Below are 58,233 nucleotides of genomic sequence, written 5' to 3'. Positions count from 1 at the left end.
GAGGGGGTATTAGTCAGCCATCGTGGCGACAGTTCTAGTTAACCACTGCTATCAGGTCAATATGAGTTGAACAACAAGTTATTTAAGATTATATTTAAAATTTATTTACAACATGATAACTCATGTAAATCCAGCGAGTAATATCCATGCACTCAATACAGGTCTCCAATATTTCTCTATAACCTTTGTTTCTACATGTACATCTACTTAGTTGTTCAATGACACTATTTAAAACTACACACAATTCACACTATCTACCTCGAACTATTCATATAAGCATTGAACTGTTACCAAATGGTAATATACAGTCGATATGAATACAATTTGGGTGACAGATAAATAGAAAATAGAATACATGAAATATTTATCTGTCACCCAAATTGTATTCATATCGACTGTATACTACCATTTGGTAACAGTTCAATGCTTATATTTACATTCATAATTTTTTTATTTACTGTAGCTTAAGACGCGTTTAAATTTGCCGCTTTCCCTATCACTGACGTCATCAGGTTCAAATACCGGAACAGCCGAAACTTCCAGAAGGATTAATATAGTCCCTCATGTCGTTATTAATACCAAACACATACAATGGTTTTGCACAAATTTGGCTTTATTTTCTATTTCATATACGTTTGTAGATATCGTCAAATTATTCACAATTGCATAATTTCTGATTGTTTAAAATCCAAGCCGTTTTTCGGCGCAATACTATACGGTTAACATTTAGAAGTGATGCGGCATTGAACGGGTATTGCACAGGACAGACTCGATTCCTCGGAAATACTTCAGTTTCTTTCGATTGAATTTACATTATTTTCAGAAGAATATCAGTTCTTAAATTCTAAATGAAAATCGTCTTGACAGTAGGTGAAAACGATTCCGAAGATATTTTGTTCAAAACAGATTTAAGTCTAACCAGTCGCATCTTAGCAGACGAGTTTTCAACTTCACAGGGGCTCGATTTTGTAAGGTAGGCCTTTAACATCAGTGAATAACCACAAAACTAAATTCCAATATACATACACAACCGGAAACCATGTCGATGCTCCCGATTTTTCACAAGATTTTTATTTGATTATTTTTTATAAATACTGGATAATACTGAATAATGTCGTGTCTTACATTTCTGAAGATTCGGAAACGAGCCCCTGTGAGTGTGACGACATTGACAATTTGATAATTCTGAGATCAGGAACGGCACTTATAGTTATTTTGTGTTGACTACATTTTGTTTTAATTATAAAATATTACTCTCATAACTTGTGAAGTTGCTTTATTTTTTGTGTTGTGGATAATAAATGCTAGCATTCGAAATCTCTCCAGGTCGAAAGTAACTGGCGGCCATTGTTTTGATCAGCAACACCTGGGGCTGTATTCTTACTCTGACCGAATCACTGTAAAGTGTAGTATACAGTCTCATGAATACAATTTGGTTTACTAACGACATATAGGCAAATGCAACACAGAATGTAAATATATACTATTATTATATCTGATCTCTGGTCTATCTTCTCTACTCTCAAATCTTTACTCTCCTCGAAGTTTCCTCACTTCTAGCCTCTACTCTAAAACTCTAAATACTTCAAAGTCAAGACCTCGTCTTTACTGTCTGACTGCCTGACACAATTCAACTCATCTCCAAACTCCCTAGACTAAATGTGCACATTGGCAGAATCCTGTTACACGAAAACGAGGCTACTGATTAGGGTAACTTAAAACTGTCATTTATGCATAAGACCTGCTAAAATGAACCAGAAGGTACGCCCGTCAGAATGGCTCCATCCGGCTGTTCTGGCTCAACATGTGAATAGGCATGCCCACCACTAGCAAATGCTTCCGGGTCATCCTCAAGGCAAGCATGCCAATAATTCTGGATCCTTTTATCTGGTCAATTGAGCGCGATTGTAGAGATGCTTATGTTGCATTGATGGTCCTGTTCCATATTGTCCCACCTTTTCGAGTTGACACTCTGACTTTGAAAGTGCCATTATTGTAGTCAATTTTCTACACATATCCGTCAACCGTATACCGTATACAGAACACTAATCATAAGACTATAGAATACATTTTTATACTAAATCCATTTTAACAGCACAATTCACATGACATAAATTTCATGGGATATGAAAATGGCATTATTATGGCCTATTTAAAACTGAGTGTGTTCAATAAAAGTATAAAAACAGTTCTATTCAAGAAATAATCACTTTACATTCAGATTTGTACAAGTAAATTTACATTATTATGGTCAATTCAACACTTTCAATAAAACTACACAACAGTAAAATCCAGGGAAATGATTTCAATAAAAATAACTGCTGATTCTTGAGTTCTGCGTTGTCTAAAAGGACAGTTCATTCAATGAATTTTTAACCACGTGCAAGGCAAACTATCAGGTAGCCTTGTTTATTACATCAAAGCATTATGGGATGGTGGGTTACAATTTTTCGGAACCGGTAAACCGAAATTACAAATCCGAAAAATATCGTTAACATCCCTTTTTCTCAAAGCATTTGAAAATATTTCAAACAGGCACTTTGAACTGACCTGATCACTAACATACAATTAAAAATAAGCTAGATAGAATAGCAAATTAGCCATATCATTTTTGGATCATAATTTATACTACAATCCTTAAAAAAAATTCAAAATCAAAGAACACGTGGAGCGTTGCAAGCAATTATACTGCAACAGTCTTTAACTCTTAATGTGAAAAAAAAAGAAATTACATTTGATCATTACATACAGACTGACCCACTTGACAGTACTACACTTGATCACAAAACTGAAAGATATGTGAACACAGTCTCTTACCACATTAATTCATATCTCAACACACGGGATTAAGTCACATAATCCTTCAGATAGGCAGGCGGTCTGGGGTCATCATTATACCAAACAGTTCCGGTTGGTGGGGATTGTTCCATCACTAGATTGGTTGGAATGCTCGATTCCTGATTTGATTCTTGTAAGGTATTTGCGATGGCCTAGGATGAGTCTTTTGTTTCGGGAACTCATTTTAAACGAGTTTTCAGGCAAGTCAAAATAAGGAGCGGCACCAGGATAAAATCAGGTCGATCAGTATACCAACTTTCAATGATAACAGCCCTTAAAGTTTGCATTTCTCAGAAATCCTACCATCTGAATGTCATCAAATGCATTAACGGTTAGAATGTGGACACGATCATCGCGGTTCCCATCCGTTGAGTCGACGTACGCTACTCAAGTTGTCTGGTATCACAGGGTTCACTCCTTTCACAAACTCCAATTCCACATCATACCTATGGAATCGCATCATATGGCCGTTTAAGCGCCATACGCTTTATACCAGGGATGTGAATGAATGAGAGCATTTCATGGGTGACCTTGACCTTGGCATCATCAACCTTGACTCCATCCTTTGTGATGTGGTGACCATGAAAAACGATTTTATCGAGGACAGTTTCTTGTTTTTCTTCATCCGGGGCGTTTGAGAGTTTTAATTGATTGTCACGTTGAGCAGATTTCATGTTAGGACCATATCCCGCTACTATGACATCATTGACGACGCTGAAAATACCACAAAGATTATCTAGCGCTTCATCCAGCTTCCGCTGGTAATTTCACTGGACACTCTTAGACCAGATGGTGGTCAGGTCCATCTTTAACGACCAAATGGTGTGATCGTGGTTGTGAGTAAACTTAACTGTTCGTCAAATCACATATGCCAGTAAGCTTCTTTAATTTTGAGTTTGCTGGATACCTTTGCGTCCTTTAGCTTCGGCAAGATGCTATCGAGTACAGGTAGACGTTGCTGTAAGTGTTCAGTGGTTGTAATTCTATACAGAGCCTTAACTTTCCATTAGATTTGTGAAGAACAGTCATTTGACTAACCCACTGTGTAGGCTCTGTTACGGGAACAAGTACTTCAATTTCCCCAAGGCGATTAAGCTCTTCCTTCACAGAGTACTGAATCGCTAATGATATGTTTCTACGTGTTGGAATATTTGGCGGTATGCTTTGATCAGCAAACATGGTTGCCTCCCCTAGATCACCAAGCTTATGTGAGGTTTAGCGATTTGTGAAATGAAGCGATTATCATTAATGGTTACAAATTCCATTTCCCGTAGTATTGTCTTAAGGCCTAATAGGTTATTGAGTCCATATTAGACACAACAATGAAGGTAACACTGAAATTAACACCGATGTCATATCATTATCTATCATAATTTATAACTTTAATGGGAAATTGTTACTAAGACAGCTAGGAAATTGATCACACACACATACACAGGTGTCCAGGCAATTGTAAATGTAGAGATTAGCTGCCTGGACTGTTACATAACTTTAGGGTCTCACCTGACTGATGACCCAGGTAGAAGCTAATTGTTGTGTAGCTTACCTGTCTACGACAAGGCTCAAAATAATGACTTGACAGGCCACAAAATAAATTCGCAGGAAACATTTTTTTATCATCTAATAATATATTAATGATTTGTAAGCTATCTACACCACAGTTACCAGTCTAGATCTGCGGATGTTATAAATCATTGAATGGATAAATGACTTTACAACCCTGATCTTCAGACATAACATTTACCAATTTATAATTAATGTTAATACTAATTTGCCGTTTTATATCTACGTTTATGTTCAAACCAAAATAGGGTATAGTCCAATATAAACATGCGTTCTTAATTCCAATATCATTATTTTTACATTCTATGTTTATTAACTTAACCGATTCAAGCATGAAACTAAGTATTTATTGCAGGTAAAATACCAACTATAGTAATTAATACTTAGAATGTCACAAATTATACAATACTGTATATTACCAAATACAATAGGCACGGGAACTAGATGTTACTTTAACAATACAAGGACAGACACAGAGACAGTCAGAATGTTTTAGAGTTTCTGGAACTGCCAAAATAAATTCTGAAGATTATTCAATGTTTTTAATCCTTCGACATGGATGCCGTAAGCTATCGGCAAGTTGCTGACTATAACCAAAGTGATTGAAAGAGAAGAAAGTGGCCTGAGGAAGAACTTGTAAGCATATTTATACATGCATGAATCAGAAAAAAATATAAGGTATCAAATGTTTTGATTGTAATCAACCATGTTTCTTTTGTTTCAAACCAATATAGCAGTCAATTCAAAAGGCTTACTATATGAAAATGAAATATAATTTTTACAACATTAAATATTCATCTAAAATACCCAATTATTCTAACATCTATAATCATTTTGGATTCTGCATGATTCCAAAACCTAACTTAAAGGTGAATGTATCAATCAATAAAGAAACAATTACAGTTACAATTGTATTCATTTTCATATAATTTCAATATCAACCCCTAGGCCCTATTTAAACTGGATTTCGTAATGTTTGAAATATCATCAACAGCTACTTTTGTGGTCATCATTAAAGCATCATGGGGCGGTAATGAAGAAATATAAGGGGAAGGGGGTACATATATGATAACCATCATAAAAGTATCCCCTCTAATATTTCTTCTTAGCTCTCTCCCTGATACTTTTTATGATGGCTATCATATATGTACCCCTTTCCCCTAATATTTCTTCATTACCGCAATTTTCATGGTGGTTATCATAAATATAACCCCCCTCCCCCTACTATATTGTATTGACCCTGTTAATGGGATTACATATTACAAAATGCAAAGGTAATCATTAGTTGACAATGTCATAGTTATTATATCTTACTTGGAAAGAATTGCATTCATCTAGATCGTTTCTAAATGGGTTAATATACAATGCATATCTTCCTGTATCAGCTATTGTATGAAAACCAAAGTTAAATGACATTTGGAATTCATTGAGAATGGTCGCGAATACTACATGTATTATCAATAATTTTCAAGGAAAAACATATGTACAAGTTTTAAAGTGTTTACATATTCATCTAAAATATTAAATTTTCCTATTTACTTAAAACACCTGTCAACATACACCTGTAATGATAATTATTAGAAATGGAGAATTACCGAAATCGATAAATGATCTACAAAGTATATATATGAGGTACCTATGGCAGCGAAAAAAGTAATATTTTTTTTGATTATACAAGTTACAAACGAATTCAACGATTATCCTTGTACAGGTAAACCATCCTTGTACAGGTAAACCTTCTACTATGCATATGACAGACAGACTTTACTTTGTCAATGCCAGCTGTCTAAACACTAGTAGCTATATATAGACACAGACCTGCCTCTAGACTAATTTTGATGTGGGATACAAAAATGATATGACACCTGTATGAGGGTTTGTGCCTTAAGGGTTCATTCCCAAAGAAGCTCCAATTTAATCTTGTTCTTCATGTTTAATTTCATTTCTGTGTGTGTACAATTTGACTTCCTCACATGTTTTGATCAATTATGTTGATATCTGCAGTACTATCAAGTTGAAATTTCACAGATTTGTCATTTACAGTAAATAACACGTATATGCATTGTTTGCCAGTATCAACTGCTATGAGCCATGCCTCGTCATCATCTTGACTTGCATCATCATTCGCGAGCGAGAATGCGTGTACTTTAAGTGTTTCGCTCTAGGTCACACTCCATGCCGGACATTTTTCTTTTGCCTAGCGTGTTGGTAACCACAAAATGTTGCTCTCACATTCTGCTTCACTGATATATCCCATAACTAGTTGCTATGAATAGTAACCTCGTGGTCCGACAAATTTATGAACGGTACTGGAACAACCTGATCTGTTAATACATAGGCCGGTAATACACTCATTGTCTTGAAATGCAGTATATTTTTAAACTTTCTGCAGTACCGCACACGACTCACACACGTAAACCACATTTTCCTTACACAAAACACGAGATATTCTTGTAAGTGCCTTTTATATATGTGTACGGTATTCACTGCCGTTTAGTCGCAATCCTTGTATCCCCATGATGAAGTCATTTACCATACAGGAAGTCCATATCTAAAAGTCCGTTTTCTCTTATTGGGGCTACATCCATGTCCCACTCAAACATGTCATTTTTCAACTTGAATTGAAATGTCCCTACACCAGCGACACAAAAGATACCATCATTAGCACCCTCGAAACTTTTACTCATCGGTTTTAGTTCTTGTCTTACTTCCGATGGTATGATATAGTAAAATCCAATTGACAAAATAGAGACGGCTGCTTCTATGTCTACCACGAAATTGGCATTCACACCATAAAAATTAATTGGCAGAAACAGATATCCCGTCATATACACTATTTATCTGATGTTTTGAACTATTCTGAACCGAAATAGGGACGATGGTCTCTATCCGTTTCCTTCTTAGATTCTTGTTCATTTTGCTAAACTTTACAACCCCTCGCGATATGTCCAAAAGTATGAACATTGTCACATTTTAACTTAAGACACCTTCGATAAATTATGCAAATCACCAAACTGCACTTTGGTGCCAACCTTTCATTCCGCTTCCTCGTCCACATTGCCACTTTGAAATTTGCTTGATTCAATCCTTACCTAGGCTCTCTTCTGGATTTCATCTTTGAGACTCCTGTAAGTTTCCAGTGTTTGTCTTGCCTCCTCCATGGTTTATTGGTAATTTCCAGTGCTCGTCTTGCCCCCTCGATGGTTTATGGGTAAGTTTCCAGTGTTTGTCTAGCCCCCTCGATGGTTTATGGGTAAGTTTCCAGTGTTTGTCTTGCCCCCTCCATGGTTTATTGGTAATTTCCAGTGCTCGTCTTGCCCCGTCGATGGTTTATGGGTAAGTTTCCAGTGTTTGTCTAGCCCCCTCGATGGTTTATGGGTAAGTTTCCAGTGTTTGTCTTGCCCCCTCAATGGTTTATGGGTAAGTTTCCAGTGTTTGTCTTGCCCCCTCAATGGTTTATTGGTAATTTCCAGTGCTCGCCTTGCCCCCTCAATGGTTTATTGGTAATTTCCAGTGCTCGTCTTGCCCCCTCGATGGTTTATGGGTAAGTTTCCAGTGTTTGTCTTGCCCCCTCAATGGTTTATGGGTAAGTTTCCAGTGTTTGTCTTGCCCCCTCAATGGTTTATGGGTAAGTTTCCAGTGTTTGTCTTGCCCCCTCAATGGTTTATTGGTAATTTCCAGTGCTCGCCTTGCCCCCTCAATGGTTTATTGGTAATTTCCAGTGCTCGTCTTGCCCTTTCGATGGTTTATGGGTAAGTTTCCAGTGTTTGTCTAGCCCCCTCAATGGTTTATGGGTAAGTTTCCAGTCTTTGTCTAGCCTCCTCCATGGTTTATTGGTAATTTCCAGTGCTCGTCTTGCCCCTTCGATGGTTTATGGGTAAGTTTCCAGTGTTTGTCTAGCTCCTCCATGGTTTATTGGTAATTTCCAGTGCTCGTCTTGCCCCTTCGATGGTTTATAGGTAAGTTCCAGTGTTTGTCTAGCCTCCTCCATGGTTTATTGGTAATTTCCAGTGCTCGTCTTGCCCCTTCGATGGTTTATGGGTAAGTTCCAGTGTTTGTCTAGCCTCCTCAATGGTTTATTGGTCATTTCCAGTGCTCGTCTTGCCCCCTCGATGGTTTATGGGTAAGTTTCCAGTGTTTGTCTTGCCCCCTCGATGGTTTATGGGTAAGTTTCCAGTGTTTGTCTAGCCCCCTCGATGGTCTATGGGTAAGTTTCCAGTGTTTGTCTAGCCTCCTCAATGGTTTATTGGTAATTTCCAGTGCTCGTCTTGCCCCTTCGATGGTTTATGGGTAAGTTCCAGTGTTTGTCTAGCCTCCTCAATGGTTTATTGGTCATTTCCAGTGCTCGTCTTGCCCCATTCGATGGTTTATGGGTAAGTTTCCAGTGTTTGTCTTGCCCCCTCGATGGTTTATGGGTAAGTTTCCAGTGTTTTTCTAGCCCCCTCGATGGTTTATGGGTAAGTTCCAGTGTTTTTCTAGCCTCGTGGATGGTTTACAGGTAAGTTTCCAGTGTTTGTCTTGCCTCCTCGATGGTTTATTGGTAATTTCCAGTGCTCGTCTTGCCCCTTCGATGGTTTATGGGTAAGTTTCCAGTGTTTGTCTAGCCCCCTCAATGGTTTATGGGTAAGTTCCAGTGTTTTTCCAGCCTCGTCGATGGTTTACAGGTAAGTTTCCAGTGTTTGTCTAGCCCCCTCGATGGTTTATTGGTAATTTCCAGTGCTCGTCTTGCCCTTTCGATGGTTTATGGGTAAGTTTCCAGTGTTTGTCTAGCCCCCTCAATGGTTTATGGGTAAGTTTCCAGTCTTTGTCTAGCCTCCTCCATGGTTTATTGGTAATTTCCAGTGCTCTTCTTGCCCCTTCGATGGTTTATGGGTAAGTTTCCAGTGTTTGTCTAGCTCCTCCATGGTTTATTGGTAATTTCCAGTGCTCGTCTTGCCCCTTCGATGGTTTATAGGTAAGTTCCAGTGTTTGTCTAGCCTCCTCCATGGTTTATTGGTAATTTCCAGTGCTCGTCTTGCCCCTTCGATGGTTTATGGGTAAGTTCCAGTGTTTGTCTAGCCTCCTCAATGGTTTATTGGTCATTTCCAGTGCTCGTCTTGCCCCCTCGATGGTTTATGGGTAAGTTTCCAGTGTTTGTCTTGCCCCCTCGATGGTTTATGGGTAAGTTTCCGGTGTTTTTCTAGCCCCCTCGATGGTTTATGGGTAAGTTTCCAGTGTTTGTCTTGCCTCCTCCATGGTTTATTGGTAATTTCCAGTGCTCGTCTTGCCCCCTCGATGGTTTATTGGTAATTTCCAGTGCTCGCTTGTCCCCTCGATGGTTTATGGGTAAGTTTCCAGTGTTTGTCTTGCCCCCTCGATGGTTTATATGGGTAAGTTTCCCAGTGTTGTCTTGCCCCCTCAATGGTTTTATGGGTAAGTTTCCAGTGTTGTCTAGCCCCCTCGATGGTTTATGGGTAAGTTTCCAGTGTTTGTCTTGCCCCCTCAATGGTTTATTGGTAATTTCCAGTGCTCGCCTTGCCCCCTCAATGGTTTATTGGTAATTTCCAGTGCTCGCCTTGCCCCCTCGATGGTTTATGGGTAAGATTCCAGTGTTTGTCTAGCCCCCTCGATGGTTTACAGGTAAGTTTCCAGTATTTGTTTAGTTTCCTCCTCGATGGTTTATGGGTAAGTTTCCAATGCATTCCTAGCCTCCTCGGTTGTTTGTTGGTCTTCCATATCCACTGCTATTGCCATTTGTTGACCACCAAGCCTCCTGAGAAAGTATTGAAGATTGATTGTTTCCTCGCTTTTTCAATACTAAACACTTAATGGTTGATACATAGTCTGCTCATTTTTCTCTCGGGCAGATATGATGTGAGGGTGTATTCCCAGAAGCTGATATCCAATGCCCGTCTTCTTGACCTTCCTGTATGGTTACATATTCTACTGCTATTCCGCGTAAGGAGACGAAATATCTTCTCATCCTTTGTCCAGTTGCACGCTTGAACCATTCCCATAAATGTTGGCCGTAAACATGTTCTGTTGGCATTGGTACGGAATAACGAGGGTGGTGATGTTGACATGACATTCGTGACCTTGGAGTTAAATTCCTATCTATATGTAAAGGTACATGTAACGGAGAATGTTGATTAAATACGCATGGCGGTCGGATTCCTGGGAGACGTGTGATAAAAGCTGTATCACGTGATCTCCTCAGATACACGTCCCCTTGGTCCATTTGTCGCGTATTTAAGCTCAGATAATCTCGCTCACAGAAACTGAAATTTTCTTCTTCCTCTAAACGATGTTTGACATGACTTTCAATCCCTATCTTTCCCCTTTTCAGAATCATCGATCATGTTTTTTTCAACATTTTCTGCATAAAGAGGAGCATACTGAAGTTCCTCCTTTAGGCAAAACACTTCCTCACTTTGGGGATCTAGGCCTAATAATTACCTGTAACTGCTCCACGCCCGAGATTTTTTTTTTTTTTTTTGTTTTAATTTCCAAAATCTGATACGTTAATTATTCCAAACTCTAGGAAACAACACAGACTTAGCTCCAATACTGTTGCATTCGACTTAAACATTTTAGTCATTGTTTAAAAATAGTCCATCTGGACAGTTGTGCCAATCACCAAACTCTACATAGGATTCACATTGGTCACACCTCCAACATTTACGAATATCAACCCACCTCTTGATGACCCACTTCCCAGTGTCGTCCAATCCCCAAACTGGAATTGTTTTGATTTCTCTAGACATTACAAACACTTGATTTTAGAAATTCGAAAAATGAGGTATCACTTAATTCCAAACAGCACGTGGCATTTGATCCCAGGGTTGTGGGTTGAAGTCCTAATCCCTCCGTTGTACACCAGTGTTATATATATATATTACGTATCCCACTTTTGATCACCGGTGTTACATCTCTGTAGGTTACATATGTATTCCGCCGCTGTAAGTTTTTTTAGATGAATCTTAAGTGTATTTAACGGCTGTCAAAATTGATTGAACAACGAATCATGCACATATCTATAATTAATTAGGACATTATAACTCCCGTAAACCCACTAAGTAATATCCACGCGCCCAATACAGGTCTCCAATATTTCTCTATAACCTTTGTTTCTACGTGTACATACATGTACTTAGTTGTTCACTGACACTATTTAAACCTACACACAATTCACAGCATCTACCTCGAACTATTCATAGACTATTATTACATCCGATCTCTGGTCTATCTACTCTACTCTCAAATCCTTACTCTCCTTCAAGTCTCCTCACTTATGATCTCTACTCTAGAAGTCCAGACCGCCTCTTTACTGCCTGACTGCCTGACTCCCGACTCCCGACTGACCGTTCCATGTCCCAAGTTCCTAGAATGCCACAATTTCTCTAGAATTAATGTGCCCCTTTGGCAGAACCTGCTGCTCTAAAACGAGGCTGCGGATAAGGATAACTTTAAACTGACATTGATGCAAAAAAGACCTGCTAAAATCAACTCAGAGGTCAGGTCATCTGCCCTATCAGACAAGTTATGTCACAGACTAGACATCCCCCCCCCCCCCCCCCAACCCCATTACAATATCACATAGTCACTCTAATCTATATCCATAGCTTTCAATCAAAAACAATTACATATGGCCACTTAGCAAGATGAACTTCAACACTTGTCCACGAGCCTAGACTAGTAAAAATACATCTCTTGATTTTCACTGCTAATCCGTTCTTAATGTACATGTACATCTCTTTAGTTTCATTGGATATCCGTTCTTAATATACATTTCTTAGGTTTTCACTGCTAATCGCGTCTTAATATATACAATTATTTCTTAAGTTTTCATTGCTAATCCATTCTTTATATACATCTTTTAGTTTTTCACTGCTAATCCATTCTTAATTTATATCTCTTAGGTTTTAACTGCTAATCCTCTTTTCTTTATATATCTCTAAGTTTTCACTGCTAATCGCGTTTTAATATACATTTCTTAGGTTTTCACTGCTAATCCATTCTTAATTTACATCTCTTAGTTTTTCACTGCTAATCCATTCTTTATATACATCTCTTAGTTTTTCACTGCTAATCCATTCTTAATTTATATCTCTTAGGTTTTAACTGCTAATCCTCTTTTCTTTATACACCTCTAAGTTTTCACTGCTAATCCGTTCTTAATTTACATCTCTTAGGTTTTCACTGCTAATCCGTTCTTAATTTACATCTCTTAGTTTTTCACTGCTAATCCGTTCTTAATGTACATGTACATGTACATCTCTTAAGTTTCATTGGTAATCCCTTCTTAATATACATTTTTCTAGGTTTTCACTGCTAATCCCCCTTTTGTGATACTTCTCTTAAGTTTCACTGCTGATCCATTCTTGATATACATCTCTTAAATTTCTATTGGTAATTCCTTCTTAGTATACAACTCTTAGGTTTCCACTGCTAATCATCTTTTCTTTATACATATCTTAGGTTTCCACTGCTAATCGCGTCTTAATATACATCTCTTAAGTTTTCAATGCTTATCCTTTCACTTGTATTTTCTTCATAAGTTGTCATTGTAAATGTTACACGTTTTGTCTGCAGGTTATTGTATTTCATAAGTAGGACTGCTTATTAAAACTCAATATGTTTTTCTTTATCAGCTTTTGAATGAATGCTTCCAAAAACATATGCTACATAAATTACCTAAATGTACGGAGGTTTAAACGAATAGCAATATGTCAGAACGAAAGGCCTTTAGTTACGGGCTTATGTACAATGTATGTCTTATTACTCACACTTTAACATGTAAATATATACAATACCGGCGTGTTAATGTCCAGGCCCTATTTAGTGCACCTTAGAGATGCGTTATCAACGTTTAATTTAAGACATGTCAAGGTTTTTTTTAATTAATCATGATATTATTTAAACTATCACTGATGTGGCGTCTACGTGGTTGATGCCATTAGGAATATTAACAAGAGACAATTTAATTCTAATCTGTCAAAACACAATAATTATATGGTCGCACGAAATCTAATTTTATATACATTGTACAACGCGATGCACTACAGAAAAAAATATGTGTCATTCATCCCAGCTATAAACGTCATTAAACAGCTCTATCACTATGATTTCAACGTTTTAAATCCTTTGTTGTGTTATATATATATACTAGATCTAAAAATAATCATTTGCTACCGACCACGTGCTTTGTTTGATTGAACCGTAATTTTTGACGAGTACCTGTCATCAGTCACATGGCAGTAAACATAGTCGTGAGAGGAATGGCAATTACTGTCTGATAAATGCCACTTCTACCTGGTTAGGCTATGTTGGGAAATGTTAACTTGTAAACATTACAGTAAGTTTAGATAAGATAAGTTTTATTCTGGTTCAGGACTATTTAAAGTCCTCTATACCAGACTCACAATGGATACATAATAAATCAATATATTAGATACGTTATCCAGTTGCATGTATATTGTTCTCTATGTTCTGATTGTAGCTTTATGATTGAAATAAAGTTCTTGATTTTTCCAGTGATAAGCTGAAGATAATATTCGTAATATCAAGCAACATGAACCAATCCTGTAGATGACGTGGTCGGTTGATACAGGGTACTGGAGTAAGTGTAGTGTAGCGTACATATGGCCGATACAGGGAGTAATACTGGGGTAAGTGTAGCGTACATATGGCCGCACCTAGAGTTGTCCTTCTTACCGTGCCCACTTTGTGAGTTCTGTGCCGCCGAACAAAGAGTAGAAATGAAGTCCTCGTGCAGTTTTCCTTTATTATTTAATGTAAGTCAAACTATCATTTATTCCAAAGCTTGCAATTACATTTGTATTAGATACATATTTTAACAGTTTATCCGTGACAGAAATATGGATAAAATAGAGTTATCGATAAATAAATTATCTCTGAAACAAATAGATATAACTATAAAAGATAGAAATATCTGTAATACAAATTACTACAAAATATCCTTACTTTTGATGGAGATGTTTCTAAAATAAATAGATAAAACTGGTCAAATATATAAAAAAAAACTTTGATTGTTTTTATACATATAAAATAACTTAAAACGTAATATGGAGCGATGCTATAAATAAAACCAGTTTAAATTATCGCATAAAACTTCAGATGTAGTAATAAGATATCTATGAAAGAAATAAAGGTAACTTGATTTCAAATAAAGACATCCTCTAAGCACTGAAAAAGATATCGTCTAATCAATTGTTTCCCACAAATATAACTGTTTTATAATCAGGTAAAAAGTTGGTTTTAAAACCTTCATGAACAAAGTATACCACCTGGAGATATTAAATGGAATGATAGTTTTCTGTTAAGTATAATTATTGAAATGCATATTTCTAGCCTTAACCACGGTGAGCTAAACCTTTATATACATTGTTGATACAATACAACAAAACACAAACATAGGTTGAAACTATGAATCAGTATTTGTCATTACTAACAAGATACGACCTTGAGGAATGTCAAAGGAGGACAAACCAGTACTGAGCAGAGCTGATGTCAAACAAACTCAACAACCGGGATGTTCATGTAAACCTTATATGCGTTCCCGACATTAGTCTCCACCTACTTTCCTAGTTCCTTTTTTTGTCCTCGATTTGTCAAATTTGAATTACGGTTTCGTTTTAATGTCCGTGTTCTCTGTTGCTGTTTTTCCTGAACATAGACAACTTCATAGGGGAAACGGGATTAGACTTTCCAGTTCTTAGACAACTCCATAGGAATATTGAAAGAACTTAGACAACTCCATAGGAATATTGAAAGAACTTATACAACTTCGTAGGAATATTCGACGGGATAAGAGTTTCTAGAACTTAGACAAATCCATAGGGAATCTTATCGGGATTAGAGTTTCCAGTTCTTAGACAACACCATGGAAATATTGAACGGGATTAGAGTTTCAAGTTCTTAGACTCCATTGGGAAACGGGATTAGAGTTTCTTGAACGTAGACAACTGCATAGGAATATTGAACAGGGTTAGAGTGTCCAGCTCTTAGACAACTCAATAGGAATATTGAATGGGATTATATACATAAGAGATTCCAGAACTTGGACAACTCCATAGGAATATTGAACGGGATTAGAGTTTCTTGAAAGTAGACAACCACATAGGAATATTGAACAGGATGAGAGTGTCCAGTTCTTAGACAACTCAATAGGAATATTGAACGGGATTAGAGTTTCTAAAACTTAGACAAATCCATAAGGAATCTTATAGGGATTAGGGTTTCCAGCTCTTAGACAACTCCCTTGGGAAACAGGATTCGAGTTTTTTGAACGTAGACAACTCCATTGGGAAACTTAACAGGATTAGAGCTTTCATTACTCCGCCAGATCTCGTCCTCATAAGACCCTGGCTCATGTGAGGAGGTTAAACCCCTTAACGCAAAACCTGGCTCAGATTGGTCATATTAGTTACCCCGAATAATTTGGATATAATCTTTTATTAAGGAGTGAAATTGTGACCACGTGTCTTTATGTTCGAGTGTATGTAGCTGAGCACTGTGTTTTGAATGGACATAGATGTACAATATATGATATACGATACCAATTTAATGTCTTCGTTTGAAGTATAAACAGATGTGGCGTTATTTTGTATTCGGGACATGCTGTACGTATAATAAAGAAATAATATACATGTTGGTTGGCATCCTATACGAACAAAAAGTAACTAGGGAAAACGACAACATCTAACAGGGAGTTAAAGAGCCGGTTAAAGGTGGGCCACATTTTATGGTACGGTGTCAGGGATATGGCGATGTCTCGCCCACGTCATGTAACTACACAAATACAGTCCTGTGATAATGTTTAATATAAACACAATTGTATAACCTCTGGCTAAAACACATAAGTATATCAATAACGATATGTCTTCTGTTAATTTCATCTGTTCACTGAACCGTGTCGAGATCATTCGACAAATATCATAATGATAAATGATAACACAATTGTATAATTTCATTACACTATAAAACTTTTCTACATCACTTTGTATTTCTTTAGAGCAAATTTTCTCAATTAGGCAATGATGTAAATTTACACTCAGCGGAGAGTTCGAAACTAACCCTGGATTCGTGCCTCAGTTTGAAAAAAACAACATAAGTACAAAAACGAATTCTATGTAATTTCCAGTTAAGTCATGTTTGATAATCTGATTCCTGTTTCCAGTGACATCAATCGAGTTCTCTGTATGAATGCTTTAATTAAGGATTGAATATAATTATGTTGAGGTGTATGGGGGTATAAACGTCAATAGGTCTTGAGACAAATTTTATGAACTGCGAAGCAGTTCATAATAAATTTGTCTACATATGGTTATTACTTTCAGGATTTCTTTCGTGAACAAACTTAATAACGGATTAAAAAAAAAATTTAATGGAATTTATTTCATATAAATATGATCACTTTTAAAAAGGAATTAAAAAAATATAGTCCAAGCTCGACAAATGTATTCCTACGCCGGACTTGATATAGTTCATTGGAAAATGACTTGAGTTAACTGTGGTAGGTTCATTGAGTCAAAATTAAGTGAAAATATAAATATTCTCTGATGAACCTGCGTAGCGAGCCATCATTGTCGATATTCTTGTTTTACTACTTTGCAAATCGAATAAATGAGATTTGAAAATTTATCTAAACCCTTGTTCACCATTTCTACAAATTATTTCAGACCATCTTGTTTTTATTGATACACTCTAAAGGTTGTTATTATCAAGGATATCCTTTATTCACTACAGTTGGGAGGATGAAATTAGAATGCGCTAATGGATACATTGACAAAAATTAACGGTACAAATTATTGTCAGTTTCATAAAAACCGCAAAAAAAAAAAAAAAAAAAATAGATTATGAAATACGTTTTCGGCGAGACTGATGACAATAGCAGCACGTTTACCGATTCCTACATGTACTTTACATAGGTCAGACGTCCTCGGTCGTTGAATACTCTCATGTACCTTACATAGGTCAGACGTCCTCGGCCGTTGAATACTCTCATGTACCTTACATAGGTCAGACGTCCTCTGTCGTTGAATACTCTCATTACCTTACATAGGTCAGACGTCCTCGGCCGTTGAATACTCTCATGTACCTTCCATAGGTCAGACGTCCTCGGTCGTTAAATACTCTCATGTACGTATACCTTACATAGGTCAGACGTCCTCGGTCGTTGAATACTCTCATTACCTTACATAGGTCAGACGTCCTCGGTCGTTGAATACTCTCATTACCTTACATAGGTCAGACGTCCTCGGTCGTTGAATACTCTCATGTACCTTACATAGGGCAGACGTCCTCGGTCGTTAAATACTCTCATGTACCTTACATAGGTCAGACGTCCTCTGTCGTTAAATACTCTCATTACCTTACATAGGTCAGACGTCCTCGGTCGTTGAATACTCCTATGTACCTTACATAGGTCAGACGTCCTCGGTCGTTAAATACTCTCATTACCTTACATAGGTCAGACGTCCTCGGTCGTTGAATACTCTCATGTACCTTACATAGGTCAGACGTCCTCTGTCGTTGAATACTCCTATGTACCTTACAATTGTCGGACGTCCTCGGTCGTTGAATACTCTCATGAACCTTACATAGGTCAGACGTCCTCGGTCGTTAAATACTCTCATGTACCTTACATAGGTCGGACGTCCTCAGTCGTTGAATACTCTCATTACCTTACATAGGTCAGACGTCCTCAGTCGTTGAATACTCCTATGTACCTTACATAGGTCAGACGTCCTCTGTCGTTAAATACTCTCATTACCTTACATAGGTGAGACGTCCTCGGTCGTTGAATACTCTCATTACCTTACATAGGTGAGACGTCCTCGGTCGTTGAATACTCTCATGTACCTTACATAGGTCAGACGTCCTCGGTCGTTGAATGCTCTCCTGATCATATCATGTATCTAAAACCTCGGGTATCATATCACATTTTTCGAGATTGTCATAAACTTTTTGAAATATTATGGAAATACGATGCGTTAAGTTGATTGATAATGAATGCAATCGGGTGTTAGGTTTTCGCCATACAGATGACAATGTCTGTAGATTGGAGATAGATGTTTGGAATGTTATCGCGGGAAAACGTTGTCTCTGAATCATCTTCAATGAACTCGACACGGCCATCATGTCTGAGGTATCGTGATAAAATCTACCCGACATGGAAAGATGTTAATCGTCCTCCTATAAATCTGTTGAGGTGAAAATCTACCATATTTCATCAACAACACAGGGGACAATTCCTTTGTAGTTTGTTATTAAGTTACCGTGTTTTATGTTTTGGCGTTTTATTAATTGAAATTCAATTTTCAAATCTTCAAGTTAGGACACATTCGGTTAATACCTCAGAAATAAGGTTGGTAATAAGTTCTTTATAATGGTATATTTATAGTTAAAAAGATCAATATATATATATAGACAGTTTTAGTGTTACAACTAAGTGTCTGTATATGTCAAATAATCCGTCATACCATGACGTTTATTTATACAATACGACAAAGATGGTCGATATACTGTCAAGCTTTATAACAAATATGGGGAATTCTATAAAACTAATTCTAGTGTAAATAAGTACTCTATCTACATGTACACTCATGTAGCTCTAAACATTTGTTAAGACCCCCCCCCCCCCCCAATACCCCCCCCCCCCCCCCCCTCCCTTCTATTGAACATTTGTTCATACTCACACCCCTTCTATTGAACATTTGTTCATACTCACTCCCCTTCTATTGAACATTTGTTCATACTCACTCCCCTTCTATTGAACATTTGTTAAGACTCCTTTCCCTTCTAATGATATTTTTTTGTTGACACAACTCCCCTTTTATTTGGATATTTGCTAGGACACCACCCATTCTATTGAACATTTGTTAACACATCTTCCCTTCTATTGAACAATTACTAAGACAAACCCATTCTATTGAACATTTGTTAACACATCTTCCTTCTATTGAACAATTGTTAAGACAACCCCTTCTATTGAACATTTGTTAACACACCTTCCCTTCTATTGAACATTTGTTAACACATCTTCCTTCTATTGAACAATTACTAAGACAACCCATTCTATTGAACATTTGTTAACACATCTTCCTTCTATTGAACAATTGCTAAGACAACCCATTCTATGGAACATTTGTTAGCAACCCCCTCCCCTATATTCTATTATTCTACATCATATTATACTCTATTATTCTATATCATAGTATACTATATTCTGTTATTCTGTTGTACATAATTCTATGTATTACACTGTTTTCTATCATTGTATATGGAATACACTGTATCTGTTAGTAAATTCCTATTTACCGGAGTTTTAACTTGTTTGTACCATCATTTGAACTATTTGACGTAATACATTCAATAGTATTGTGTAAGTATAATAAGATCCTTTTATTGAACGACCCTGAAAGGCATTTATATGTAGAATAAACTGACAGTTTCGTTAATTCATCGCATGTTTATGAGCATGAAAAAAGAAAAAATATTAAACATTATCATTTTATATACTTGGATAGTAAACAGCTTCCTGTTTACAAGGCCATGATTCAATATAGGTATACGTAGATGTAATATCAATGGTTCTGATGATAAGTCGTCTAGTGAAATAAGGTTTTAGTCCAATTAACACTGGACATAACACTAATAGCGTGGTATAGATTTCCGATACTGGGTACTAAGATTGGTGTATGAAGCATCAAACGACATTAAATGTAGTTTCCGTTGTTGTTACTAGTGACGAACCCCCTCTATTATTTTGGTATTGATTTGATGCCATAGTTTATATTGACTGAGTTTTGTTTTAAATTTTAAGTAAACAATATGATAAAGAATGTAAATGACTGTATCGGTGTATCGTTCCTACTGCGGCTGTAACTAGTCAGAGTATACTGGGTTATAATTAATACAGGCCTCATAATGCTAATAGACAGAGCACCGTATGGAGCTCTTAAAGTGTAACACCGTAATACATACAATCTGTGTAGAAGTTTTTTACTTGGTTCATCACTCACTGGTGTAAGACCGGGCTACTACGCTCTCAAGTTAAATGTGATATGTAGTCGTCGGCAATAACACACGAAGCGCCTGTCTGACCAGAACACGGATACCTTAATATACAATTTTATTCCGCTAAGGTAAGCATGCATTCTTATAACTTAGTTTATACTTAGTTTTAATTATGTATATGCCCAACATATCACTATATTTAAATTATGTTTAAAACTCGAAGGGTTATAGTTAAATTGAATTACTCCATGATAGATATAGTTCTGATATATGCACAAAATTGTACAATAAAGAGTTTCTCCTATTCCGCTAGGGGTAAGCCTACGTCCTACTACTTTTACAGCCTTAGTTTTAATTGTACAATAAAGGCAGTCTCGCCTATTGTCTCAGATATATCGAAATCATTATACCGGACTTTTCGAATTTGTTTTACACATGTTTCATAACGAATCGAAGGTTTCATTAGTTACACTGTATATTTTAATTCATTTGAATAAAACCGAAAACATCAAAAAAAATAAAAGTGTAATATATACGAATTAGACATTGTTATCTGGTATTGTCACGCCAGTGATCGATACGTACGACCGGTACATATCAGGTGATATTAAAACTCCTCATACCTCTGGACTGCTCTGGATCATGTGTTAAATGTTAAAGTCATGTTATTTACCTAGAAAAAGTTCATTTCCCTATTACATATGGGTACTGTTCAGAATGAAATTATTATGCATTAGATGAGGCGCAACATCCCTTGTGTGGGTGTGTCATCATCATTCGTGTGTTTGCATAATGAGCCTAGATTCGGATACGTAATAAACCAGACTTCAATATTCCTCAATACAGATTAGTTTTATGTAAGCTGATTCTATACAATCTTAAACACGTGAATTTCGTGATGGAGGAAAAGGACACGACCTTATTATCATACAAAAGGCGCGTCTGTAGTGTGTACCATTACTTCATGATTAACAAAACAGAAGTTTGAGTAAAATAACACACACACATTTGATATATTTTAAGAAATGAAATTGCTGCGTTGTCATTTACTGATTTAGCGTAGTAGATCGTGACGTGTATAATCTTCTACTGACAAGTTGATGTTGAGTTAGACTTCCGTAAGTCGGAGTACCGACACGTCACCCAGTCAGGACACATTATATCGACGATATATACAGTATTGTTGTACAGGACTTTAGTCTTGTACTTGATAATATCAACAACCACACACATTTTAGTAACTAGTTCTGCTTTAGGATAACATATCATTGGTGATTAGCTGTTTTATCGGATAGCTGATCAGATCGGCTTGAGCTTGAAACCAATGATGTGGTACCATTATATGATGTGGTACCATTATACAAATTGTATGATGTGGTACCATTATATGATGTGGTACTATTATATGATGTGGTAGATGTGGTACCATTATATGATGTGGTACCATTATATGATGTGGTACCACTATATGATGTGGTACCATTATATGATGTGGTACCATTATATGATGTGGTACTATTATATGATGTGGTACCATTATATGATGTGGTACCATTATATGATGTGGTACCATTATATGATGTGGTACCATTATATGATGTGGTACCATTATATGATGTGGTACCATTAGATGATGTGGTACCATTATATGATGTGGTACCATTATATGATGTGGTACCATTATATGATGTGGTACCATTATATGATGTTGTACTATTATATGATGTGGTAGATGTGGTACTATTATATGATGTGGTACCATTATATGATGCGGTACCATTATATGATGTGGTACTATTATATGATGTGGTACCATTATATGATGTGGTACCATTATATGATGTGGTACTATTATATGATGTGGTACCATTATATGATGTGGTACTTTTATATGATGTGGTACCATTATATGATGTGGTACCATTATATGATGTGGTACTATTATATGATGTGGTAGATGTGGTACTATTGTATGATGTGGTACTATTATATGATGTGGTACCTTTAGATGATGTGGTACCATTATATGATGTTGTACTATTATATGATGTGGTACCATTATATGATGTGGTACCATTATATGATGTGGTACCATTGTATGATGTGGAACCATTATATGATGTGGTACCATTATATGATGTGGTACCATTATATGATGTGGTACTATTATATGATGTGGTACCATTATATGATGTGGTACTATTATATGATGTGGTAGATGTGGTACCATTATATGATGTGGTACCATTATATGATGTGGTACTATTATATGATGTGGTACCATTATATGATGTGATACCATTATATGATGTGGTACCATTATATGACGTGGTACCATTATATGATGTGGTACCATTATATGAAGTGGTACCATTATATGATGTGGTACCATTATATGACGTGGTACCATTATATGACGTGGAACCATTATATGATGTGGTACCATTATATGACATGTTACCATTATATGACGTGGTACCATTATATGATGTGGTACCATTATATGATGTGGTACCATTATATGATGCGGTACCATTATATGATGTGGTACCATTATATGATGTGGTACTATTATATGATGTGGTAGATGTGGTACCATTATATGATGTGGTACCATTATATGACGTGGTACCATTATATGATGTGGTACCATTATATGATGTGGTACCATTATATGATGTGGTACCATTATATGATGTGGTACCATTATATGATGTGGTACCATTATATGATGTGGTACCATTATATGATGTGGTACCATTATATGATGTGGTAGATGTGGTACCATTATATGATGTGGTACCATTATATGATGTGGTACCATTATATGATGTGGTACCATTATATGATGTGGTACCATTAGATGATGTGGTACCATTATATGATGTGGTACCATTATATGATGTGGAACCAGGTAATGTGTGTCTACCTTGGTAAACAGGTAATGTACAGTCGAACCCGGTTATATTGAAATGCTCGGGGAATGGAAAAATACTTCAAATTAACCGGTTTTCAATATAACCGGGATCCAGCCTTTGGCCGACATATTTCAGTACCGCGCTACGTCAAACAACACACCATTGTTCAATATACACTGTAGTTGATTTTACTTAGTCAGTATTTACAATCGGTTCCAAAATGATAATAGTTTCACAGTTTATTAAAAATAATGTGAAGTTCGACGGGAGAAGTCTTCCACTGTTGCTTGTTTTTGTTTATGTTGAGTTCGCGGACACACGTGAAAACAGTTTCCGGTACATCCGGGCTACTTTCCAAGAAACTACCATCTGAAACCGGACATGTGCGTCGATGATAGATGGATTTTCACGAATCGTTTGAGGGTCGTTGTCAATATCACTGTTCTGGTTACGTTGTTATCATTTTCTGTCGAATCCCTAAGAATGGCCTCGTCATTTGTAATTGTCTCGCGTATAGTTAAATGAGAGTCAATTTCGATGTGTATATGTAGCAGAAGTCAAAATAAGCTGTATCCCTCGACGTTAATTCGTAAACAAATACAAATTCATGCTCATAACGAACGCATTTAATGATTAAAAGTCACAATTTATTTGTATTGTGTAAATAAGAATTTCATTTCTACCTATCTATTGATCGGACGCACGTACCGTAACGGCCGGTAATTATATAATCTAAGCCAATCGTGGCGACTTTCAATTTAAGCGATACATAAACAATGGTTTAGCATTGCCGGGGGCAATAATTTCCTTTCAAATAAAACGATATTTCAAATAAACCGATTTCAAAATAACCGATGAAACAATGCAATGACAAAGAAGACATTTTGACAGGGATTGTATTTCACTTCAAATTAAACGATATTTCAATATATCCGATTTCAAATTAAGTGGGTTCGACTGTTGTATGTAGTAATGTATACAGTCTGTACCAGTACAGTACACCGCTACTGTTACTGTGTTTACACTTATATACACATGAATATTTGTGCCGGAATATATACAGAACGTGTTATTTAACATTTTAACCACTATATAATATCGTTATCCAACAAACCCAGATGGAATATTTCAACTTGTAAACTATCGTGTGTTTGTGTTTACAAATGAAAATGCCTCGATTTGAAAACAGTCACGTGATGATTTAAAAATAATTTCCGCGCTAAATTTAGAGGGACATCACGGTAAAAACGTTGTTATTTTCATTGAATGTACGTGTTTTGTTCCTTTCCAGTTATGTTTCTGTGCTGTCCCAATGTTCACAGTCGATCCTTATGTCCAGCTTGAACACTCGATTTTGTTGGGAATTCCCCTCTAAATTTAGCGCGGAAATTATTTTTAAATCATCACGTGACTGTTTTGAAATCGAGGCAACACAAACACACGATAGTTTACAAGGCAAAATATTCCATATGGGTTAGTTGGATAACGATATTATACAGTGGTTTAAATGTTAAATAACACGTTCTGTATATATTCCGGCACACATATTTATGTATAACTAAGTGTAAACACTGTTCATATAGTATACTGACAGTAGCGATGTACTGGTACAGACTGTATAAATATTACCGAGTTTGTGGAAATATTACCGAGATTGTCATGACCTACTATCAAGCAATCAAGCAGAATTCGAGCGGCGTCCGTATTACTGCTGTTTTCATGTTTGAACTGTTTCAATCTATTGTACTGCATCCCCAGTTTAGTTCTAGGTTTGTGTTTGACCCATTTTCCCATTATCCTCTTCATTGCGGGAGCTGTTATCGTTTTCAACCGCAGTCGCTTCACATTGGAAGCCGTTTTTGTTTTCAGGTGTTTTAGCATGTTGTGCGCATGCGTTTTTTCGTATATGTCACAAAATTTGCATATTCAGATCATTGATCAACGAATTGTGATAACCTTTTTATAATTAATAATTGATGTTTTTTTATGTACATATATCATCAAATTCGAATGGTTATTGTTCATAAGGATATTTTTTAAATAGATATACCCAATAATATGAAAAAATACAAAATAAAAACTGGTTTACCGTGATGTCCCTTTAAATCCGGTTATCATATCAAATAAGCATAAGCTTCACTTCAGTCTCTTGCATTTAAAAATATATTGGTTTTTCAATAATTTTTCAGGTATAAATTTTATAATTATTTAAAAGTTAATAAAACTGCATTGAATTTGAATATCGTTTTTAAACACTAGTTTATTGAAGGTACACATGTGTATCACAAGTAACGAAGTGTGAAAAAATAATGTTTATAACTTAATAACCATTAGAAATGAGGGCTTCAACTCAGGCGAGGTCATTGTTACTCTTGGCACAGTCAAGGTCAGATGCACCAGCACATCAAGGGAGACAATCCGCTATATCAGAGAGCTGCTGAATATAGGTTGCTGTGACTTGAAAATTGTGTCTGCAGAACATTATAGATTAATTTTAATGGATTTACGGCTATAGAAAAGACAAAAATTGTTCTTAAATGTCACGACCACGTGTTCAGGTGACCCTGTTCTTCGCTGTCTGTACAGCGATATTCATGAGAATGCTATCTACCCAGTAATGCGAGACTATAGACATAGACTTGTCCGAGTAAGACAGTCTTAGTCAGATTTCTAATTGTCCGGTAGTCTCAACATTGGTATTGTCCAGTACACGGCATTCATGTAGCTGATTGAATTTCGTATGTCCGGGTGTTTGAACTCAGTAGGTAATGTTTTAGACCAGAAAACGATATACAAGATGACATTTCATTATTATCAATACCATATACACTTGTACATGTATGGTGTTTCATGATTATTAGTACCTAATATGTTTCAGGATTATCTGTACCATATATGGTGTTTCAGGATTATCAGTACCATATATGGTGTTTCAGGATTATCAGTATCATATATGGTGTTTCAGGATTATCTGTATCATATATGGTGTTTCAGGATTATCTGTACCATATATGGTGTTTCAGAATTATCAGTAACATATATGGTGTTTCAGGATTATCAGTACCATATATGGTGTTTCAGGATTATCTGTACCATATATGGTGTTTCAGGATTATATGTACCATATATGGTGTTTCAGTATTATCAGTACCATATATGGTGTTTCAGGATTATCTGTACCATATATGGTGTTTCAGGATTATCTGTACCATATATGGTGTTTCAGAATTATCAGTACCATATATGGTGTTTCAGGATTATCTGTACCATATATAGTGTTTCAAGATTACCTGTACCATATATGGTGTTTCATGATTATCAGTACCATATATGGTGTTGCAGGATTATCTGTACCATATATGGTGTTTCAGGATTATCTGTACCATATATGGTGTTTCAGGATTATCAGTACCATATATGGTGTTTCAGGATTATCAGTACCATATATGGTGTTTCAGAATTATCTGTACCATATATGGTGTTTCAGGATTATCTGTACCATATATGGTGTTGCAGGATTATCTGTACCATATATGGTGTTGCAGGATTATCTGTACCATATATGGTGTTTCAGGATTATCAGTACCATATATGGTGTTTCAGGATTATCAGTACCATATATGGTGTTTCAGAATTATCTGTACCATATATGGTGTTTCAGGATTATCTGTACCATATATGGTGTTGCAGGATTATCTGTACCATATATGGTGTTGCAGGATTATCTGTACCATATATGGTGTTTCATGATTATCGGTACGTATATGGTGTTTCATGATTATCAGTACCATATATGGTGTTTCAGGATTATCTGTACCATATATGGTGTTTCAGGATTATCTGTACCATATATGGTGTTTCAGGATTATATGTACCATATATGGTGTTTCAGGATTATCTGTACCATATATGGTGTTTCAGGATTATCTGTACCATATATCGTGTTTCAGGATTATCTATACGATATATATTGTTGCAGGAGAACAACAGATGGGAACACCTTTTCAGACCTGACCCTAGATACACACCACTAGGTAGACTGTTGGTATTGATCAGTGCTGTGTGATTGTTGTGTTGGACATTCCGTTTTGGAAATCTAAGATATTTAGAAAGTTTATTGTACTTTCGGCCAGTTTTCTCAGAATGCAATAAGAATTAATTTCAATGAACGTTATATACATGTAGTAGATTATCTCTGTTTATGAGATTAACGGATAATGACCACTGCCAGGTCAGTCAGGTGTCGTTACTGAAGCTTAAACCCCCCCCCCCCCCCCCCCCCCCCCCTGTTTATGAGATTAACGGATAATGACCACTGCTAGGTTAAGCTTACCCCCCCCCCCCCCCCTTCTGACCCCCCCTCCCCATTCTGACAGATGTCTCGGAGAGCCCACTTAAGGGAGCTGAATGGATATTGGATATGTTTGATTCAAAGATAAAATCAGGTTATCAATGTTTATTCATATCAAATAAGCATAAGCTTGACTAGTACAAGGCAAACTACCGGTCCCTTCAGTCTCTAACATTTCAAAAATATATTGGTTTTTCAATAATTTTTCAGGTATAAATTTTATAATTATTTGAAAGTTAATAAAATTGTATTGAATTTGTATATTAGTTTAAAGCACTGGTTTATTAAAGGTACACATGTGTATCACAAGTAACCAAGTGTGAACAAATAATGTTTACGCTGAAGAAAAGACAAATACTTGTTCTTAAAGGACTCGCCCAACTATTTCAGCCAATCAGCTGGTGTTTCACCTGAAAGAAGTCCTTAAAGAAAATATGTTTCTGAGGTTTGTAGCTATTTTCTTGAGTAATTAACAGGTGAAATAGGTACTTCCTGTATACGAGAATAAAGAGTAACGCCTTAAGACTTGAAAAACAAAAATGAAAATTTCTCCTTGAAATAGAATGACGAAGGACTACATGTAAAAGACGGCGGGAATTCCCGAGGTTGGGGTTCCCCCCTCCAATGTCAATGTCAGGGTTACTGTATTTCGAGCACTAGTGTGGTCTTATTTGCCATCAAACCTATACTATAATGTCATTTATCGGGGACCGAAAACGCCAGACTTTAATTTAATATGAATTTCACACCATTTGAATTTCAAATGAGCGAAAGAGGGGATTTAGTCAATAGCAATAACATATAGTAAAATGTTTACTTGTGCGAGTCCTAAATCAATATCAGCATCGCACATGGAAATATTATGTGTCCAAATAAGATCATGTTGTCGACCGTGTCGTGATCTTTATCAATCTAAACCTGGTGTTAATTTTACCGTCAGATACCTACCATTTACTTATATCAGTTAAAACAAAGATCTCACAGAGGGTCTGAGACAACCACATTGATTTGTATGCAGACACAACTGCAGATATCAGTTAATTCAGATATTTCGGGTGACGACGACTTTGGGCGGTCGAATGTCACAGTAGATGTCTCTCTCGCCTGTCACCAAAACGACGTGGTCCTATTCTTATGGACGCGGAAAGTTACTGGGTCAACTGCCTGACTACGTGGAATTTTAAATGTTATTCCACTTTCGTAAAGAACCCCTTCGTACCGCCATAAAAAAATTGTGAACGTTTGTCGAAATATTAAAACGTTATAAGCAGATAAGCTTGCTTGGATCTTGAAGTTGAGGTGTATGCAGAACTAAATATTGTTCCATGTTTGTTAAACAACCATGAAACCTCTGTCTCTACATTAAAATGAAATATTGCTGACATGTTTTCACAGTACGTATACCAAGGCATAAGAAGGATCGAGAGGTGCAATCAATGTGTGTAATTATTTCCATATTTCATAATAAAAAGTCTATGTTCACAGATGTGGGGTAAAGTGCAGTTTTCTGTATGTTAAAGTGCAGACTAAGAATCACCAGGCGTGCCAAAGTGGAATGTGACGTAAGGTTTAGGACAACCAGACATATTAAGATACCACACCAAAGATATATGTTTCAACTAAAGATTAGAACGGCCAGACATGTTAGTAACCTTGCCAACGATATAGTTTATAATATTCTGTATGTTTTAGTGAAGATTAAGACGACCAGATATATTAGTAGCCTCTCCAAAGATATTCTATATATAATATACTGTATGTTTTAAGTAAAGATTAGGGGGCAGATATATTAGTAGCCTCTCCAAAGATATTCTATATATAATATACTGTATGTTTTAAGTAAAGATTAGGAGGCAGATATATTAGTCGCCTCTCCAAAGATTTCGGAATTTCTTTTTATTTCTCGTACGGATTACCACGTTTAGTTTTTCCATCTACTGCATGCATATTAATGATATCTTTACTACATACCGCCAACTGTCATTGTAACAGGATAAATAACGACCCCTCTCAGACACGGAATAAATATATTAAGGTAATTCACAGCTGTCCGGCTGTACAACGTCAGCGTGATGGTCGACTTTCCTATACAGGATATCACAGGGGCTTGGCACGATTTTCCAAATGATGGTCCATATATATATGTATTATAGTGTCATATATATATGGACCATCATTTGGAAAATCGTGCCAAGCCCCTGTGCAGGATATTACACGGTATTAAACAAAACAGCCAAAACAAAATTAGTTTATTAAATTATTTTTGGTATGCAGTTTCCTTTGGTAAACACTTCTGGGTTAAGAGTTGTGTTGGCCTATGAATGTGCTTTTTTTATTATCAATACTATATATGTAAAATGGTAGCGTTACTTGGTAGATCTGGTAGGTCGAGGACAAAAATTGGAGGTCCTGCCTATTATAGTCAATGGATATCTATTGAACCTCTATGGCTATTGTGTAGGTGGGAAACCTTTGTCTGAAAATATTACTATTAAGATAGTCACGTGGTAGTATCTGATCGACACTTTAAAATGGAGAAATATTGACTGGTCACATAATCGGATGAGTTCGTGTATTACTCACTTTTCATTCTATCGACATGTACTTGTTATAAGATATTACCTTACATGTACAGATACTAGCGAACAGTCGTGTCAGCTACATACTTAATACTTTGTAAGAGGTTCAAGTGTCTATCAAAACAAATACATCTGGTACCATTTCTCAAACAAATGGATGTGTTGTCGTGCTATCCGAGGTTTGATATTTACACTGTACTACAAACAGTAATTATGTCACTAAATGACAAAGGTAAAGTTGTTATAATGATTTTATATTAATCAATTAAAACTAAAGTTATCAAACACGAAAATCGGGTGCCTTATGGTCCTAAATTCTACCGTATAGTCAGTTAACAACGTCCAAGTACAGTCAAGCTATCTAGGGTACTGATTTTTATCTAATTTAAATCCCCTTACATATGATAATTTAAAACTCTTCGTTTTGAAATGATAAAACTGACACTGATGTGTCAAAAACAAACGCAATCGTAACATAGTTACATAATCATGTGTATGTCATTTAAAAATGAAATCAGTTGTAATATCTATATAGCAATATACTAACTTATCATCAATAAAATCAGTTGTAATATTTATATAACGATGTACTATCTTATAAATCACAGCCATCAAATGGGAAGATATTTCCCTATAGGCCCTATGTGTTTTCAACATTGGCGATGGCACAGCGGAATATTCTTACTATGAGAAGGATTAAATCTAGATTCACTTTTTTACAATAACCTTTTTACCATCTCAATATTACCACTTTATTACAATAACCTTTTTACCATCTCAATATTACAACATTACTACAATAACGTTTTTACCATCTCAATATTACAACATTATTACAATAATCTTTTTACCATCTCAATATTACAACTTTATTACAATAACCTTTTTACCATCTCAATATTACAACATTACTACAATAACCTTTTTACCATCTCAATATTACAACATTACTACAATAACCTTTTTACCATCTCAATATTACAACATTACTACAATAACCTTTTTACCATCTCAATATTACATCATTATTACAATAACGTCATCGTTTTCATTATGAAGAAGATCGCGGCCGCGGTGGCCGAGTGGTTAAGGTGTTCTGACACTTCATCATGAAATCCAAATGGGGCAGTAGGCCGGTGGTCTTTATTCGGGTACTCCGGCTTTCCTCCACCTCCAAGACCAGGCACGTCATTAAATGAGCCCGGCTGTTTATAGGACGTTAAACAAAAAAAAAAAAAAAAAAATTTGATGAAGATTTTTGAAAATGTTATAATGCATTACAGATATGAAAAGCTATTATTGTTGGTTAGGTACGGAGATATGCTACTTAACGTACCGGACTAGTCAAGCAGTATTGAAGGATACAACATGTACGGCGGTAAAGTATATCACATGGTAGTCAGGTTTTCTTTACGAAATGCAACATATATTCCTTGAGGAAATTAGTTCATTAGCAGAATGAGTGTAACATCTACACGGTAGTCACGGTTTAAGATGCAACTTTCGTTTTTACAAGTGTCCGTTATCTGCAACTAGTAATAATTGGTAGTCACCGGGAAACTATTGAATATTTTAGAATATTTTGCATCTCGCTGTTTCAGCATAAAAACAAATCATGATATGATGTTATTCTCCCTGGTTATGGCCACTTCATTCATCCTATTTTTCGAACAAAGGAAGTATTAACTTAGAATCGATAAAACTAGGGGTAGAATAAAACAAAATATAGATATCTCCACTTGACAAGGACTGGGTTAATAAGACCATGTATCCCAAAAGGGAACACGTCTTTTTTCCCCGGTGCAAAACAAGATTTATCACTTTCTCCTCAAATTTAAAAACAGGATGATGGTAATAGAATCACGTTCGGCATCATATCGTTCTTAGAAATACTGTCTGGCATCATATCGCTCTAAGAAATAATATCTGGCATCATATCGCTCTAAGAAATAATATCTGACATCATATCGCTCTAAGAAATAATGACTGGCATCATATCGCTCTAAGAAATAATATCTGGCATCATATCGCTCTAAGAAATAACGTCTGACATCATATCGCTCTTAGAAATAACGTCTGACATCATATCGCTCTAAGAAATAACGTCTGACATCATATCGCCCTCATCATATCGCTCTAAGAAATAATATCTGGCATCATATCGCTCTAAGAAATAATATCTGACATCATATCGCTCTAAGAAATAATGACTGGCATCATATCGCTCTAAGAAATAATATCTGGCATCATATAGCTCTAAGAAATAATATCTGGCATCATATCGCTCTAAGAAATAATATCTGACATCATATCGCTCTAAGAAATAACGACTGGCATCATATCGCTCTAAGAAATAATGTCTGGCATCATATCGCTCTAAGAAATAATGACTGGCATCATATCGCTCTAAGAAATAATGACTGGCATCATATCGCTCTAAGAAATAATGACTGGCATCATATCGCTCTAAGAAATAATATCTGGCATCATATCGCTCTAAGAAATAATGACTGGCATCATATCGCTCTAAGAAATAATGACTGGCATCATATCGCTCTAAGAAATAATGACTGGCATCATATCGCTCTAAGAAATAATGTCTGGCATCATATAGCTCTAAGAAATAACGACTGGCATCATATCGCTCTAAGAAATAACGACTGGCATCATATCGCTCTAAGAAATAATGACTGGCATCATATCGCTCTAAGAAATAATGACTGGCATCATATCGCTCTAAGAAATAACGACTGGCATCATATAGCTCTAAGAAATAACGACTGGCATCATATCGCTCTAAGAAATAATGTCTGGCATCATATCGCTCTAAGAAATAATGTCTGGCATCATATCGCTCTAAGAAATAATGACTGACATCATATCGCTCTAAGAAATAACGTCTGGCATCATATCGCTCTAAGAAATAATGTCTGGCATCATATCGCTCTAAGAAATAACGACTGGCATCATATCGCTCTAAGAAATAACAACTGACATCATATCGCTCTAAGAAATAACGACTGGCATCATATCGCTCTAAGAAATAATGTCTGGCATCATATCGCTCTAAGAAATAACAACTGACATCATATCGCTCTAAGAAATAACGACTGGCATCATATCGCTCTAAGAAATAATGACTGACATCATATCGCTCTAAGAAATAATGACTGACATCATATCGCTCTAAGAAATAATGACTGACATCATATCGCTCTAAGAAATAATGACTGACATCATATCGCTCTAAGAAATAATGTCTGGCATCATATCGCTCTAAGAAATAATGTCTGGCATCATATCGCTCTAAGAAATAACGACTGGCATCATATCGCTCTAAGAAATAACGTCTGACATCATATCGCACTAAGGTGTAGAATACTTCCCAATGAGATCTTGTGTTTCGACCAAAAACAAGACACCTTGTGTTTTTAGTTTACTCGTCAGTAGTCGACACATGTCACAAAGTCGTTATATTGAGAACAAACACATTAATATCGAATCTTCCTTTAAACGTGAACAGCGTAGGTAAGCGATTACTATAGAAATATAAAATTAACCATTGGACAATTGAAATCCTCGGGTTTATATTACCGGTTATTGCCGCCCCAGCTGGTTACGTTATAAGTAAAGATAGGTGTAAGTGATCGATGTAGTGCCTATGACGTCAAGTATTTCCGGGTGCATTCGATTTTTAAAGATAACAGACGATCAAAATAATATCCATAAAAAAAGTGAAGGGTTTTCCCCAAATCTTTCACATGCACATTTCTTAACTCCAGAAAGATTTTGATCAATCCTAAACATCAACTCTTTAATAACCACCTGGTATAAAACATTGCCCTTAACGCATCCACTGGACCCTCCAAAGGTAGTTATCAGATAGAATTAATACCAGCATATTTAGCTGTCTCATTCGCTAATCACTTGCTTTACTCACAAGACAACAACACTTAAAATAGACAACATATCGGTCCCATCCCTGCAATAAGTTGTTAATTTATAGAACATTAATTTTACTAAAATCGTCAATGTTATGTTCCATATACACGATGTAAATACATTTTAATACATTTCCATACTTTGAACTTTATATCGTTATACAAAATGTGATTCGTGCTTGGTAAGCTAACGCATCTTTGCTGATTTTTAACATACTGGCAGTGTGTTGTACTGCTCCGGGATTACGGCGTTTCCTTGTTATATAAATACACATCTTCTCTACACAATAGGCTTTAAACACACAGTTAACTTGAATCAAAGAAAAGAGAGTGCTTGATAAATGGTCGATACAAGTACGGCGCCAGTAGTTCTAACCTCCACAGAAGGTCTCGATCCTGAGCTAACTCGACCAAGTAGATATTTCTTTATAAAACTGTGATATTTTTTTCGATACAGCCTTGTTTGTGATTGGTACTAGGGTCAAGTGAGTACACGTACATTCAGTTTTAAACAATACACTTATGACGTCATCATCCTATGGGGTAGACGTTTCTGTACCAGATAAGACAATTCCCTGAATAAACTTCTGATTTGTAACAAGGAGTAGACCGAGCTGGGTTAATATATACCTTCTTGCAGACAGACGAGAAGAAATGCCTTATTTATATTATCTTTCAATTCCTGTCTACGTTGTCGAGAATATTTGTTGATATTTTATAAAAAATTTTTTTTTTTGAACACTCGGTCGTCGTGACTTGTCAGTTGATGTGAACTATAAAGTTGTCTAGTATCGAACGATGGCATCATGCCCCTTTGTAAGATTTTTTAAATGACTGGAAGCTGGGAGAGTTTGTGTTGCAGTGATTTGGTAGTCTGTTCATCATTTTCTTCTTCTTTATTCTATTGGTCACGGAGAGGTGTCTGTCCGGACAATTTAGATCTGGATCTCCACAAGTAGCTTTCCCATTAAAATGTTTTGCAATTCTGATTGCAATTCCACGTTGTCATAAGATTTGGGTGTTCTCTAGATTAAACATGTCATGTTAGAATTCTTTTACTTATTTGCTGCCAGTGGTGGTCAGTGATTATAAAGACCCTCGCCCCTACTTCGATTCCCACTATATCAAGCTTGGTCAGTCAAACAAAATTGACCAATGGAATATAAGCATGTGAAATATCAGTTAATGCGTAGTTTGAAGAATATTGACTGTCAATGCGTTAAAGAACTAATTTAACAAGCTGTTACTTAAGTCAAATTAATCAATTTAATTTATTGTATCTAAACGTTGCCAAATGGAATGATTGTGATATATATGTAGATTCATGTCGTATATATAAGTAATATATTGACTTCAATGTGTAAAGTTGTATCGTCAGAAAGCGCACCTGTCATCGAGTAGGTAACCCACTAACTCCGTGCTACCATATTCTATCAAGGTAAGGTAAGTAATGTCCAGTACCTTTTGCATAAAAATACCACCGGGGTTATTTTAACATTATTTTTTACATTATTTTTACATTATGGATGGATTCAAGTTGTAAAGATGTATCACAAAATGAATGTCAATTTTATAATTTTTTGTATGTATTAATACATATCCTATCTAGTTCGTGTTTACGTTACAATTGGGGGTTTTGTTACTGATTTTTAAGTTTTAATGGCTTCAGGTTATCAAATAAAGTAAAGTCTTTTTTTACAAACATTAGATGTGTAACAGAGCGCATGATAAATTAAATTTAAATCACTGCCTCCGCTAGGGATCGAATCCGGGACCTCTGGCTTAGTAGTCTTACGCTCAACCGATCGAGCTAAAGAGAAGATCTCTCAAGCCGAGCGATATATTGCGGCTAGTATTTACCTGGGTTACATACCCCCCCTCCAGGAAAGAACTCGTCCTCGAGTTTCCAGGAGTAACAGCGATGCTTGTGGAGCAATCCTGTGTATTTTCCCCGGGTCCCTACATGGGCGCCAATGTAACAGGGTGTTGGTACTATTCAATGAAACACAACCACATGATAAGTTCGTTATATTCCGGATTTATTTGTTGACCAGACAAAGTGGTTCATAAAACCCTGCGTGTGGCGCAGAGCCGACCACAGGACGCTATATACCTATACAGGTACGTAGTTACACACAGCTCTATTATATTGCACACAGCTCACATATATGTCTTTGTCATTTCATCGTCGTCTCAATAAATATGTCCGTCCACATAAAAGAACGTATTCGCACCAACTGACCACTTGACCACACAAAGACAACGAACACAACCAACTGACCAATCAGAACACAAGACGTAACTTGGCACAATAAGACGTCACACTGCATAGAATATGACAACACAAACTCCAAAATACCTACGACTACGGAATACAGACTCATACCACGGAACACTATACGGACGCGATTACTACGTAGGTACGGAAACAACGGTAACACGACGGCGCGACACAAAATAAAATACATAAAAACTACATAATATATTAATAAAGAAAACACTAAATTCATCTCTACTACATCCTCCCCTGCTTTGTTAAATGTCGTCCTCGACAACACAGAAACAAGAAAGAGCTCTTTTCAGATAAATTAAATACATTACCTGAAACAAAATCATAGTCAAATCAAACATAAAACATAAGTAAAACATAAATGATAAGACAATAGATGAAATAAACAGGATCTATCCTAGTGACGGACACATAACTATCCCTTTGGTCCATTGATTATACCGAGGAGAGCAGCAGAGACATCCTTGTCTTGAAGGGGACCTGTCCTTGTCATCTCAACCAAAAAGTTGGCTCGCACTTGCCAATCCGGCAGTTCCTTGGTGCGCTGACTACAGACATAGGTCCCACTTTCCATCCACTTAGGTTTTGTCCTGGCTCTCTGTGATCGTCTAGGAGCAGGACAATCCTCTGGGTCACTCTGTGATGACTTCACTGTCTCCTCATCAGTGTCATTTCCTACGCCGCCATCTTCTGTTGAGATCGGTTCTAGGAGAGCATCCTCTCCGGCGTCCTGATCCTCAACATCAGCTTCCTCCTGTTCTTCTCTGCTGACTTCTTGATGATTAGCATTGGGTCCGGACGTAGCGTGGTTGTTGACGCTAACTCCCAATGCTATCATCTCATCATCCGAAGAGGTACCGTCATCCGAAGAAACATCTTCTTGGATGCTTCGAGGCGGTCTCCTAGGAACAGATGGCTTCCGTGCCCTAGGGGCTGGCGTAGGCTTCATCGTCTTCCCAGGAAGAAAGTTTATCGGGAGTAAAAGGTTACTGTGCACTGTGCGCAGTCTTCCGGCTCCATCTTCCCTCTTGACCTGGTAGACTGGGATGTCTTTATTTGTTTGGGCTCTTACCAAGTACGGACACTCCTCCCACTTGTCAGCAATTTTATGTTTCCCATCAAATGCAACTACCTTTACCAGAACTCGGTCACCAACAGTGAGACATGATCCACGAACTCTGGTGTCGTAGATGTCCCTCTGTCTGGTCTTTGCCTTCTCAGAGCTGGCGGCCGCAATCTCGTATGCCTTGTAAAGTCGTTGCCTAAGGGTATCCACATAACAAGTGAGGGACTCTGCTGAAGTCGTCTCAGCTTCCACGCCAAAGGCCAAGTCCACAGGGAGTCTGGGGTTACGTCCAAACATCAGAAAGTATGGCGTATGACCTGTAGAATCGTGACGCGTACAGTTGTAGGCGTGAACTAGAGCTGGTACATGTGACTTCCAGTCCTGTTTCTTTGTCTCAGTTAGGGTTCCAAGCATGTTGAGCAGGGTACGGTTGAACCGCTCACACAATCCATTGGACATGGGATGGTCAGGAGTTGTGTTGGATTTCTCCATCCCTGTAATGGTGCATAGCTCCTTCAAAATCTTTCCCATGAAAGTCTGTCCCTGATCGAAGTGAATCCGTTTCGGTAGGTCATAACGAACAACAAAATGGTTGAAAAATGCTTCCGCGGTGGTACGAGCTGTCATATTCCTCGTTGGAACAGCCATCGCATAACGGGTGAAATGATCGGTTATGTCGAGGATGTTGGCATATCCACCTTTAGAAGTCTCCAATCCAAGGTAGTCCATACAGACCAACTCTATGGGTTGATGGGTGTGGATACTAACAAGTGGTGCCCGTTCGTTGGTGGGTGTCTTCCGGCGCACACAACGATCACACTTCTTGATCCAATTATCTGTATCCCTAGTCATTCCAACCCAGTAAAACCTGTCCTGGATTAAGTCCGGTCTCGCCCTTGATGACCCATGTCATCATGTACCATTGTAAGTACAGTACAATAGGAACTCTGGACCTGGGAACAATCTGCTGAAAAATGGTATCTCCATCCTTTGTAACTTCCCGGTATAGAAGTCCATCCTTCATCCTCAATTTGTCGAAGTTCTTAAGCAAGACAGAGTGTTCCTGGGAATTGGGTAACTCCTGGCGAAGAGGTCTCTTTCCTGCCTCAACAAGTGGAATCCATATGGATAGCACCGGATGCTGCCTCTGTGCACATTTCACATCAAGTTGCTTCTCATTTGCCTAGTTGGAAATACCATCCAGAGTAGCTGCAGACATAGAAAGGCTCTCAATACACGGTGGTGACTGAATGCTATTACTGATGGCCTAGATTATGTCAGTAGAAATAACTCCAGTTTCTATGTTGTCATTCATCAAGGATGGGTGTCTCGACATCGAATCAGCATCAGCATTACTTGTCCCGGGCCTGTACTGTATGTCAAAGTCATAGTTTCCCAGGGCAGCAACCCATTGCTGAGAGGTAGCATCCAATTTTGCTGATGTGAGAATGTGTTAAAGGGTTGTTATCAGTTATCGCTGTAAATGAGCGTCCCCGCAGGTAATCTGAAAACTTATCAGTAACAGCCGACTTGAGTGCTAAGAACTCTAGTTTATGTGCAGGGTACCTCTTCTCTGATTTGGATAACCCTCTGCTGGCATATGCAATGACTCGCTTGGCATTGTCCTGTTCCTGGTATAGAACTGCACCAAGGCCAAGCAGGGATGCATCGGTGTGGAGTTCGAACGGTTTGTCAAAGTCTGGGTATCCTACTATTGGTGGTCATGACAAACAATTCCTCAGTTCCATAAAAGCCTCCTCCTGATCAGATCCCCATACCCATGGCTGTGACAGTGACTCATTCTTCTTCTGTCCCTTCCTCCCTTTTGTCTTCACGGCATTAGGATGGTTAAAGGTCTGGCAACACGGCTGAAATTCTTGATAAATCTACGATAATACCCGATAAATCCTAAAAATTTTCTAACTTCCTCTGGTGTCTCGGGTCTGGGCCAGTTCTCAACCTTAGCTACTTAGTCTGGATCAGGTTCAATTCCATCCTCTGAAATGACATGGCCAACGTACTTTACTTTCTTCTTGAACAAGGAACACTTGTTTGGTGCCAACTTCAATCCCGCTTCAGAGATCTTTTGAAACACTTGGTTCAAATTCTGTAGGTGTTCCTCATAAGTCTTCGTAAAAATTATGACATCATCGATGCACACATAGCAAATCTTGCAGTGAAGCTCACCCATCACTTCTTCCATAAGCCGCTGATAGGTAGCTGGAGCATTGGCCAATCCAAAAGGCATGCGATTGTACTCATAAAACCCAGCGGTCCTACGGTGAAGGCTGTTCTCTCCTTATGCTCCTCTTCAATGTCCACCTGATGATATCCTGATTTCATGTCAATCACAGAGAAGAATTTGTTGTCCCGCCAGAGAATCTAACATCTTGTCAACTCTAGGAAGAGCGTAGGCATCATTAATTGTACGTTGGTTTAACTTGCGAAAGTCCACACAAATTCTAAGTGCTCCAGATTTCTTCCGTACAAGAACCACGTTGGAAGTCCTCGGAGAATGAGATTTCCTGATGATACCAGCAGCCAACATCTGTTGTAGATGACTTCTAACTTCTTCAAACATGGATGGTACTATCCTTCGACATCTCTGCTTAAATGGCGTGTTGTCATCTAGGTCAATGCGATGCTTCACTTCACTAGTGCGTCCAATGTCTATATCACTAGTGGCAAAGATGGGCCTGAACTGCTCCAACAGCTGTCGTACTCGGGTACATTGGTCTGTGGTAAGGTTATCCGAACACACTTCTACTTGGTCCAGTGCATCTTCTAAGTTAGTGTCCTCAACACGATGAACATCCTCCACAGTAACTGGCTGTAGTTCACATATCACAGCTCTAGGTTGGATAGTGACTGTCCGCGTGGATAGGTTGCTGACATGTATCTGCACTGGGGATGGGTGGTCATGGGCATAAGAAACTATACTTGGCGTAATATCCAAATCCTCAGGAATAACAGAGCCACGTGTTGATTGAAGTAAAGCACATACTCGAGGATACGGTATACAATGATCCATATAGCCATCCAGCATTATGGTCGAGTTTGGTGTTATGGTCACTGGCCTCTGTCCCGCACTTCTTACAATGGCAAGTCTATCATGGTTCCTCTTCAGTTTCTGTTCTCTAAGTACCATGCACCTGAAGGCTAAATACAGATGAGTCACAAGTTTGGCTCTTTGTAGAAATGAAACGCCACATTCTTCTTTAACTGCAGTCATCAGAACGTCTAGTATATTGGTTCCAACTAGAACTGGTACTGTAGTGTTGTAGGGGCTATTGGGTACGACGAGAAATACTCCTTTGAGTGACGCTGCCTCATCCTCGATTCCAGCACCAAGGAATGACACATCAGCCTCTATTATTCCTTCATAAGGTAATAATGTCCATCAGCACATTCTATCTTCAAAGCAGAATCAAGTGGACGCAACTCTAGATGTTGAAGATGTTGCTGATAAAAATCCTAGCTTACTGTTGAAACAGTAGAACCGGTGTCCACTAGTGCTTTGACATGGTATCCCTCTATGATAACCTCCGACTCACTGGCTGATCCCACTAAATCAGCTGGTTCTCTCGTCCGTCGTCCCTTCTGACCTAACGTCTGCCCCCCGACGAAGGTCCTTTTCCCTGTTTAAAGGATCATTCCTAAGATGATCGAGTCTCACCCGGCATCCAACAGCAATGTGTTATTTCCATTTAGGTCTTCGGCCTATGACAGTGGTTAACTGTGATTTTTACTTGTATTATCTATAATTTTAAATATATATATAAACTACCGTATTTCTATATAACTCCATTTAATATTGTTTTCATATCTATATACATCTTCATTATATCTCGCCGAAACCTATATATTTTTTTATATTTATTTTTACTTTTAATGGACATGTTCATCTGATTTATCTATAGCACGACATGTTTCGCCGTCTAGCTCAGCGGTCACAATAGAAATAGGTTTCTCGAAGTTTGATGACAAAAAATTAAACTGCTTCGAGACTTGCGTTTCAAATTTATTTTGAAAATATTTTAAAACGTAGCTATCGTAATTTTGTGCATGTTTGCTAGCCGCTCCAGTTTACCTCCTGGCGCCTGACTGCGTGTAGGCAGACGGTTAAGTCGATTGGGGTGCGCCATATCCGGCAAGGTCACGAGAATCTTCCTCAAAAACGACAGCTACTGCATGTTTCACAGTTCTTTATCGTGTGCATATTTTGTGATCAAAGATAAAATCTGAAGTTTGTGTGGAATCGATAAGACAGAAGATTCTCTGTATTTACATTGCTATAGATATTATCAGAGATTAAAATTCGCGAGAAAACACTGGCTTCCCTCTAATTCTCTACAATTACTTAATTCATAAATTAAATCATACAACATCATATCACTGCTCCTACTGTGGTTGTCGATCGTTCGTCCTAATGTGGTTGTCGATGGGCCGTCCTAATGTGGTTGTCAATGGTCCGTCCTAATGTGGTTGTCAATAGTCCGTCCTAATGTGGTTGTCAATAGTCCGTCCTAATGTGGTTGTCACTATTCCGTCCTACTGTGGTTGTCAATAGTCCGCCCTACCTTGATTGTCAATGGTCCGTCCTACTGTGGTTGTCAATGGTCCGTCCTACTTTGGTTGTCAATGGTCCATCCTAATGTGGTTGTCAATGGTCCATCCTAATGTGGTTGTCAATGGTCCGTCCTAATGTGGTTGTCAATGGTCCGTCCTACTGTGGTTGTCAATGGTCCGTCCTAATATGGTTGTCAATGGTCCATCCTACTGTGGTTGTCAATGGTCCGTCCTACTGTGGTTGTCAATGGTCCGTCCTAATGTGGTTGTCAATGGTCCGTCCTACTGTGGTTGTCAATAGTCCGTCCTAATGTGGTTGTCAATAGTCCGTCCTTATGTGGTTGTCAATAGTCCGTCCTACCTTGATTGTCAATGGTCCGTCCTACTGTGGTTGTCAATAGTCCGTCCTAATGTGGTTGTCAATAGTCCATCCTACTGTGGTTGTCAATGGTCTGTCCTACTGTGGTTGTCAATGGTCCGTCCTAACGAGGTAGTCAATGGTCCGTCCTAATGTGGTTGTCAATGGTCCGTCCTACTGTGGTTGTCAATGATCCGTCCTACTGTGGTTGTCAATGGTCCGTCCTAATGTGGTTGTCAATGGTCCGTCCTAATGTGGTTGTCAATGGTCCGTCCTACTGTGGTTGTCAATGATCCGTCCTACTGTGGTTGTCAATGGTCCGTCCTAATGTGGTTGTCAATGGTCCGTCCTACTGTGTGTGTCAATGCTCCGTCCTTCTGTGGTTGTCAATGGTCCGTCCTAATGTGGTTGTCAATGGTCCGTCCTAATGTGGTTGTCAATGGTCCGTCCTACTGTGTTTGTCAATGGTCCGTCCTACTGTGGTTGTCAATGGTCCGTTCTACTGTGGTTGTCAATGGTCCGTCCTTCTGTGGTTGTCAATGGTCCATCCTTCTGTGGTTGTCAATGGTCCATCCTACTGTGGTTGTCAATGATCCGTCCTAATGTGGTTGTCAATGGTCCGTCCTAATGTTGTAGTCAATCGTCCGTCCTACTGTGGTTGTCAATGGTCCGTCCTAATGTGGTTGTCAATGGTCCGTCCTAATGTTGTAGTCAATCGTCCGTCCTACTGTGGTTGTCAATGGTCCGTCCTAATGTGGTTGTCAATGGTCCGTCCTAATGTGGTTGTCAATGGTCCGTCCTAATGTTGTAGTCAATGGTCCGTCCTAATGTGGTTGTCAATGGTCCGTCCTACTGTGGTTGTCAATGCTCCGTCCTCCTTTGGTTGTCAATGGTCCGTCCTAATGTTGTAGTCAATCGTCCGTCCTACTGTGGTTGTCAATGGTCCGTCCTAATGTGGTTGTCAATGTTCCGTCCTACTGTGGTTGTCAATGGTCGGTTCTAATGTGGTTGTCAATGATCCGTCCTAATGTGGTTGTCAATGATCCGTCCTAATGTGGTTGTCAATGATCCGTCCTACTGTGGTTGTCAATGATCCGTCCTAATGTGGTTGTCAATGGTCCCTTCCTGAAGCATAGATCAATATTTTATAAAGTTTTAATTTAATTAATTCAAATGAGCAACTTCCGGTCCTATGGAAGTCGGTCAGGGTGGCATCTATGTAAACTGTAAACAAAATTGCTATAAAACTGGAATTAGATAATGGAATGAAAAACTAACTACTGTGGATGTTAAAAGTAGAGTATAAAAGAGACGAGATCACTTAATTGTTCCGGTGATATATAAAGTAAATGTTGTGAGGCTATGCTTGTTCGAAAATTGGCGCCCAAGGTCGGCCGTGACGTCACCTTTGTCCCTTGTTTAGGGATATATACATGTATATGTACGACCCATCTCATATATCATATCATTTATTACGAAACCCTGTGCATACAAGGAGAAAAAGAGTAGATATTAAACATATATTTGAAACCAAATACAAATGTATATTTATCCTATTGGACAAACAATCTTCTCAGGTGTAGTTATATGCGAGTTAATTATTAAAGGAGGAAAATTAGGAAAACTGTCCTAATAAAACTCCCCTCAACATACTATATAATGTTGTGACGTAACAGTTACAGAAAATTCATGGTGATCTGGTTTTTCGTGGATACAGGCAAACCGTACTGGTTGTACGATGTTATTCCGTTCTCATTTTCAGATTTACTTCATGAATCTAGTACGAAATGGAAACGGACATCTACATTGTGTGTCATACATACTACAGTATATACGTGTAGTGATGGGGTATACTGTCTAAGTATCTGACATAACATGTAAATGTATTACCACTAGAATACTGTGGTAAACTACAATGGATGCGTGTGAACTGTATGTGCTGAGTAGGACACTTTCCAAATCTAATACTTTATAGAAAATGTGCATGAACACGATACAGTTGTACCGTACAATATTACCTTTGAAGTTCTGCAAAATATTTGATAAGAACTAGCAAAGTGTGAGACTTTATTTGTTTTATATCCGAAACCTTTCATAAAAAGATGAATACACAGCCAATGCTGTGATATGAAACATGTTTTATAAAAGTAAAACGAAAGCGAAACTTTAGAATGTAACAAGTTATACACACGCGTATAAGTGTTTATATTCCAACAGAGCCCCAGTTATATTACTAACTGAATTGATAACGATAATACGATCTAGACACACATGTTGCACTAATGGTTTCATTTGTAATCGGAACCAGCCAGATAATTTCTCAGATTAAAAGAGATTATTGATAAGCTGTGTGCCTTTAACTTTATCTGGGCGAACCTTAAATAATTCAATTAACCTTATAGATTTTCCAGTTAAAAAGCAATTACATGTAATTAAGTGTGTCAACTTCAGTTATCAATATCTTAATGTGTTTTAATTGGAAAATGTTACATATTATGTCGTGGGCTAAAAGATTGTGAATTAGATGATGAATACGATATTTGAATGTTTCTACTAGATTCAGATTCGGTGGTCGTACCAGCAGATGTATCTATTTTTGTTATTAATCAGAATTTTATATTTTATAACTGACACGTTTTTATTGTTTTTCGTCAAAACGCGTCATCCACCCTCTGTCTTTTTATTAACTTTTCACCTTAATAGTCTGGAATGACCAGGACATTTTAGACGACAGGGCTCCTGCTAATTTTATATTTTTATTTCGCGTTTAAATCAGTACGTATTCAGATCGTATTCGTACAGCATAAATGGCGCATTATTTCATTCTAGCATTCTTGACATCATTCTAGAATTATTGACATCATTCTAGACTTCTTGACATCATTCTAGACTACTTGACATCATTCTAGACTTCTTGACATCATTCTGGAATTCTTGACATCATTCTAGAATTCTTTACGTCATTCTAAACTACTTGACATCATTCTAGAATTCTTTACGTCATTCTAAATTACTTGACATCATTCTAGAATTCTTGACGTCATTCTAGACTTCTTGACATCATTCTAGACTTCTTGACATCATTCTAGACTTCTTGACATCATTCAAGAGTTCTTGACATCATTCTAGAGTTCTTGACATCATTCTAGAGTTCTTGACATCATTCTAGACTTCTTGACTTCATTCTAGAATTATTGACATCATTCTAGACTATTTGACGTCATTCTAGACTTTTTGACATCATTCTAGACTACTTGACATCATTCTAGAGTTCTTGACATCATTCTAGACTTCTTGACTTCATTCTAGAATTATTGACATCATTCTAGACTATTTGACGTCATTCTAGACTTTTTGACATCATTCTAAACTACTTGACATCATTCTAGAATTCTTTACGTCATTCTAAACTACTTGACATCATTCTAGACTTCTTGACGTCATTCTATAATTCTTGACATCATTTTAGACTTCTTGACTTCATTCTAAACTTCTTAATATCATTCTAGCAGATGACCATATCTTTTTCACGCCCGATCGGGGAATCGAACCCCGACCGCCTAGGTGAAAGTCAAGTGTGTTACCACTGTGCCACTCGACCACCCTACGGTTCCTTGTCGGGAACAAACTTGAAAAGGAATTCGCTCTTACGGAAACATACTCAATTTTACTGCATCTTGATAGTTTTATGTTATCTTTTTCTTCATATTATATATTATTCTTACAAGGTCTATTATCCCTGACCCATCAAACAAAATCACGGTAATTTAAACCGAGCTTCCAGTTTAAGTTTTGTATTCTGATACACACGTAAAATGATATACAGTACGGTGACACTCACTGTATAGTTAGTACAATGATATACAGTACGGTGAAACTCACTGTATAGTTATTACAATGATATACAGTATGGTGAAACTCACTGTATAGTTAGTACAATGATATACAGTACGGTGAAACTCACTGTATAGTTATTACAATGATATACAGTACGGTGAAACTCACTGTATAGTTAGTACAATGATATACAGTACGGTGAAACTCACTGTATAGTTAGTACAATGATATACAGTAAGGTGAAACTCACTGTGTATTTAGTACAATGATATACAGTACGGTGAAACTCACTGTATAGTTAGTACAATGATATACAGTACGGTGAAACTCACTGTATAGTTAGTACAATGATATACAGTACGGTGAAACTCACTGTATAGTTAATACAATGATATACAGTACGGTGAAACTCACTGTATAGTTAATACAATGATATACAGTACGGTGAAACTCACTGTATAGTTAGTACAATGATATGCTCACTGTATAGTCAGTACAATGATATACAGTAAGGTGAAACTCACTGTATAGTTAGTACAATGATATACTCACTGTATAGTTAGTACAATGGTATACAGTACGGTGAAACTCACTGTATAGTTAGTACAATGATATACTCACTGTATAGTTAATACAATGATATACAGTACGGTGAAACTCACTGTATAGTTAGTACAATGATATACAGTACGGTGAAACTCACTGTATAGTTAGTACAATGATATACTCACTGTATAGTCAGTACAATGATATACAGTAAGGTGAAACTCACTGTATAGTTAGTACAATGATATACTCACTGTATAGTTAGTACAATGATATACAGTACGGTGAAACTCACTGTATAGTTAGTACAATGGTATACAATACGGTGAAACTCACTGTATAGTTAGTACAATGATATACAGTACGGTGAAACTCACTGTATAATTAGTACAATGATATACAGTACGGTGAAACTCACTGTATAGTTAGTACAATGATATACAGTACGGTGAAACTCACTGTATAGTTAGTACAATGATATACTCACTGTATAGTTAGTACAATGGTATACAGTACGGTGAAACTCACTGTATAGTTAGTACAATGGTATACAGTACGGTGAAACTCACTGTATAGTTAGTACAATGATATACAGTACGGTGAAACTCACTGTATAGTTAGTACAATGATATACAGTACGGTGAAACTCACTGTATAGTTAATACAATGATATACTCACTGTATAGTTAGTACAATGATATACAGTACGGTGAAACTCACTGTATTGTACAATGATATACAGTAAGGTGAAAATCACTGTATAGTTAGTACAATGATATACAGTACGGTGAAACTCACTGTATAGTTAGTACAATGATAAACTCACTGTATAGTTAGTACAATGATATACAGTACGGTGAAACTCACTGTGTATTTAGTACACTGATATACAGTACGGTGAAACTCACTGTATTGTACAATGATATACAGTACGGTGACACTCACTGTATAGTTAGTACAATGATATACAGTACGGTGAAACTCACTGTATAGTTAGTACAATGATATACAGTACGGTGAAACTCACTGTATAGTTAATACAATGATATACAGTACGGTGAAACTCACTGTATAGTTAATACAATGATATACAGTACGGTGAAACTCACTGTATAGTTAGTACAATGATATACAGTACGGTGAAACTCACTGTATAGTTAGTACAATGATATACTCACTGTATAGTCAGTACAATGATATACAGTAAGGTGAAACTCACTGTATAGTTAGTACAATGATATACTCACTGTATAGTTAGTACAATGGTATACAGTACGGTGAAACTCACTGTATAGTTAGTACAATGATATACAGTACGGTGAAACTCACTGTATAGTTAATACAATGATATACAGTACGGTGAAACTCACTGTATAGTTAGTACAATGATATACAGTACGGTGAAACTCACTGTATAGTTAGTACAATGATATACTCACTGTATAGTCAGTACAATGATATACAGTAAGGTAAAACTCACTGTATAATTAGTGCAATGATATACTCACTGTATAGTTAGTACAATGGTATACAGTACGGTGAAACTCACTGTATAGTTAGTACAATGATATACTCACTGTATAGTTAGTACAATGGTATACAGTACGGTGAAACTCACTGTATAGTTAGTACAATGATATACAGTACGGTGAAACTCACTGTATAGTTAGTACAATGATATACAGTATGGTGAAACTCACTGTATAGTTAATACAATGATATACTCACTGTATAGTTAGTACAATGATATACAGTACGGTGAAACTCACTGTATTGTACAATGATATACAGTAAGGTGAAACTCACTGTATAGTTAGTACAATGATATACAGTACGGTGAAACTCACTGTATAGTTAGTACAATGATATACAGTACGGTTTAAACTCACTGTATAGTTAATACAATGATATACAGTACGGAGAAACTCACTGTGTGTTTAGTACAATGATATACAGTACGGTGAAACTCACTGTATAGTTAGTACAATGGTATACAGTACGGTGAAACTCACTGTGTATTTAGTACAATGATATACAGTACGGTGAAACTCACTATGTATTTAGTACAATGATATACAGTATGGTGAAACTCACTGTATAGTTAGTACAATGATATACAGTACGGTGAAACTCACTGTATAGTTAATACAATGATATATTCACTGTATAGTTAGTACAATGGTATACAGTACGGTGAAACTCACTGTGTATTTAGTACACTGATATACAGTACGGTGAAACTTACTGTATATTTAGTACAATACATATGCATTATGGATTTGTTTTTACGAATATGCAAGATGAAATGAATTAACATAGTTACATGTTATCAAATTCCACTGTCTATTTCAACACTGAAGAATAGCTGCCTCCTCTCATACATCACTACTATGTACAAAAGGCTTCACTCTGATAGCATTCGTGACAAGTTTCAACGACTAAGGTTGGACAAGTGTAATTTATAACACGGGATTGCAAGGAATAAATGTTGTACGTAAATAGTGTGGTGAATACATTTCCTTCTGTGAGAGGGGAGTGATTTGTTTAAACAAAGAATTTGAATTTAAAGCATGGTCAACTTTCGTTTTCTTTCTATGGAGACATCAGTAAACAATAAACATAAAAATATACAATGTTATATGAAACAGACTATACTGACTCATTATATAGAGAAACATGTCCTACCACTACTGCAAAACTATATTTGTTTATTTTCTGTTAAGTTTCGGAAACATCTCCATATCAAGACAAGGATATGTTATAGGTTAGAGACCCTTTAAGGGAGATATAGTGAAATTCCCAATTATTCTGCAAAAGCAAGTAATAAAACAATAAGTATTACTGGTGATGTCACGGACACAACCGGTGTTACTGGTGATGTCACGGACACAACGGGTATTACTAGTGATGTCACGGACACACGGGGTATTACTGGTGGTGTCACGGACACAACGGGTATTACTGGTGGTGTCACGGACACAACGGGTGTTACTGGCGATGTCACGGACACAACGGGTATTACTGGTGGTGTCACGGACACAACGGGTGTTACTGGCGATGTCACGGACACAACAGGTGTTACTTGTGGTGTCACGGACACAACAGGTGTTACTGGTGATGTCATGGACACAACAGGTATTACTGGTGGTGTCACGGACACAACAGGTGTTACTGGTGGTGTGACGGACACACCACGTGTTACTGGTGATGTGACGGACACACCAGGTGTTACTGGTGGTGTCACGGACACAACGGTTGTTACTGGTGATGTCACGGACACAACGGGTGTTACTGGTGATGTCATGGACACAACAGGTGTTACTGGTGATGTCACGGACACAACAGTGTTACTGGTGATGTGACGGACACAACGGGTATTACTGGTGGTGTGACGGACACACCAGGTGTTACTGGTGATGTCATGGACACAACAGGTGTTACTGGTGATGTCACGGACATGAAAGGTGTTACTGGTGGTGTCAAAGAAACGCTGGCTAATTGATCATCCCGTGATGCTTTTGTAATACGGAAACACAGTGAATCTTTTTGTTTCATGCATGACTTTTTGATGGAAAACAATTAAAAATCAGAAAATAAAACCTACACAGTTTTACAACTCGTCTTCATAAAAGATACAGGGCTGGAACAATCTACCTCAAATGTTGTATTCACACAAGTGTCTCGTGAATTAAACCTTTATTATAAACTAAACTTTCAGAAGACATTATATCAAATCACTCTTCTCTAGCAAAGGTATACCATGTATTTCTAAAATATCCCACACTATCCAAAAAACATGTAGAAATATTTGTTTAGATTGAATTGACCAATCCTGTACAGGTAGATAATGACTTGTTTAAACTGGTACAGACAGCGCGTGTTTGTGAGCCAACTTCCCATACTGTATCTTCGATTAGGTCCCGTCGGTAACAATAGCGATAGTAGTTTATAATGGATTACCATAATGGAAAATGCATTTTTTCAAATCGGGTAAATATTTATAAACAAAACGCTTTTATTCTTCAGAGAGACACAGAAACATACCAGCACCTGTTTTTCCCACGAGGCGGCATGGGCCAGGTAAGGTACTTTTTTGTTTAAAATGATTTAATTAAGGCGTTTTTATACTTTATGATAGGAAAGTCAAACAAATGGGTTTTTAATAACCGGTTATTGGAACCAAGCAACCGGAAAAGGGTGTCATGGTTCACCGGTTACCCGGACCGCAAACCGGTTACCAAAATCGGCAACCCAATAATCGGAAGTACATGTATAATTTGTCGCGTTATTTAGAGAAAGTCTAAAATCTGACCTGAACCAGTGAAGTATAAGTTGTTTTTATGTTAGACATGTCTAAAATCTGACCTGAACCAGTGAAGTATAAGTTGTTTTTATGTTAGACATGTCTAAAATCTGACCTGAATTGAGATAAAAGATGCCTATAGTGGAAGTGTTATATACCATATACAATAGATATGTTATACATGTATATTAAGTTTGGACGGTACTGTATCCGAATCCTAAATAGTACACTTCATTTAGTCACAATGGAAGTTTATTTAATCATAAGTTCTGGTTAAAAACTCTCGCCCTCAATTATTCTCGTATGTGTTTTAGTTGTGAGAAAGGGGAGGATACATTCAATAAATATATTTGTACCATACATAGCCTATATATTTATTATTGTACCATACATAGCCTTTATATTTATTATTGTACCATACATAGCCTATATATTTATTATTGTACCATACATAGCCTTTATATTTATTATTGTACCATACATAGCCTATATATGTAGTATTGTACCATACATAGCCTATATATTTATTATTGTACCACATATAGCCTTTACATTTATTATTGTACCATACATAGCCTATATATTTATTATTGTACCATACATAGCCTATATATTTATTATTGTTCCATACATAGCCTATATATTTATTATTGTACCATACATAGCCTTTATATTTATTATTGTACCATACATAGCCTATATATTTATTATTGTATCATACATAGCCTATATATTTATTATTGTACCATACATATCCTATATATTTATTATTGTACCATACATAGCCTATATATTTATTATTGTTCCATACATAGCCTATATATTTATTATTGTACCATACATATCCTATATATTTATCACTGTACCATACATAGCCTATATATTTATTATTGTACCATACATAGCCTATATATTTATTATTGTACCATACATAGACTATATATTTATTATTGTACCATACATAGACATATATTTATTATTGTACCATACATAGCCTATATATTTATTATTGTACCATATATAGCCTATATATTAATTATTGTACCATACATAGCCTATCTATTTATTATTGTACCATACATAGCCTATTTATTTATTATGGTACCATACATAGCCTATATATATATTATTGTACCATACATAGCCTATATATTTATTATTGTACCATACATAGCCTATATATATATTATTGTACCATACATAGCCTATATATTTATTATTGTACCATACATAGTCTATATATTTATTATTGTACCATACATAGCCTATATATTTATTATTGTACCATACATAGCCTATATATATATTATTGTACCATACATAGCCTATATATTTATTATTGTACCATATATAACCTATATATTTATTATTGTACCATACATAGCCTTTATATGTATTGTACCATACATAGCCTATTTATTTATTATTGTACCATACATAGCCTATATATTCATTATTGTACCATACATAGCCTATATATTTATTGTACCATACATAGCCTATATATTTATCATTGTACCATACATAGCCTATATATTTATTATTGTACCATACATAGCCTATATATTTATTATTGTACTATACATAACCTATATATTTATTATTGTACCATACATAGCCTATATATTTATTATTGTACCATACATAGCCTATATATTTATTATTGTACCATACATAGCCTATATATTTATCACTGTACCATACATAGCCTATATATTTATCATTGTACTATACATAGCCTATATATTTATTATTGTACCATACATAGTCTATATATTTATTATTGTACCATACATAGCCTATATATTGATCATTGTATCATAGATAGCCTATATATTTATCATTGTATCATAGATAGCCTATATATTTATCATTGTACCATACATAGCCTATATATTTATCATTGTACCATACATAGCCTATATATTTATTATTGTACCATACATAACCTATATATTTATTATTGTACCATACATATCCTATATATTTATCACTGTACCATACATAGCCTATATATTTATTATTGTACCATACATATCCTATATATTTATTATTGTACCATACATAGCCTATATATTTATTATTGTACCATACATATCCTATATATTTATCATTGTACCATACATAGCCTATATATTTATCATTGTACCATACATATCCTATCGATATAATCCTTTTAACAACTCAATTTATAATATGAAAATCGTTGATCGGGTTACCACTGGCTAACATTTGTGTCCAATGGGACCCTAAAGGCCATTGATCGGCTGGTTACCATCTACTAACGTTTGTATCCAATGGTGTCCAAAAGGCCATTGATAACATTTGTGTCCAATGGTGTCCAAAAGGCCATTGATCGGCCGGTTACCATCTACTAACATGTGTGTCCAATGGTGTCCAAAAGGCCATTGATCGGCTGGTTACCATGTACTAACATTTGTGTCCAATGGTGTCCAAAAGGCCATTGATCGGCTGGTTACCATCTACTAACAAGTGTGTCCAATGGTGTCCAAAAGGCCATTGATCGGCTGGTTACCATCTACAGTACTAACATTTGTGTCCAATGGTACCCTAAAGGCCATTGATCGGCTGGTTACCATGTACTAACATTTGTGTCCAATGGTACACTAAAGGCCATTGATCGGCCGGTTACCATGTACTGACGAATGACGCCCAAAATGCTCAGGATATCGCGCACTATCGATATATGTCAACATTGTATTTCTGCTACTAATATTAATGAATCACAGATATATTTCTGTTTAATTTGGTATGAAACATTCCAGGGTCACTAAAACTACATGTTGAATAATTAAAGCGTTGTGTGTCTCTCATTGACTGGGTAGCTGGGTAGCGCAGTGGTAACGCACCCGCCTTTCATCAAGGCGACCAGGGTTCGATTCCTCAATCGGACGTTAAAAGGTAATGAGGTCACCTGTCTGACCACGTGGGGTTCCCCAGATACGGGTACTGACCACGTGGGGTTCCCCAGATACGGGTACTCCTGTTTTCTCTCACAATAAGATACCTCGCCCGCTCTCAGGCGTACCAAGAATTGGTTAGAATAAGTTGATAGAACTGAACTTTCACAATTGTTGTAGAATAATGCAATTGTGTATCCCTAATTAATCAATTAGCGGGGACGGTAGAGGCAGGTCGTCAAAACAGGGGAAGTTTCAGTAATACTTTTCAATAAATATGGCGCAATACAATTAACTGAATTTGAAGTTAGTTTCTTATAAATTGACATTTGTTTGTTTCAGTGATGAAGAAAGGTGAAGTCTGTGTAGCAGAGACGGACATGCTTGATAACATCGACTAACACGCTGGGGATAATAGACTCCTGGTGCTGACTTGGTTTGATTGTGATGTAAAAGCCTGTCCTGTTTCAATATCGCCCCGGAATTGTCGAGTATTCAAGTATTTAGTGTCAAATAGGCCATCTGTATACAAATATTTGAATGAAATTTGAATGAAAGACCTTCTTTTAGAATTTAACAATGCCTTTGTCATTTGGATCTGCGCGCGGGGTTATTCTCGGATTGACTGTTTTCTGTCAACTGGTATTTATAGGTCTGATATGGGACTCACTCAAGGTCAACACCAAGGTCGCCTTAACGTCCAATAGCTGTAATACACGGGGCCTGCTTTCGTCTGATGATAATAGCGACGACTCTTCTCACAACTCCTTCTCAATGAGAAGTCTTAGTGACGAGGAGAAACTAATAGAGATGTGCAGAATCCGTCCAAACTCCCATGTTAACTGCAGGTCGCTGTTCACGGGAGACGCCGCTGCAATAAAATCAGCGAAAAATACGAGCCACGAAAAACGTATATCCGGAAATTGTTCTTTGGACAACTTAGTGAATTCATGTAAAGTACTGATTAAATCTCATGGCTACTTGACCGACAGGACTGTTCTCAGCAAAGAGGAGCTAGACTACCCTCTAGCATTCGCCATTAAAATGCATAAATCGACCGACCAGGCCGAACAACTCCTCCGCCTGATATACCGGCCTCACAATGTCTACTGTCTATATATTGACAAGAAAGCCAGTCAAAAAGTGTTCGACATCATGAACAAACTAGCCGCCTGTTTCCATAATATCTTCATCATTCATGAACGCATTGATATCATTTACGCAAGTTTATCACATGTTTTGGCCGAATTGCAATGCATGCACGAACTTTTGGCGAGAGCAGTTACGTGGAAGTACTATATTAACCTAACGGGACAGGAATTACCACTGAGGACAAATCTGGAAATGGTGAAAATTCTTAAAGCTCTTCAGGGAACAAATGATATTGAAAGTTTCTTATTTCCGAAGCATTTGAAATTTCGTGTTCAAAAGCATTTTGCAGTTGTAAGAGGCCTTTTAAAGGAAGACAAAAATGCCACTAAGGACGATTTTTCTTTTAACATCACTTTACGTAAAGGCAGCGCATATGGGATGTTTCGAAGGGAATTTGTAGAATTTCTCCATGAAGATGATGTTGCACAAAAGTTCATTCACTGGCTGAATGATTCGCTGTCGCCAGAGGAGACGATATGGGCAACATTAAACGGTCTCCCTTGGGCCCCAGGGGGTTATTCCCTGGAGACGAGTCACGCATCTAGTACGTTCTTGTCACGTGCTGTAATATGGACCTGGGACAAGCCCCATTGTTTTGGCAGATTTTCGCGGAGCGTGTGTATATTTGGAATAGGTGACCTTCCATGGCTGTCGTCCAGACCACACATTATCGCCAACAAGTTTGACCGATTGTACGATCCCATTGCACCGGATTGCATGGAAGAATTGATACGGAATCGGACAAAGTATGAAGAGAAGGGTCTGCAACAAATGGACTGGTACTTTTATCGAAACCTTCCCCATGTAAAGTACTATACTAATCTAACAAAACAAGAAAAATCAATGGCGTTTTTGAGTAAAAAAAGAGACTATTGGACAAAACAACAGCAGTCCACATATTTAAACAGGTTACAGAGAAGTTAAAGTAAAATTCCTGAATTGATGTGTCCAGTTTCCGAAACAATGAATCATTTGCATTAACATTAATGACTCCACTTAGTTCCACATTGATGCTATCTTCATCGTAGATCTTAATTAATATATATTTCGTGTATAATAGTAACTGAAAAGTAAGTGCCTGTATAGACATTTTCTTGTTTTCAATATTAATAACTTTATCTATTGATCTATATGTTATGGTACCTTGGGAAGTCGCAAAGGTAAGGGTACTTTGGGAAATTAAGTAGGCAATGGTACATTGGGAAGTTCCGTAGGTAATTTTACGTTGGGAAATAACATGTGTAATGTTACCTTTGGGAATTCTGTAGGTAATAATACACTGGGAAGTTCCGTAGGCAATGGTACCTTGGAAAATTCCGTAGGAAATGATACCTTGGAAAATTCCGTAGATAATGGTACATTGGGAATCCCGTAGGTAATGGTACATTGGATAATTCCGTAGGTTATGGTACCTTGGGAATCCCGTAGGTAATGGTACATTGGATAATTCCGTAGATAATGGTACATTGGGAATCCCGTAGGTAATGGTACATTGGGAAATCCCGTAGGTAATGATACCTTGGATAATCCCGTAGATAATGGTACGTTGGATAATCTCGTAGATAATGGTACACCCGATAATCCCGTAGATAATGGTACGTTGGATAATCCCGTAGGTAATGGTACGTTGGATAATCCCGTAGGTAATGGTACACTTGATGATCCCGTAGATAATGGTACATTGGATAATCCCGTAGGTAATGGTACGTTGGATAATCCCGTAGATAATGGTACGTTGGATAATCCCGTAGATAATGGTACACCCGATAATCCCGTAGATAATGGTACATTGGATAATCCCGTAGGTAATAGTACGTTGGATAATCCCGTAGATAATGGTACACCCGATAATCCCGTAGATAATGGTACATTGGATAATCCCGTAGATAATGGTACGTTGGATAATCCCGTAGATAATGGTACACCCGATAATCCCGTAGATAATGGTACGTTGGATAATCCCGTAGATAATGGTACACCCGATAATCCCGTAGATAATGGTACGTTGGATAATCCCGTAGATAATGGTACACCCGATAATCCCGTAGGTAATGGTACATTGGATAATCCCGTAGGTAATAGTACACCCGATAATCCCGTAGATAATGGTACGTTGGATAATCCCGTAGATAATGGTACGTTGGATAATCCCGTAGATAATGGTACGTTGGATAATCCCGTAGATAATGGTACACTCGATAATCCCGTAGATAATGGTACGTTGGATAATCCCGTAGATAATGGTACACTCGATAATCCCGTAGGTAATGGTACACTTGATGATCCCGTAGGTAATGGTACACTCGATAATCCCGTAGATAATGGTACATTGGATAATCCCGTAGGTAATGGTACACTCGATAATCCCGTAGGTAATGGTACAGTGGATAATCCCGTAGCTAGCATAGCTAGCACATAACAATATTCGGCATAAAAATGTTTAGCATATCATGCGAGTTATATAGTTGATGGAATACTTTTATCATGTTAGATCTAAAACAATATACCAGTCCTTCGATTACACTACATATCGTTAACATTCCAGTAAAGCCGAGATAGTCGGATACTTCAGGAGTCTAGCGTTCAGTAAACGGTCGATTTGTACTGTACATAATCTCCTACCGTTACACGAGATTTTCCCTGCTAATATTACCCGATACATTCTCTACATCAAACGGCACGCGGATAACACGCGGTGCCGTAAAGATAAGGTCAATCCGTACCCCCTACAATTAATAGGTTGTGAAATTATGATATTTTCTCGAGAATATAATTATATCAATATTTGACCGGGCAGGGCGAGTGAAGCACGTGTTGTGTTGGTTATGTATCATGTTTATAACGAGGAGGTGACCCAGGTACATTCCACTAATTCGGGAATGGTGTTGCATTTTAACTACAATGTTCCCATCTCTTGAAAACGACCTGCGGTGTGTACTTGAATGTTGTGTTAACGTGATAATTAGGTTCAGCCCGCCAGG

General features: G+C 37.1%; 2 protein-coding genes across 2 annotated transcripts; one reads left to right on the top strand and one right to left on the bottom strand.

Annotated features, from left to right (window-relative positions):
- The first annotated feature begins 20,377 nt into the window (after nt 1-20,377).
- Nucleotides 20,378-56,717, top strand: LOC117333071 (beta-1,3-galactosyl-O-glycosyl-glycoprotein beta-1,6-N-acetylglucosaminyltransferase-like). Its single transcript, XM_033892197.1, has 3 exons — nt 20,378-20,549; nt 50,903-50,956; nt 54,443-56,717. The coding sequence occupies exon 3, from the start codon at nt 54,680-54,682 to the stop codon at nt 56,174-56,176; it is 1,497 nt and encodes a 498-aa protein (XP_033748088.1). The 5' UTR covers nt 20,378-20,549; nt 50,903-50,956; nt 54,443-54,679; the 3' UTR covers nt 56,177-56,717.
- Nucleotides 38,411-39,814, bottom strand: LOC117332248. The gene is made up of 2 exons (XM_033891132.1): nt 39,593-39,814; nt 38,411-38,749 (listed from the first exon to the last, which is right to left on the bottom strand). Exons 1-2 carry the CDS (start codon nt 39,812-39,814, stop codon nt 38,411-38,413), a joined length of 561 nt encoding a protein of 186 aa, XP_033747023.1.
- Nucleotides 56,718-58,233: the final 1,516 nt, after the last annotated feature.

The sequence above is a fragment of the Pecten maximus genome, chromosome 8 (assembly GCF_902652985.1).
Source record: "Pecten maximus chromosome 8, xPecMax1.1, whole genome shotgun sequence".
Lineage (NCBI taxonomy): Eukaryota > Metazoa > Mollusca > Bivalvia > Pectinida > Pectinidae > Pecten > Pecten maximus.
Note: the sequence above shows the minus strand (reverse complement) of the source record. Positions and strands in the feature narration are given on the sequence as shown.

What these genes read in the sequence shown, in the direction of transcription:
- LOC117332248 (XM_033891132.1), bottom strand. Translation starts at nt 39,814, where the DNA reads ATGCCTTTTGGATTGGCCAATGCTCCAGCTACCTATCAGCGGCTTATG. An exon ending in GTTCCTTGTTCAAGAAGAAA is followed by an intron (nt 38,750 to 39,592) that starts GTAAAGTACGTT and finishes ATTTCCAACTAG; the next exon opens with GCAAATGAGAAGCAACTTGA.
- LOC117333071 (XM_033892197.1), top strand. Translation starts at nt 54,680, where the DNA reads ATGCCTTTGTCATTTGGATCTGCGCGCGGGGTTATTCTCGGATTGACT.